Source organism: Archocentrus centrarchus, chromosome 1 (assembly GCF_007364275.1).
Source record: "Archocentrus centrarchus isolate MPI-CPG fArcCen1 chromosome 1, fArcCen1, whole genome shotgun sequence".
Taxonomy (NCBI): domain Eukaryota; kingdom Metazoa; phylum Chordata; class Actinopteri; order Cichliformes; family Cichlidae; genus Archocentrus; species Archocentrus centrarchus.
The window spans coordinates 725,889-796,459 of NC_044346.1; the positions used below are offsets into that span (position 1 = coordinate 725,889).

Consider the following 70,571-nt stretch of genomic DNA (forward strand, 5'->3'; position numbering starts at 1 on the left):
GGAGCCCCCCCAGTCGAGGAGCGAGGGCTCCAGGGAACCCAAGGCGATGAGAAGCCAGCCCCCCCCCCGCGGCCAGCCCCCTGCACTGGCCGGCGGCAGGGCTCCCGGGCCCACGGCACCCAAGGACCGCCCGACCCTCCACAGAGCCCCCCCCCACGCCGAAGAAGCCAACGCAGCCCCGCACCGCACCCCCAAGGGGGGCAGGCCAGTACCCACGCCAGAACACCCAGCCCCACCCAGGAACCCCGAGGCACCCCCATCCCAGGGGGGCAGGGGGGAGGAGGCAACCAGCAAGGAGTGGCCAGGAGGCAAGGCACAAGGCCCAGACCCAGGTCCAGCCATACATACAAACACACCCAGACACCCGTGTACACATTTATACACAGATACTCATACATGCCCATACATACTTACCCACACACAGATATGCCATACATACACATTCACTCACCCACCCATACTCACGGAGACGGTGACAAATACACAAAGACACACATTCATCCATAGCTACCCACCCTCTGAAGGCGGGGCAAGTGGAAACCACCCCAGGGCCAACAGCGACCCCAGGACGCCACCAGCCCGGTCCCCAAGGAACCACCCGACCCCTACCCCGGGCGAGACGCAAGAAATCGGGGTGTAAGATGACCCATCCACCCCTCCTCCTCCCCAACTTGTAGGTCTATGTGTTAATGTTTGTGAGTGAATGAGGTGTATAGGGTGCAGTTAAAATTGAGGGGACAGTTATGCCACAAGCGCCAACTGTTGGTCGTCAGCGCTTGCCCACACTGCCCCCCCAAAACCCTCCATGTCTAAAGTGCAAATAAAATTTGGAGACAGACAGTGACGAGGATCCGAGTGGGGCCACCTCAGCGGCCCATCTCATCAACCTCTGAGTAACATGCCTGCCCCAAAGGTCCTATGTGTATCAGGTTGTAAGTGTGTATGTGTTGTGAGTTATAATGACTAAAGTGCAATTAAAACGGAGAGGCAAGTGGTGGTGCAGCTCTCCACGTGGCCTCTCCATCCTACATCTGTGAGTGATGTGTATTCTGTGTGTGTGTGTGTGTGTGTTTGTGTATGGGGAGGGGGAGGGGGGGGGGGGCATATGACCAGGAAAAATCCTGGAAGAAGAGAGCCAGCTGTCCGCTGGCTCAATAGGCACCCCGACCTCCCACACCCCAGCACAGGGCAGGGGGAGGTGAGCCCGGGGCCGCGGTGACAGCATCAAAGCTGCTTGTCTAAGCGAGGCTGAGACTGTATATAAAAGATGGACGTAGTTACTGTGACCTCACCCACTGGTTTCTGACATACTGAAGCCTCATTTTTAGTGATGAGAAGGGGAAATGTTAAGTTATGCTATTTTAAACTTTTTGGCCTGGTTTCAAACCAGTCCAAAACACAACCAGCAAGATGAATATTTTAGTTGAAATGAATCAGCACCCCCGAGTCACACTAACTGTCAGCCTTCTTGGAGCACAGGCTGAGGAGGAGGAGTAGCAGCAATCTTCCATACCAGCTTATTAATTAACCAAAGACGCAGACAGTTTTAATTAATTTGAAAGTCTGACTCTTAGTCTTGTCCACTCAAATTGGAACGTTCAATAACCTTTTTTATTTAATAATAATAATAATAATAATAATAATAATAATAATAATAATAATAATAATAATAATAATAATAATAATAATAATAATAATAATAATAATAATAATAATAATAATAATAATACGGGCAGCACGGTGACGCAGTGGTTAGCACTGCCGCCTCACAGTTAGAATAACACCTGAAAGGTCTGGGTTCGATTCCACCTTGGCCCAGGCCTCTCCCTCTCTCTGTGTGGAGTTTGCATGTTTTCCCCGTGCTTGCGCGGGTTTCCTCCGGGTACTCCAGTTTCCTCCCACATTCCAAATGGTAAATGGACTAGTTCTTATATAGCGCTTTTCTACTCAATCAGAGCACTCAAAGCGCTTATACAACCTGTTTTGCATTCACCCATGCACTCCCATTCATACAAGCACTTCCATCATTAATTAAGCTAAGTGCTTTTTTAATTAACTAGCATTCACACGCATTCATACTCCGACAGAATGGTCGGAGAGCAACTTAGGGTTAAGTATCTTGCCCAAGGATACATTGGCATGTAGCCTGGAGTTGCCAGGATTCGAACCGCTGACCTTCCGATCAGTAGGTGACCTGCTCTACCTACTGAGCTACAGCCATCCAAAGACATGCACTTACTGGGGTTAGGTTAATTGGTTATTCTAAATTGTGGATGAGAGCATGAATGTGAGTGTGAAATGTTGTCTGTCTCTCTGTGTTGGCCCTGTGACAGGCTGGCGACCTGTTCAGGGTGTACCCTGCCTCTCGCCCTATGACAGCTGGGACAGGCTCCAGCCCCCCCACGACCCTGAACAGGATGAGTAGAAGCGAATGGATGTATGGATGAATAATAATAATACATTAGACTTATATAGCACATTTCAAGATACTGAAAGACACTTTACAATTTCATGGACTATTCATTCACACCTCAATCATACTTGGTGGTGATAAGCTACTAATGTAGCCACAGCTGCACTGGGGCAGTCTGACAGAAGCATGGTTGCCCATTTGCGCCTACAGCCCCTCCGACCACCACAAACCACACAACCACATTTACACTTAGGCAATGTGGGTTAAGTGTCTTGCCCAGGGACACAACAACAGCATGCACTCAGACGGGGATTCGAACTGGGTCCTTACTCAGAGTTTCTGTCTGATTTCTGAGACTTTTTATGTGATTTAGTGCTCAGTTCAGATAAAATAATTAGAGTTGGTGATTGTCCTGATATATGGCACAGAAACCGAAGACTTAACAGTATTCCCTGAAAGCCTCCCCCCCTCCTGTCTGCTCATATCTTAACATTTAAATTTACTTTAATGAATTACACAGCAGTGGGGAATAAGTTTTATTACAGTAGAAGTCTTTCTGAAAGTGCTTTAACTAAGTTTAAGTATATAATTCCTTTATTACCATGTGCCAACAACAGTGCAGTGTTACAGTGCACATTATTATTACCTAAACTCTACTCCCACAGATAGATCATTTCGTCAGAAGTTTTGTAGCCTCACTGCATCCAACTTTGGATACTGTGGCTCCTCTGAAAAGGAAAGCCTCAAATCAGAAGTGCCTGACTCCGGGGTATAATTCAAACAAACATTTTAAAGCAGATAACCCGTAAACTGGAGAGGGAATGGTGTCTCACTAAATTAGAAGATGCTCATTTAGCCTGGAAAAAGAGTTTGTTGCTCTATAAAAAAGCCCTCCGTAAAGCTAGGACATCTTACTATTCATCATTAATTGAAGAAAATAAGAACAACCCCAGGTTTGTTTTCAGCACTGTAGCCAGGCTGACAAAGAGTCAGAGCTCTGTAGAGCCGAGTATTCCTTTCACTTTAACTAATAATGACTTCTTTACAAAAAAATTTTTAACCATTAATGAAAAAACTTATTCATCATCTTCATGTTTGGCTGCCTTCAGCACTGTTGGTATTTGTTTAGACTGTCTCGCTCTCCCTGAGATAACTTCAATAGTTACTTCCTCCAGACCATCAACATGTTTATTAGACCCCATTCCTACTAGACTGTTCAAAGAAGTCTTTCCATTAATTGTTGCTTCAATCTTAAAAATTATCAATCTCTAGTTATTAATTGGCTACATACCAAAGACTTTTAAGGTGGCAGTAACTAAGCCATCACTGACCCAGCTGTCTTAGCTAATTATAGGCCAATCTCGAACCTTCCTTTTCTCTCAAAAATCTTTGAAAGAGTAGTTGTAAAACTACTCTGCAGAGGAACGGTTTTGGGCCAGTTGGATCTATTCATTCAACCTGTGTCAGGTCTCCTTCATTATATCACTGCTGAGATCCTTTGGCTCCGCTGGCATCTGTTGGAACCTCCTCCACCGATGCTGTGTCTACACCTAGACATCGCTTTCCTGCCTCGCTGGAGATATTTTCACTATGGGTCTCGCAGGACTTTCCAGCTTGGCAGGACAAACCTATTCACTTCATCTGGTGCATCACTCATCGGCCTTGCAGAAACACCACCCAATCTCCTGATCTCAACCTGTTGGCCAGCCCAGCCAGGTGGGTGAACCTCAACATCCGTTCACTCACAAACAAGGGACTTCTCACCGAGGATCTCCTCACTGACTGTAAGCTTGATTTTCTGTGTTTTACTGAAACTTGGGAACAACCCATGGACTTTTCACAATTTAACAATAACACTTCACCTGGCTTTGCTTACATTTGCCAACCCTGTGGCTCAGGTTGCAGAGGTTGTCTTGCAAAGGTTGTGTCCAAAGTCCTGCCTGTCTCTATGCCCACTGTCAGCTCATTCAAATGCATTGTGTGTAATCTAGAACCACTCCCACCACCATTGCCATGCTGCTCAGTGAGAAAAACTTCCATTAACTGATCATTTTTGTCTCTCATTCAGTGTTTCACTCTGTCTCTCCCTAACTAAGGAGCCACAGCTCATCACATCAATGACTAGGGCCCCTTCTCTTCATCACTTACATCCCAATCAGCATTTGGCACATTGTCAGATGGGTTTTTGCAGCATGTAGGATAAAAGCCCCTCTGTGTAGGCTCTCTATAAGCAAATACATCTGCAAATGGACACAATGATGGTACTATAACTGAAGCATCAGGTGGGATAGAGCTCAGAACTCTGTCATTGCAAACTTTGCACATTATAAGTGTTGAAGTTTAACAGTTGCCAATCTTTTGGGACCCCTACTAAGTTGGGGGCAGTTGCCTTCCTTGCCTGGTGGAAAGCAGCACCTCTGGATCCATGTTGCCTGTTTGGGCTGAGTCCTGAGCTGTCCTCCCAGTTCTGAGTCCAGGACACAGGCTCATATTTCTGGAGAACAGTTTGCATTCTGTTATGAATCCTTCATTTTCTTTTGTGTTTTTGAATATTACTTAGTAATTTTAATGAGTGGCAGGGTTTTCCTTCCACACTGTGCATCAACTTGTTGCACACTTGGACAAAAGACACTTCCAGGCATGCGTGAGTTTATAACAGTTCCACTTTACTGGTCATCTGTGAATACAGAAATACAAGCGCTTCAGTTCTGTGAGAAGCTGCGCTCCACAGGCCATTTCTGCACTAAACAACAGCAGAGTCCTGCGACTCACAGGCACTGGGTGGGCCCCTGAGCTGGCCCACCCAGTGCCTGTGTGTTTCAGTCTTTGGAATCGTACTTACCCTACTAAAATACTACAGTTAGATTGTCAGCAAGCATAATATATGTCAGTGTGAGCATAAATGAACATAGTAACAAAAAGCAATAACATAAAATGAAAATGAAGGGGGGGGCAGTATCCCTTTAAGTCTATTCATGTGACCAACCATACTGTGGGTCCCACAAACTATTGTTTGTTATTTTAACATCAACCTCACAGTCTGCTTAGTGTCTGCATGTTTGACTGACTGAAACAAAGTATCCACTGATCTAATAGAGCCATTTCCAACAATTATAGACCAGTAAAAAACAGGAAAGCTATTCTATGAGTACAGCGTGACTCCCAAACAGAGAGCTGGGAGCCACAACTCTCTGTTTATATTTTATAGTTTATATATTATGTTTGTATTCGCTGCAGTATTTAGAGCTCTGTCATCTACAGTGCTCTAACTGTACTGTAGACTGCTCTTTTAGCTAATTGTTGTCTGCTAAAGAAAACCATGTTTCCTGTTCTGAATCTAGAGTGCTGTTTAGAGAAGAGCTGTATACTGTCCACACTCTCAGGACAGTGTGGTCTGACCACAGTTAGAGTCGAAGCACACCAGAAACGTCATAAACTCAGGGCAGCTCTTGGAAACGTGCTTTCATTTCTATAGAAACCAACCACAGAGCACATTTCTGTCACAGCACACGTTGTGAGTTTGAACCTTTAAACATACACCTGTGGGAAGCCTCAAACAGCAGATCAGACTTTTACTGATTACTATCAGATTAAAGCTGCTTCAGTGCTAACATGCTGTGCAGCACTAAGAGACAAATTAATGGAAGAAATCTGGAAAACCGAAACCTAAGTAATAATTAAAGCTGCTGCCTTTCAGCGTGCTGAATGTGGAGGGTTTTGTTGTAATATACAAATGCCTGCAGGCATTTATACATCTGACTCTTATCAGATGCTGCACAGTTCCTGTGCTACTGTTGGAGGTTAGAGAATATGCTCTATCATGCTGCTTTATATTTTATTGTGTAGAACATGCAAATGTCTGAAAAATGAAGCACATGCTGAAGTGCCACAAACTGCAGGTCCAATAATGTCCACTTGAGGCTCCAGCAGTGACTCACACTGCATGAAAAGTGGGTTTTCGACAGTTTCTTGTATGTAATATTGCCGCGCGCCTTGAGCTTCAGGGCTCTCAGCAGGAGGCTTTGGCCAGAACAATAAACTGTAGGGAAACTGCCGTGGACTCTCTGTGTCAGTGCTCCCTCAGCCCCCCCCCTCTCCTCAGGTCTAGGGCAGGCTCTCATATGTAAAGGAGGTTTCTGTGAGTCATACAAATGCAAATCAAGTACTCACCAGTGGTCACCAGTACTCACCAGTGGTCTACCCCTCCCAACAGTTGTAACATATTTTTATTTTGAGATATATGTAATCAAATTTACATTATCATCTTTTAAGCCTTTTTCCATTTCAATGTGACTACACATAAATTCTACAGCGAAACATTCAAACAAGACTAAACTCAGAAGAAGTCATTCTAATTTATAAATTTGTATTATCTAGTTGGAAATATACTTTTGGACGTTTTCAGCTTTTGTCCCTTTGTCCAATAAGGCTGTGAGCTTCTGTCTGTGAGCTTCTGTCTGTGAGCTTCTGTCTGTGAGCCTTTGTCATGGTGTTTTTTGTGAACCCTGAACTTTAGTGGACTGAGGGAGATAAACAACTTGATGTTGGTGACACTACAAGCATTATTTTCATTGAAAAGCAAACTCAGTTTTCAGTCTAATTCACTGTAAAGTCTGTCACACCATCATCCTCTCCTGTGCAGTGGCTTCCCAGCTAGCATTGAACATTCAGACAACATCCCATGAACGCTGCTATAAACGTTCAGTGAATGTTCACATGCATTAATGACATTAAAGACTACCAAGGCAGATGGAATAAGAAAACATATAAAACATATAAAACATAAACTTTTATTTTGCTACACATGGATGTACATAAGAGATATCAGCAAAACCTTCATGAGAAAAATGTAAAAAAAAAAAGTAAAAGTAAATGTAAAAAAAAAAAAACAGACAGTGGATGTGTGTCTTCCAGCTCATAGGGGGTCGTTTTGACTGTTGGGTTTTCTCTGTATTATTGTAGGGTCTTTACCCACAATACAAAGCGCCTTGAGGCGACTGTTGGTTGTGATTTGACGCTAAATAAATAAAATTGAATTGAACTGAATTGAAATGAATTCAATTCCGTGTGGCAGCATCCTCGCCTGTGATTGGACAATACAGATCACGTGCGGGATCGCACTGAAGGTCTCGCAAGACCAAAGGAAACCAGTACCGTCGTTCTCTTCCGTTCAAACTGAATGGCGTTCTTTGTCTACGCTGCTTTCCTGGTACAACAATGGAGATCGTCTATATTTCAACACCCCAGAAGCTCCTCGTGAAAGCGGGCCTCTCTATCGACCGGCTTCAACCAGCCCCGCTGCAGACGAGAAGACACTGCTGGCTGCAATGAGTGGGTTATCTCCTGTTTTTTCACAATTTAAAGACAAGATGGAGTCTATTGTGTAGAGACTCGATGCTCTGGACTCTAACAAAGAAAAGACGGCAGCACAATCCGAAAACTGCGGTAAGACTTGGTCGTTTCTAAAACATAAATACTAAGAGTGGAGGAATGGTCACAGTAAGCCGACAGACGTATTGTGATTTGGTTTCTTATTTTTATTTGGTTTCATCTTATAGGAAGCAGTTCCTGCACAACTCTGAATCCAATAAAAGCCGGTATGATCCTCTGCAGAGGTAAGAATCAGAAACAAAGCAGCAGTATTCAATGTGTGGAGGAGAGAAGAACTCAAAATGTTTTTACTCTTATTTATTTTCACCTTTATTTTCCACAGACTGTGTTCGCCTCACAACGCGAGTGTGAGTGTTCCTAATGCGTGGACCGTGATATAATTGTGTGTAAGTATCTATTGGTGTTGTTTGTGTGTTTTTTGCCTGAATATGTTTATGTATACACTGTGTTTATGCTCTTTATTTACAATGTACAAAAATGTTTTCCAGCTTCTTGTTAAACCTACAGACGGTCCGCCGCAGCTTCTGCTACAGTCAGCCTCACGTTCAGGAAAAGGCGACAGCCATTAAAAATCCTGCCCGGTGTCGTGCAAGAAGGAAGCCGGTAAGACGTGTTGGATTGTATTGTTGGTCTGCTGTATTTGTGTAGTTAGCTTGGAAATGCAGTTTTATTTTTGGAAAATATTACTTATTGTTTTTTTTAACTTTATATAAAATCTGGCTTCTTTTGAACAACCCAAAATGTCTATAAAAAGATGATGCAGTGAAGGTGAAAATAATTAACACTGAATGTTTATAGTTTTAGCAGCTGTAACATTTTGGGACCTAAAAGATAAAAAATGTATAATCAGTTTAAAGGTGCCTCAAGGGTTAATGACCAAAATCACTGAAGTACTTTTATCAGTGTTAAATTTTTTCAAAGTACTTGTTCATTTGTCTTTTATTCACAGGATGCAGGAGTTGGTACTTTGTCACATAACCATTGTTTCTGATGACAAAGATGGGCTGATTAATTTTTTTTGCATTCAGGGTCTTATCTGCTATGTGTGCATTCAAAGTCAAGAGACTCAAACTTTCAGTGTAGTTTCCTGATTTTTCACAATATTTCATATAGTTTCATAATGACTTAATGTGTGCTCTGTGTCAACAGCTGCTGGAGGCGAGTGTCCTGGCAGTGAAGGAGGTTGCCTTCTGGGACGGTGTCACCACTGACCTCATGTTGGATGAGGAGGATGGCGTCTCAGAGGGCGTATCGGGCTGGATTAAGACCCCCAAGCTTCCCCAGCCAGGAGCTCAGTGACCTCTGAGCCAAACTGCAAGACAGACTAGAAGCTCACCCTAAATACAACACTGTGCACCATAAGTGTTTGTATGCTGGACCATGCTCTGAGAGAAAGCCACCACCACATGGCCCAGAAGTAGCAAAGCATTATATGTCATAATGTTGTTTTCTTATATATGATGTGTGTGTGTGCATATTACTTTGTAAATTAAAAAAAAAAAAGTAATTCAAACTTGTGCCTCACAATTTTTCTCTTAATTGAATTCCTTTTAGTTGAGGTTATTAGCATGGCATGAATACAACATAACATACAAGGTATATCACAGAAATAATAATTAAAAATTATTTTTATTACTGGGTTATTATTTATTAGGGAGGGGCTTACCCAGGCCTGTCTTTATAAAGGCCAATGGGGGACAGATCTACCAGCCAATCACATGTGAGTGCTGAAATGTGATGGCATTTTTTTCATCCAATGACAGAGAAGCCACGTGGGTCTGTTGCCGCTGCTTCGGCTTGCAGCGCTGCTATTCATATGTAAAGTGGAGTCGTTAACACCTCCCGCGGGCCGGCTCCCCCGTACCTCTACCCCCCCGCTGTTTCTGGTGGTACGTAAACGACCATATCCATCTCAGGCGAACGAAAATGCGCTGCCCCGTATGCTGACGAAAGCTGACGATAACTAGCCGCGCCCGCGTCAGTATACGGAGACGAATATGCTTCTTTTCGTGCAGTGTCAGTTCTCATAGGCTATTTTTAAAATCATCAACTTTACAGCAGAAATAAATAAATGATATGGCTGCTGTGACCGTCCAGAAATCAGAATTTTAGCTTGAGTGGATTTTCTTTAATTTGACTGAATCCAAGTTGATAACTTAGCATCTACTAATTAAACTAAAAACATACAAATGCTGTGGCCTAAAATCCTGACATGCAGAAACCAGTAGGTGACATCATGATAGCTATGTCCATCATTTGTATACAGTCTAAGAGTGTCACAGACAAAAGAGCAGCTTTATTGACACAGTATGAGGCCATCTGGGAGCTTAAGGGACTGAATAGGTGTTGAACCTCCTCCTCTTTGTACCTGAACTGACACAGCAGCCATCAGACTTTGAGACAGAGCAGGATGAAGGTTTAAATGTCAACATGGATACAAGAAAACAGTCACTACTTTTTTGTTATTTTATTTACAGTATATCACACCAAATCACAGCAAACTGTCACCTCGAGGTGCTTTATATTGTAAGGTAAAGATAATGCAGAGAAAACCCAACAATCAGAACGACCCCCTGTGAGCAAACACTTGGTGAGAGTGGAAAAGAAAAACTCCCGTCTCAAGATCAACAGAGCTCTGACTCTTTGTCAGCCTGGCTGCTGAAAACAAACCTGGGTTGTTCTTATTTTCTTCAATTAATGCTGAATAGTAAGATGTCTGAGCTTTACCAAGTGCTGAGCAACAAACTCTTTGTCCAGACTAAATGAAGATCTTCTAAATTAGTGAGATGCCATTCTCTCTCCATCTTGTGGGTCAGGCACTTCTGACTTGAGGCTTTCCTTTTCAGAGGAGCCACAGTATCCAGAGTCGTACTCAGTGAGGATGTGAAACTATTGATGAGATAATCTACTGCACTGGAAGCAGAGTTTAGGTAGCTGCTACTTCACCTGAGTGTCCAGAACATCCAGCAGAAGATCTGATGATAGATTACAAAACCAATCACTGACCTGCAGCCTAGGATGTCCTGGTGCCACATGCATGTATGGACATCCTTATGTTCAAACATGGTGCTCTTTATGGACAAACTGTGGTTTGCACAGAAGTCCAATAACAAAACACTGTTTGGGTTCAGATCAGGCTGTTCCTCCCAATCACACCACCTCTCACTGAGGGCAACTCCAGACTGGTTCCAGAGTCCAGGCTGTACGATGAGGTGAGCCTGACTATATCTAGTTGGTATCTGTCAACTTCAAATGATCTCCCTCCAGCTCCCTCCTCAGGCCTGGCTCCAGGGTGGGGCCCCGGTAATCATATCCTGGGCAGGATAAACTGTTCCCTTGTTGTATCGTTAGCCTCATAGCATAATTGCCTAAGTCATATTTTGGCATATTTTGAGATACCTACCTAATTCTACTCTGCTAACAGTGCAGATTCATTTAGATAGATATCTCAATTTTGGCCCAACTATAACTTAGGGAATTATGCTATTAGGCTAACGGGTCACTCTTTAACAAAGAGCAAAGATCTGAGTGGTCGAGCTGGTTCATAGTTGATTAGCAGCAGAGACATCCTGAGGTCCACAAACTACACAGGACCTTAAAAACCATCACTGAGATTTAAAAATCAGCTACAAGACTCACTGGAACCCATTGTGATTATCACTGCAGCTCTTACATTGACATATTTCCATTTTTAAAGTCAAACTCAGGCAGCTGGACTCCATTAAGCTGCTTTTTTTTATTCCTGTGAACAATGAGTTACAATCATCCAGAAGTGGAAACATGCACAGGTTTTAATACAGGTTATAACTGTGCTGTTGACGGGAAACTGAGGCCAACATCTACCATCAGCCCACAGTTTCAAACCTGTGTAACACTTTCTGCAGACATTTAATTAATTTTTTTTTTTTTTTTTTTTTTTTTTTTTTTTTTTTTTAATTCAGATGTCTTTGCTTCAGCTCCAGTGATCAGGATATTGGTCATAATTTAACTACAAAAAGTTATTATCCATCCAGTTCTAGTCTGTCTGTCAGTCTGACAACTGTGGTTAACTGTGTTCACTGTGGGTAATCACAGTAGTTATGCTAACGCACACTGTTCTTATTGATACATTGAACTAAGATTTATACTGTAAAATGTTGCATGAAATAAAGTGAACGTGTTCAAATTCCTTAGAAAAACATTAAAATCATGAGCTTAGCTGTACAATAAAAACCACATCAATGCTGATCCTGATCCTCTTCTCAGAGGAGGGTTTGATCCAAAATGACTACAGAGGGCAAAGCTGATGGTGAAACCATCTCAGCCTCCAGTTCATCCAAACAACAACAGCACTCCAACTCAGAGGTATGAGACGTCCTCTCTGCTGGTTTCCCAGCACACAGCTGTAATGGGTGAAGCTTTTCCCTTTCTGCTGCATCCTGATCAGTCAGTATCTGTAGTTAAATCTGCTGATTGCTGTCAAACATCATCAGCAGGGTCTGTGATCATGTGATGATCCACCAGTTTATAAGACACTGTTGTCAGACTGGAGCGATCACTGGTTCCTGATACAGCTGGTAAAATCCCTCCCTGGAGAAGGAAAAACAGAGAATAAGCTCTGGAGTGAAACATGTACGTGGGAGAGAACTTCTTCTTCTGACTGCAGAGCAGCCGGAAGGAGGATCTGACCTGTGTGGTGTTACGTGTGTCAGTATAAAGGATTATTGCATCCACAGAACCTGTAAAGACACAAAATAAAGTTAAATTTGAACTGAAATTTGAGTAAAGTTTAAAGTATCCAGTTATAGATTTTACTCCTACTCTTTGAAGATTTTTTTTAATTTAGTTTCACATTATTTCACATTGTGTAAGGAGGAATTAGATTAAGAAATAACTCAAATTAGATAACATCACAGCTGTTATCAAGAAGGCTCAGCAGCGACTTCACTTCCTGAGGGTCCTCAGGAAGAACAACTTGGACTCAAACCTGCTGCTGACCTTCTACCGCTCATCCATTGAGAACCTGCTGACGTACTGTATCACAGTATGGTACGGCAGCTGCACTGAGGCAGACAGGAGGAGGCTTTAGAGGGTAGTCAAGACAGCACAGAGACTCGTTGGCTGCCCTCTCCCCTCCCTGATGGACATCTATACCTCCCGCTGCCTCAGCAGAGCCACAAACATCACCAAGGACAGCTCACACCCTGGCTTTGACCTGTTTGACCTGCTGCCCTCTGGCAGGAGCTACAGGAGCATCAAAGCCAGAACAAACAGACTCAAGAACAGTTTCTTCACCAGAGCAATCACCACCCTGAACTCTCACACTCACCCACTGTAACTGTGCAACATGCACATCTCTTTGCAATATTAGATTATTCATACTGAACAATATCTGTCACTCTTACATTGTGTACTATCCAATATTCATTCAGCAAGTACAGTACTCACCAACTACATTATTATATGTATACACTTATTTTAAATTTTACAGTGTTAAGATTTTTATACATTCTGTTTTATCGTTTGTATATTTTTAGAAGTTCGATTTTATGTTGTACAAAATGTGACTTTCTACTGCATGGTACTGAACAAGAGTGGCCCTCCAATCTTATTGTACATTTTGTATAATGACAATAAAGACCTTTTATTCTATTCTTTTCTATTCTATTCAATTCTATTGTATTCTATTCTATTTAAATCTCAATCTATTCTGTTCAGTTAAAAAGCTTATAAGTAGAAAATCCCTTTCTTTGTCACAGACAGCTCAGATCATCAAAGCTGGGCAAATTTGATAGTAAATGAATCCCAAAGTCGACAATAATTTCTCTTTGAAATCAGATGAGGACTCTTACTGCTCAGAGGTGAATAAATGCTGCAGAAAATACTAGATCTGTAGAAACTAGTAATCTGTAATGAATTCCTTTTCAAAGTCATTTCCACACGACTGTTTCTACTCTGTCGAACTAAATTATCACCAACATGGTGAAATGTAAGAGGAGCATCTGTAAGAGGAGCTGAAGTCCTGCTGCTGCACAGTGAGAGGCAGAGAGAGCGCAGAGCTGCTCTGGTTCAGGATCTCCTCGTCTTTAAACCACAGCAGTGTCGTCTCTTTGTCCACTGAACACAGTAAGGAGCAGATCTCAGAGCTCAGATTCTTCACTGTAGGAGGCGCTACAGAGTCTGCAGTGGAGTCATCAGAGGGAGACTTTAACACACAACACACTGCAGTTTACACAGAGCGCTCAGTCAGAGGGTCGCATCACCCAACTTTATTTAAAAAGAAGATTCTGTCAATACAGAGGATTCAGGTTAAGTGGTGTTAGAAGCAGTTAAATGAATTATGTATAAACTGATCAAATCTCTGTAGGTTTGATAAAGAAAAGTGAGGCAGGATTTAACTCTTACTCTGATAAGCTAACCCTGTAGCATGAAGTAATCCTGATTATGTTATTGATCCCATTATTACTTTATATGCATTAATCAAACAGAGTGTAAAACACACAGAGGGACGAGTTTCTCAGGTAAATATGTCTCACCGTAAACTGTGAGTTTATAAGATGTAGATAAAGATTTTCCTGTTTTTGAGTCGATGGTATAAATCCCTGAGTCGCTCCTCTGCAGGTCTGTGACAGTAAAGAGTCCAGTGTTTCTGTCCCAGTGAACTTTGTTCATGTAAATTTCCTCTAATAATTTGAGTTTCCCTTCATTCACCATAGCAATATTCCTTCCTCCATATAACAGGAATCCAAACTCCAGCACAGGATCAGGCAGAGTGATGTTTCCTCCCACAGAGCCCGGCAGCTTCTTCTTCACCTCCTCCTCAGAAGATAATTTCATCACTGTAAAATATAAAAAGATTCAACAGGTCGAAAACAAAAAGTGCTTTTTTCCTTTCTCTGGTTTGTTTCTGATGATGTTTCCCTGACTGATGTGACAGACTCACTGCTGAGCGTTTGAAATTAAAAACCAACTCAGAGCTGAAGACGAAGATGAAAACTTCAGGATTATGAAGGTGCCTCAGACACAGCTGTTATCTGTGTGCCGTCACAGTCCTTTAAATATAGACGAAAAGATCCAAAGTGATCTTTAAAAGATTTTCATCATTTACATGTTTTTGGAACCCAATTAATGAAAATAAAACACTGAAATTATTTCATGTATTTAACAGAATTGATTCACATTGTAAGGAAACATTTCAAAAGATGCAAAAACTGCGTAAAGTCTCAACAAATATGAAAAGATCACTAAACTGCAGAGGCAACTAAGACAGAAGACAATCACAGCAGAAACACACTGTGAGCTCCATAAATCCACTGTGTCATAAACACAGGAGTTAACTCACAGCTGAGGGCCGAACAGTTAATGTGGGAACCAATCACAGGAGCACAACTGCACCGACTCTCAGCCCGATCACATCCGTGTGTGTGTGTCCGTCCTCGATGAACCACCGAGACCATTTACTCAGTGAGGCTCTGAAAGCCACACTGAAGCTCACTGTGAGCAGATAACATCAGACATGTTCAGAAACTAGTTACCCATGAAGAAGATGAAGATCCTCAGGTGGAGCTCCATGGTTCTGTGTGACTGACAGACCTTCAGGAAACACGTCTCCTCTGAGTGCAGCTCAAAGCCTAAAATAATCTGCAGTGTCGACAACACAGCTTCCTGTGTGACCTCAATATGGTTAAAACGACTTCTGCTCTCACTCCATTAATGAGCTCTTATCTCCACTCTGAGAGGCCTCAGCAGGAACCAACAGACCTCTGGAACCTTTGAGTCCACAAAGTATGCTTTATAAACTTCTAATATAACGATTTAATAATAATGAATGTGAAAAATGTCATAATTTTATGTTGATAAACCCTATAATTATCTTTTGTATGTTTTGTTATTTTGTGGACATATTTATTGTGTGTGTGTGTGTGTGTGTGTGTGTGTGTGTGTGTGTGTGTGTGTGTGTGTGTGTGTGTGTGTGTGTGTGTGTGTGTGTGTGTGTGTGTGTGTGTGTGTGTATTTTATGTCCAGCACTTTGGTCAAGCTTGTTGTTTTAAAGGTGTTTTATAAATAAATAAATACAGCTGGATTCCTCAGAGGTTGCTGACATGTTTGCAGACTGTTTCACTAAATCTTAACCAGCTTCTTGATGTCATCACTTGAAATGGTTTCCAGACACATTTCAACATGCAGATGATGGTGAAATGTGTCTGAGGAAGCTGTGTGGTTCTCAGTTTAACATTTACAGGCAGCATTCAAACATTTAATAAAGCTCTGACACAGCTGCTCATCTCTGCAGTACATGTGGAGACACATATTCATGATATCTGACTTTCAGCTCACTGAGCGCAACTTTCTGGGTTCCCTTTCAGGTGAACACCCAGCCGACCACAAAGAGTAATTAAAGAGCTGACTGCTAGTTAAAGAAAGAAAAAGAAAAAACTCTATCTATATATCTATATATATATATCTATATATATATATATATATATATATGCATAAAACACCAGGGGGAGCCAGTTCAATTCAATTCAATTCAATTCAATTTTATTTATGTAGCGCCAAATCACAACAAACTGTCGCCTCAAGGCGCTTTGTATTGTGGGTAAAGACCCTACAATAATACAGAGAAAACCCAACAATCAGAACGACCCCCTATGAGCAGCACTTGGCGACAGTGGAAAGGAAAAACTCCCTTTTAACAGGAAGAAACCTCCAGCAGAACCAGGCTCAGGGAGGGGCAGTCATCTGCCGCGACCGGTTGGGCTGAGGGAAGAGAACTGTGGAAGAGAGCCAGAGATTAATATCAATTAATGATTAAATGCAGAGTGGAGTATAAACAAAGTAAATAAGGTGAATGAGAAACAGTGCATTATGTGAACCCCCCAGCAGACTAGGCCTATAGCAGCATAACTAAGGGATGGTTCAGGGTCACCTGAACCATCCCTTTAAAGTTCAGGGAGACAGTGATGTGCTGCTTGTGTGTCTTTAGTTTCACATTTTGCTGTAACTTAAAACCACTGAGAATAAATCACAGCTCAGTGATGCTTTCAGTCTCTGCAGCTGCAGTAAGTGTTGTCTTGAATACCTCCTACCCTTTAAACATTATAGTGATGAAGGAATTTAAAATAATAATAAGAAGAGTGTGCTGTTGCTGTTTAAGCCTTTATGTTTCTGCGTGTTCGTTTCTCGAGCAGGAATGACAAACAAAACAAAGAGGAATAAGGAGTCCAAATATTAAATTTAATAAAGCCATTTTCAAACAGTTTTACAGATTAATCCGGGTCAGAACTGCATACCATACTCGTGTGAGATGGCATGAAGTACTGGCACTTTCTAATCCAAGTTACAGTTGTCACATAGTCAGAGCATATCAGTCTGGATTACATCATTTACAAAACAGAATGTGGAAAACAGAGAATTTCAACAACAGGGTGACCTCGAAGTCTCCATTTCTATCATTGTGTAGTCTCTATCAGTGTGGCTCATTGTACAGTCAGAACACAAAGTTCATGATGACACAGAACATTATAAGCTTCTATATTTTTAATCAGTTATGTTATTTTCCAGACAAATTTCTCAGGGAAGTAAACGTACGTAAGTAATGTGGCATATTATACTATGAATATTCCTACAGTGATCAGAAAAATGTGATTCAGCCTTGTTTTACTTTAATCTTTCTGTCTCTGTCTCTCTAGATTTCCTGCCCAGACTTTATTATGTTCCCACTCACAGACTGATTCAGCCTTCACAGTTTTGTTTCCATATTTTCCTGGTCTGAGAGCTTCCTGTCTGCCTCACCTGATTATATTTGATCCTGCTCTGATCTCAGAGTCTGATGGCTGCTGTGTCTGTTCAGGTAGAGAGAGGAAGAGGTGAGGTTTCCATTCAGTTCAATGAGATTTCATACTGTGTGAATAAAGCTGCTCATTGTGAGAGCCTGAGACTGTATATAAAAGATGGGCATATTAACTGTGACCTCACCCACTGGTTTGTGGATACTGAAGCCTCGTTTTTAGTGAGGAGAAGGGGAAATGTTATCAGATAGTGCTAGCTAGCTTGGTGAGCAAACTCTAAACACAGATACCTGCATAAAGGCTGCACTGAAATCATTGAAATTCATATTATTTGTCAGATAATTGTACTAAAAAAAGCATCAAAATCCATCTGTCAGTCAAACACCCCTACCTTTAAGAGCCATCTAGACAGGTGAGCCATCCCCTGTACAGCTTATACAAAGGGCTAACATTAGCCATAGAGACCAAAATGATTTTTTGCATCAGGCAGTAAACATGTTCATTTCTGCTGTAAAGTTTTAACATGGAGTTACTCGCAGCCTGTTTGCCTGGAGGCTGCAGTTTGTTTCACTAAGCACACTTCAACCTTTGAGGCAAAGCAGGCTGAGAAACATTTTGTTTATGCAAATCTTTGTGCAAAGCACAGACCTGAGAACCAGACAAACCTGCTGTAAACCCCCCAGCTCTGATCTGAACACGCTTTGTACTGCATGTGCACCTGGACCCCGTGTCTCCTGAAAGCATGATTAATGTTGTCATAATAATAAAGAATCAGCCTCATGCTGGTCAGCAGCTTTAGCTCCAACCTTTGTGTGTCCTTGATCTTTATCATGGTTTAACTCCACCACCTGTCGCCACTGTGGCTGATGCAGCCACAGTCTAAAGGTACTTATTCAGACCTTCTTTGTAACACTGCATGAAAACAGCAATTAGCCCTGAGTCATGTAGCAGCAGGACGTGCAAACAAAGGCACCGAGATAACTGAGCAAAGGAACAATGTGCTGGATTGTATTAGAACATGCTAACAGTTGTTTTACTCTTGGCTGGAGTTAACACAAATATAATCTGCATGAAGGTGTGTCAGGATAAAGCCATCATTTCTCCTCTCCTGTTTGTCTTTCTCTGTGCTGTCTGCCTTTGTCTCTGTTTGGCTTCACCTTGGCGGACGTCTGGCACACCTGAGTTTCATCATTTACCCGCTGCACTAAATCATCCCTGACAGGCAAACACTCCTTGCTGCATTAGCTCATGAGGGGAACAATGCTCTTAAGTCAGCTTTAGTTTATTTTTCTTGAGTTATTTTTAGTGCTAAATTATTTTAACCCCCCCCCCCCCAAGCTCAGCTCCTGTTGCTTTGTTATAATCAGAAATGTTTTCTTGTGTGAAAATGTGGGGTTTTATTTTGTACTCAAAGAATAAAATGACAAATGGACAAATGTTTAAAAGTAAACTCCAGGAAATTAATTAATAACTTACTTTTTTAATTACAGTGTTTCAGGTTGGACACGTTAACAAAAACCAACAATAATTTCTGTGTGTATTTATTTGACTGCGGGTTCATTATAATCACTGTGATCCTGTAACACGAATGATGGTTTAAACACACGGATCATTGTTCACACTGGAATGTGATGAGATCAGCTGAAACCATGAAGTCACTGTCTAAAAACTCTCAGGTGTGACTGTAAAAGCAGGTGTGACCTGAGGCTGAATGAGGACAGGTTTGCAACTACATAATAAGATTTGTTCATGTGTAAAAGAAAAGCCATCAATGGCTAGTGTGGTGGTTAGCACTGCCTCACAGCAAGACGGTCGTAGGTTTAATTCCACCTTGGCCTGGGCCTTTCTGTCTGCAGTTTGCATGTTCTCCCCGTGTCTGTGTGGGAAACTCCTGGAGATGTTTTCTCAGACTGTCATAGAGAGTGTCCTGTTCTACAGTGTGGTGTGCTGGGGGGGGGCATCGAGGCTGAACAAACTGATCAGGCACACACACAAGGTAGCATAAAGCAATACTGGACAGTGGGCAATGTTAAGGTGCAATACCACATCATCTGTCAGACATTTTATATCTCCCTTTGTCTTTGTTGCATTTTTGTTTAAAATCTATTTGCGTGTATATTTCTGCTTGTGTGTCTGTAATGTAAACATGATACTGGAACTTTAATTTCCCTGACAGAACCCTCCCCAAGGGATTAATAAAGTTTCATCTAATCTAAAAATATATACAGTACCAGTGTCCAAACTTGTGACTGCTACTGTATAATAAACTCTATTTGATGAAGTCTGTTCTGCATTTATCTGTTTTGGTTTTGCAGTTTAGGATCTCACCACTTATCAGCCATCTCATTGGTCCAGCCTGCATCCTGTAAGCTCACCAAGTTTAAATATTAGTCTTTGGCCGTTTAACTGAAACGGTGATAAGAGGAGCTCAGCAGGGAAGAGGAAGTCAGGACTTCCTCTTTTCATCAGGTCTGCTGCCAGTACTCCAAACACCTGCTCTCCTCATCAGATTCTTCTTTGGTAAACACTTTATTGAGACTGTTTTAAAGCTGTTGTGTTATCAAGAGCAGGTGGTACTTTCCCAAATCATTTATATTATTTATAGTTTAACTGCCAGCAAAGAAAAAGAGCCTGCAATTAAAAACCAGGGCAAAGAAATGCATTTGCTGCTCTCGGTGACCCACCTTCTCTGAGGTTATTGCTGAAGGGCACAAACATCAGAAGCATCATCTCTTGTGCCGACAGTCTGTGCAGCACTGCAGGGGAAACTTGACAAAACCCACAAATTGAGAGCCATGCCTCCACACGCACCTCACTGAGGGTTTTTCCTCCGTCTCCTTTCACATGGCTTCATGTGGTCGGAAGAAGGAAGTTTCCATTATACACTCTGAAGTAGATTTAAAGCTACTTAAGGCTTTAAATCTTAAGGACAGAGCAAAGGAAGTGAGAGCTTTTCTTTATGTTTAGCTCTGATCTGCATCCTGTTTCTGCAGATTATTAATACACTTTAGAACAAACTCTGAAGCCTTCAAACTATCCATAAATGATGCTTCTGTTAGCCTCTCACACTGTGCAGCACATTAGAAAACTGGGGAACCTCTGATCAGTTAGAAAGCTTTTGTTAGGCCTGAGCTGCAGTTTGGACCTAAACACTGTATGGCTCTCTATTAAATATTCATAATAACTGGGCTGGTTCATCAAACTGGCCAGTGTAAGAGGAGGACATTTTCTTTGATTCGGCAAACAGGAGGTGAATTTTTCCAATGTTTTCATTCATGAACATGAACATGAACATGTGAGGGGTCTGCACTCATGGAAACAGTAAAAGTTCCACATACTGTGAAAATGTTCTTACAGGTGGAACAAAGAGCCACCAAAGGTTAAAAGACACTGACTGCATGCTGCGTGACAGACGCCGTGTCCTGTGGTTGGTCTCTGCAGAAATGAGAGCTGTGGTAAACCAGACCGGACTGAGTAGCCAGACAGCAGCGCTGTGCTCGATTTTGACAGAACAGGAAACATAATGTGGTTTACCTTTGCAGGCAGCAGCCGACCAGAGGAGCACTCATGCAGCAGCAGCAGCAGCAGTTTCTGCTGCTTGTAGAAGACATTCAAACTCTATTATGTGATCCTGCTGCCCTGTCAGTGCCAGAGTTGGTTCAGATAAAGAACTGTTTTTATGGGATGTTGTGGTCATGCTTCCAGTGAGGTCACATCCTGCCTTTCCTGTTTTTCTCTTCCCTCTGACCTTTTCTCATTTCTCTATTTTATGCCTCCTTGTCTCCTCTGTCCTGCCTGTGACCCAGAAACTGATCTTATTACACTATAATGAAGCAGGCCTCAGTTCCTGGCCTGTGACCAAATTGTGTTCAGGAATACTGAAGTGATCTGGCTGAAGTTTCTCTTTAGCAGTCATAATGCATGTATCCTCCAAAGAACTAACAAAGGGACTAAGGAAACGTGCTTCAGTGCTTCCTTTGTTACCTCCTTTAGGAGAGGATCCTGGAGCATCCTTTATGAAAAGGAGATAGAAAGGCACAATCAAAGCATTAAAATCAAAATGAACTGTCATAGCTGATAGAAATGATGCAGATCATGTCACATTTATCTGTGTTTGCTGTTTCCTGTCATAACCTGCTGTGTTTGAAGCTTCAAAAACTCTGAGCTTTATGCTGCTGAAATCAAATCTGATTTATACAAAGTTGTTGCATTTTGTGAAGACGAGAGATTCATAAAAATGAAAGCTTTACAAATAAAGAATATGAGCCATGTTCAAATCATCAAAGTGACTTTTAGGTTTCTGCTTGTTTCGGGTGGAACTTGTGGCCGAGGTCCACACCTGCGGCAGGGCGTGGGGTATTTAGGAGCGGCTGGGACGATGATTCGCTGCCAGAATGTTTTCGACCTCCATGTTGACAACACGGGTTGCTCACTCTACCCTGTGTGTCTGTCTGTAACCTTTTCCACTGTCTGGCTGCGACCTGACAACACGCACCTGTCACCAGAGCCCCGGACTGTCTCTGCCTCACCTCGGAGTCAGCACCCTTTGCCGCCTTCTCTCCAGCCCTCACCATCCTGCCCTCCCGGATAACGACCTCCTGCCCACGTTTCGCCACTCAGCCCTGGACACACTTCGCCGGTCCTCACCCCCTCCTAGGTCTCTCCCTCGCAGAGTAAGACCAGTCAGGCACTCCCTCGCACCTCCGCCAATATATATCCATCTCCCCCCCCCCCTCCCCGCAGATTCCCCGTGATTAGCCAGGCGCACTCCCACGGACTCTCGTTTGTTTTTCCTCCGCTTTCTCCCTGTAGAACTTGTTATCAGTAACTGCTGTGTCTGCTCTTTGGGTCCAACCCGCCCTGCCACCATGATATATAGATTTCTTACAGCAGGAATACGTCTTTAACATCCACAGTGGTTCTCTTATCCTAAGTTCTCACAAATTCTCCCTCACATGTTCCCTGCAGCTCACGGTGTTTTCCATCTGAGGTCATTAAAGTTATTATGAAGCAGCAAACACATCAATGTGCCTTTTTTTGTAGGAGGAGTCAGAGGTGGTCATTTGGAAAGCAGCTTCTCTAAACGAGACTTTCTCTGGGTCGGAGCTACAACTCTGCGATTTTAAATGTATTTAGATCCATTTTGCCAAAACAGCTTTTGCCTGATGGACAGCCTGTGAGGACACACGGAAAGCAGAAATATTTCGCCATGTCCGCGTCTGTTTAGTCTGTGATGGAGTCGACCGTGAGAATAATTTTCCTTCTCGTTGGTAAGTTTTTACGCAGGAGCCACATTTCACTGTGAAATAACAGAAGAGCAGAAAGACAGAGTGTACTGGTAGCTGCTGAGATACAAATAAGAAACTGCATCTATACAGTTTAGCACACACACAGTATCTGCCTGCAGACTTGCTATAAACAAAAAGTAGAGCGCAGGATAAAACGGGAAATATGTGCGGCAGCAATTTGTTTTAGGCAAATTAATTCCTCTTTTTTCCCCTCGTCATCGTTATTTGTTTTACTCCAGTCTTCCTGTAGTTTTTACACTTTCACAGTAAGCTGATACTCTGATACTTGGACTGATGTCTTTATTTATTTTTAATTTATATCCCGTTCATTATTCACTCTCATCACACTCATGTGAGACTGTATTCACTTGTTCATATTTCCAGTATCTGTCAGCTGCATGATTATTGTAGGATATTTGATAGTCTTTCTTAATCGTACACGGAAGTTTAACTGGTGGTTTTAAGTTGGTTGTTGCAAATATGGATAAAGTCCTTGAAATGAAAAGAATAAATCGCTGTAAAAACATGACTTGCAGCATTTTGAGCGGTCAAGTAAGACTAGAAAACAATTAAATTAATAAGATATTGATTATAAATCAATAAGGTGATTAATTGTTATCGTTGTGCACTTGTAACATAGTGTTTACTCTCTTTACTTGAGCTGTTTCTAAATGTTTCAGAGGGATGTTCCTGTTTAAAATCTAATTTATAGATGTAGCTGTTGCAGCATCAACAGTTACATCTATATTAACACATTTAACAGCTTAACATTAAAAGTGTTAATTATTTGATTTAATTATATATAGATGATTATATCACTTGATCACGGTGGCAGTGGTGACATGCGTTTAAAAATGTTCAGGACAAGGTTATTATCGTTAACGAAAACAAACGAAATAACTAAAACTGAAATAAATAATAACGATAATTGAAGGGGAATAACGATCCATCCATCCCACCTCGTTCCCTTATCCTGTTCAGGGGGCTATCCAGCTCCACGCAGACACGGGGAGAACATGCAAACTCCACGAGAACCCACCGCGCCACCATGCTGCCCAGGGAGAGACAAACTAACTGAAATTCTAGATAAAATGACCTCGTTTTTGTTATTTTACTTAAAACCTTCGTGGACGGAGATGAAATCATTTGTTTCTGCTCTAGCAGTTTAGGCTGGGAGCGTTGCAACTGTGTGTGCGTGTACCGTGATGGCAGACTCCCATATGGGGTTTCTTTAAGATAGAAGCGAGTGTCTGGCTGTGGATGTTGAAAAATGTGCGGAACACACAACACTCAAGCGGAGAAAACACAAAGCGGACACAAGGCAACTACAGAAACCCAAAGAGGGGAAAGAGTCGCAGCCGGTACATAATCCAGCTACACAAGCATAAATGTGAACATGAGGTCGGACACTTGCGTAGGTTGTGTAGAGAGGCCGTAAAGAGCCTGCAAGCCTGAGTGGAAAGCAGCTAATCAAGCAGCTCCAAAACGGAAGCAGCTTCCTGAGAACATCAGGATGCAGCTGGATTTGAGCTTTGACTCCTTCAATGAGTTCAGTTTGTTTTTGTCAAACACCACATGTAGCTGTTGTTAATCTACGGCACTGACCCTGAACTTTATTGTAGAGTTTATTGGCTTTTGTTTTTCTTTGTTTCTCCTTGTTGATGTTCCTGTGTGTTACACACATTTAGCAGGTAATGCTGCTGTTTGTGAACAGCTGGTTGTTGAACACAAATTTTTAAAGGTATTTTGTCACACTGTTGTCACTCTGGCACCTTGAATCCTGAACCTGACAAAGTATGAAAAATTAAATCTAACAAAAACTAAACTAAGCATTAAACCAAAAATAAAAACTAATAAAAAGGAGCAAAAGCGCTCTGAAAACTAACTAAAACTAAACTATGATGTAAAATACAAAACTATTATAACCCTGGTTCAGGAGCAAGACAGCGAAGGGTCTGTTATGAGTTGTTTCTTAGAGGGAAATAGAATTTTTAAAATGTAGAGAGAGGAAATAATCATGCTGATTTATTCAGGAGGAACTTTATGTTTATGAGTGTGTGAATATAATTCTCTGCTTTTTTTATGTAAGTTTGGGAAACAGCTGTAGTATTTATTGTGGAGTATTTTCAGCTGAAGGTCTTTGCATTCACTGACAGACACTGCAGAGAGGGCTGGAAGAGAAAGGTCAGATACAGTATTGTGATGTTGTCAGTGATAATATTTTGTGGTAAACGTGTGTTGGAACATTTGTGGGACAGAAAACGTTGAGTCAGTGAAGATCATTAGCAGCAGCAAACATGCAGGAACCAGTTTTCTGAAAGGGCCGATTCAAAAACATCTGCACTGTTTTTTTAATGTGAAGTTTCAGATTAAACCATTAGATTAGTTTCCTGTGTGGACTTCAGCCACACTGTTTATCATACTAAAGAATAAAGTCTCAGACTCAAAGAAATAAAGGATGTTGTATAGAAAAATTAAGAGTAACTTTTAATGAAACAAAACTGAAAATTTGATAAAACTGCTGGAACTGAAATAATGTAAGAAAAACTAGACTATAAAAAGTACCAAACTCTACGACTCCAGTGAAGAGTCGTTTTGTTTAAACAGGAAATTACCAGCAGTTTTTCTTCTGATATCTGTTTGCAGAATAACAAGAAGAAAAGTCCCTCAGTTATCACCAAATACCAGCCAGGAAAGTCCTCTCTGATAAAACAGCTGAGTACAGCGGGCAGTTTCCTGTCCATCCAATAATGCTGAACATTCAGGATGTTGCAGGCATGAGTATTGAATTAGAAGCCATTAAGCAGCGACCGAGAGCTGCAGTCAGCATCAGTTTAGTGATTGTTCTCTGCCACAGTAAACAAGTGTATCTGTGTAAGTGCAAGAAACACAACAGTAAAGGACAGTACAGTTTTTTTTTAGTGTAAAAACCTCCTAAAGCTGGTTGTGTTAACAAATTTGACCTATATGTTTTTATTTAATGTTAGCTACTTTTGCAAGTACACAATATCTTTTTTTATAAAGTTTTTTTTTTTGTCATTTTAGTTCATTAATGTGTATTCACATTTATTGTGTTAGTTTGCTAAAATATCCTTTTATTATAGCCCTTTCACCCCGATAAATAATTGCATACCAACATATACAGTGTACAGTTATGCTCAAACGTTTACATATCACAGCAGAATTTTTGCTTTCTTGGTGCTTTTTCAGAGAATATGAATGATAACACAAAAACATCTTTTCCACTCATATTTAGTGGTTGGGCAAAAGCATTTATTGATAAACAACTGTGTTTTCTATTTTTAAATCATAATGACAACAAAAAACATCCAAATGACCCTGATCAAAAGTTTACATACCCCAGTTCTTAATACCGTGTATTGCCCCCTCTAACATCAATGACAGCCTGAAGTCTTTTGTGGTAGTTCTGGACGAGGCTCTTTATTTTCTCAGATGTAAAGCTGCCCATTCTTCTTGGCAAAAAGCCTCCAGTTCCTGTAAATTTCTGGGCTGTCTTGCATGAACTGCATGCTTGAGATCTCCCCAGGGTGGCTCAATGATATTGAGGTCAGGAGACTGAAACGGCCACTCCAGAACATCAGTACTGGTGGTTTTAATGACTCTTAGTGTATTTTAAAAATTAACCTAACCCCTCAGGGCAGTAGGTCTCAAGATAGTAGGTCGAGTAGGTCTTAAAAATTAAAAACATGCATATGTTTAACAAAAATATTTTTTTCAGTTATAATCAAAGATCCATGTGGAAATTCCAGATTTTTGTTCTATTTTGACAGGACAAGCGACTGATATTTTAGTGCGTGAATGTGAATGCGTGAATGTGAGTGTGAAAGGTTGTCTGTCACTCCGTGTTAGCCCTGCAACAGGCTGGCGACCTGTTCAGGGTGTACCCTGCCTCTCACCCTATGACAGCTGGGATAGGCTCCAGCCCCCCCGCGACCCTTAACAGGATGTGCGGAAGCGAATGGATGGATGGTTACAATTTGTCATGTTTGTTTAATCCAGCATGAAAGTTGAATGAAAATAAAAGAATTATTTTTTATTTTGCATTCTTGTGAAGTATATATATAATTATATATAATTTTGAAATTGTTAGTAGTCATCTTTTGCAATGTGAAATTTTTATTAGTGTGTGTGTGCTTAAATATAGGACATAATTTTAGAGATCCTGGTTTATTTTGATGGTAAGAAAGGCCTGTGAAATTTTCAGGTTTTTATCTTTTAAAGGTTTTCAGATATTCATGTTAAAACATGGTCTCAAATTTCAAAATGTGAAAAAACATGGTGGAAGTGGGTCAGCAAACCACCTTTCAAAAAAAATGAGCACCGATCAAGCATATTACACCACCGATAGGTGAAGGGGATCATTCTGATTCTCTTCATCTTGTTAGGCTGAGATATACTAGTGAGCAAGTGAAGGGGGTGGCCTTGTCTGATGAATCTGATGATGATGATGATGATGATGATTTATTGTGAATGAAATATGGGTTTATAAGATTATAAGATTTGAATTTTTTGGAATTGAGTTTTTAATTGGTTGTGACAAACCAATTAAAAAAGTAAGAATTTCTTCTGAAAATCCGAGTTACTTCTGTCACCAGTGCAAAGTGCAACTCGCATTTATCAACTATTCCCTCATTATCATTAATGAGGGCTTCAAGTTGCAGATGACTCTGAGACAATAACAGACAATAAAGACAATTTAATACTCACTCATATGAAGAATTTTGTAAAGTTGAAACTCTTTGTGAATTTCTGTTCACTTTCATTGAAGTTATCACTGACTGATGTCTCACTTCATATTTTACAGTGATGAGATTATCTGCAACTGAGGAGGTGAAGAAGAAGCTGCCGGGCTCTGTGGGAGGAAACATCACTCTGCCTGATCCTGTGCTGGAGTTTGGATTCCTGTTCTATGGAGGAAGGAATATTGCTATGGTGAATGAAGGGAAACTCAAAATATTAGAGGAAATTTACACGAACAGACTTCACTGGGACAGAAACACTGGACTCTTTACTCTCGCAGACCTGCAGAGGAACGACTCAGGGATTTATACCATCGACTCTAAAACAGGAAAATCTTTATCTACATCTTATAAACTCACAGTTTACGGTGAGTCTTATTTTTTTGCTATTACATATATGTTTGTTTAACATTCTATCACAATATGTGACCTCATCATGTATAACACATCATTACTTAAACTTTAGGGTGAAAAAAAAAAGGTTTCTCTTCTTATCTCACAATTGTGTACTCTGAAAGGAATAATCAACTTTTAATTCAGAATGTTCACCATTACTGCAAATGTGTAGAAGGTGAACTGAAGAATGGGCAATGGAAAAAATAGACATTGTTCCTCCTGTCGAACAGAGGTTTTATTAGCAACATAAGTTTAAAAGCTTTTTCCTATCAGTCAATACTGAAAAGCAAAACATGTTTCCCATTTCATCCTCACATCTGAAGGGACCTGCACTCATGGAGAACTGACTGGATCTCCTCTTTGTGCATATATATATATATATATATATATATATATATGCACAAAATATTGTGCATATATATATGGATAAAATATTTGCAGTGCAATCTGTCAATATTTTATGTGTAATGTAAAACGTCTACATAATAATCACTTCTATTTTGATGGGAGGATTAAGAGTTTGTTGCTGTTCTGTGCCTCTTGCTTTGGTTACACAACTCAACCACTGGTTTCCACTGGTGAAACAACACATTCTGCTATAATGTTTGTGGCTGACAACAAACCTGCAATCTGCCTGCACTCCCTCCCTGTTGACTACACATTTCATTGTTTTTTTAGTGTGATCAAGTATTTTAATAATAAATTACAAGAATAAATGTGGTAAGTCAAACATAAAGCTGGAAGACTTAAAGGCAAAAAAGAGAATAACTGATAGAAGGAGCTCTGGACACAAAGGGCCCGTATCTGGAAAGATCTGGAATGCTCTATGGCAGATCCAACTTTATGGATCTGGCACATATCCATAATGTTTCTGGAGAGAATACGGGAAGATCTGATCTGTCACAGATGTTTAAATGGATATTATCCAGATATGTAATGGATGTTCATTCAGAGTTTCGATTTTTCAGGGTCCAATTTTGTCAGTTTATGGAGAACTCTCCAAAACGGGTCCGTCAAAGATCCAGTGCGCATTCGTTGGGATATTGTCCATATCTGTGATGGATACAGAGGTATCATACCTTGGATAGTACCGTATTTTAGGGCTTTTATTCCAGTGGAATCAAAGCCAGTAATATGATGCTGTCTAGGTGGGAAGCACGTGTGAGTGGGTGTGTCTTTTGTGTGGGGAAGGCCAGACAGCTGGGATTGGAGGGGAATCCCAAGAGCATTAAGTGTCTGGCTAGGGATAGAGGGCGCTTTCTGGAAAGTTCCTCCTGTTTCCTTTTGCTAACCTCTTTTCCTTGGTCTCGATTAAAATCATATCGAGGTTGGCTGGATGTATTGAAACTACATTGTTTAGAAGATGGATTACAAAGTGTACATCTTAATTTACCACCTGTTGTTACCATCCTGTTGTTTTATGAAGGTAATTTAAATAAGAACAACCTGTGAAAAACGTCCCTACATTACAAAAGTTGGAATTTTAAAGAAAAAAGTACATTAAAGGTCAGATTGACTAATGTCTGCAGCAGCTCAAAGCTTTCTTCAGATGTTAACAAGCTGCTGGATTTACTGAAGATGCTCAGTGTCAGTTTGTGACTGAAAGTAGTAGACAGGAGTATTTTTGCAAAAACTCTCAGGAGGAGAGTATTTAAATGAGGCAAAGTCTGTGGCACACAATTTGCTGCAAATGGCACCAAATGGAAGACTGCAACAATCTTACTTATTCCTGTTGTGGCTGCTCCTACTTATTTTTAGGAGGACGAGATCTTATTAGTATGAGCACATCATCAGGCACTTTGCGTGGATGGCTCAATGCTGAGCGCAGTGCCAAAACTCCTGCCAAAATTCCTCCTGCGTAGTGGTGACAAAAAAGTTAAATTGAAAGATACTTTATACCCCTCATGAACATGGTGGTGCTTTCATGATCTTCAATCTCAAAGAGCCAATCTCAAGATTCTCAATGACATCGAATGTCTGTTTGTGAATTCAGCCCCAGTAAGTCGTCACTTATCTAACGCACAATGCTGTTAACCTGCGTCTCCTGTCAGTCAGCCCAAATCAACCATTAGTTTGCATCAGCCTGTGGCGATGGGCCCAAGTCAACAGTGTTGATGCCAGATCAACTGTGTTTACAGGACTTTTCTCTGAATGGCAGACCCTCTTACCAAACAGAACAATTCAAAATTAAATTATTTGTCCTTAAATTTATAGTACAATCTGGAAAATCAAGTTGTCTCACCTGCTCTCCACTCTGAGTTCTTCATCAATTAAGGTTTCAGCGCTGAACCTGAGAATGGCTGCTGCTGCTTAAAACCCTCTTTGAGGTGAAGGAAAGGACACGCTGTCATTAGTTGTATCCTGGTTAATCCTGGCTGGGCGCCTGGGTGGCTTAGTGGTGAAGTTGGCGACCACATACATATGCTGTGTTGCGGTATGGGTTCGAGTCCTGGCCCATTGCCAATTTGCCCGGGTGTCTTCCCCTGTATCTTTCCCCCATTTCCTGTCTCTCTTCACTGCTGATAAAAGCTGCTGTGGTCAAAAATGCAAAAAAAAAAATCCTGGTTAATCCTTTCCTCATTGTCAGTGCCCATTTACCTACTGTATATAGAACATGCTGTAATTTAATTGAAAATGTACATTTCAGAAAACCATGATGGGCCCCCTCGGGTTAAAATACTGTGGCACCTTTATGGGCTAACACACAGGGGCTATAAGATTTTCTGTGGGTAAGCTTACGATGGGCAGCCCATAGAAAACCCTCACGGGGACCCAAAAGGGCAAAATTCCTTTGGGCCACATATGGGTTTTCTATGGTCAAACCAACTTTGGCATTGCACACCCATATGGGGCTCCAAAGGGCCAAACTGCCATGGGCATACCCAGTGTGGCCAGACAGAGTTGGCGCTCGCATGTAATAAGTGTGGGTTTGCCCTGCCCAGACAGCCCCACCGTTCACCCACAGCTACCCATTGCGGGCCTGCATGGGTGTATTTGCTAGATAGCAGTTGGGAAACCCTTTATTAATGCTGCTTTCATATTTCTTCAGTTCAAAGAACTCTGAGACTAAAAACCAACAGTCTAGAGGTGATCTAAATTAATCATGTGCACATCATGGGCAGCTCTGTGATGTTTTCCAGAGACTCTCTGAAATCATATATCATATAAACTCGTATATTGTTGTCCTCCTTTGTAGATGATCTCCCTTCACTCTGATAGCAGGCTTTTCACTATGTGTTTCATTTCTGTGATCTGGTATTCTTGTAGTTTAACTCCGTCATAATTCCCGCTTCATTCAAGCTTCTTTTTTATTGGTTCTTCAGCTTCCTGTTTTTTCCTCTCAGTACTCAAACTGCTGTGTCAGAACTCTCTCACTGGGCTGCTAGCTCAGTGTTTCCACCACCTCATCCTCTCACTGCCAACATGTCAGCATTTTTTTCTCTTTTGCATCTCAGCAGCATCTTTGTTTCAGAGCCTGATCTCAGCCTGCAGGTGAATTCACCTCCCTCCTCATTTTCTGCTTCGTCTGATCTAACAGATAAGATAGAGATAAGATAGTGTTTATTTGTCACATGCACAGTTATACACAGTACAATGCACAGTGAAATGTATTTTGTACCTGCAACCTTATATACACACACATATAAATAAGAAGAATAAAAATAAAAAAAAAGTAATTCACACTATACACTATACTCTATATACTATACCTATACACACTTTTTAAATTATGATATTTACACTGTGCAATAATGGTCCAGTTAGGGCTCAGAGTTGAGCAGACGGATGGCTTGTGGGTAAAAACTCTTCTTCAACCTTTCAGTCTTAGCCCTCAGGCAGCGGTAACGCCGGCCTGATGGGAGCAGGGAGAAGAGAGAGTGTCCGGGGTGGCTGGGCTGTTTTAGGATCTTCATGGCCCTCAGCCTGCACTGCTTGGTGTAAATGTCCTGCAGGTTGGGGAGGGTGGTTCTGATGGTCCGTTCAGCTGAACGAACCACCCTTTTTAGGGCCATGAAGTCCTGCTTGGTGCAGTTTCCCATCCAGGTGGTGATGCTCCCACGCATGATGCTCTCGATGGTGCAGGTGTAAAAGTTCCTGAGCACCTTGAGTGGGAGCTTGAAGTCTCTCAGCCGCCTGAGGAGGTAGAGACGCTGTCTGGCCTTCTTCACAGTGATGTTTATGTGATGAGTCCAGGACAGGTCCTGTGAGATGGTCACTCCCAGGTATTTGAAGGTGTCCACTCTTTCCACCTCAGCACCACTGATGACAAGTGGATGGTAGTCCCTCTGCTGCTTCCTGCTGAAGTCCACGATCAGTTCCTTTGTTTTGCTGACGTTGAGCAGGAGGTGGTTCTCCTGGCACCAGTTCTCCAGGCGGGAGACCTCTCTCCTGTAGGCTGTCTCCTCATTGTGAGAGATTAGTCCCACAACAGCAGTGTCGTCAGCAAACTTGATGATGACGTTGGACTCTGACGTGGCCTCGCAGTCATGGGTGTACAGTGAGTACAGCAGAGGGCTGAGCACACAGCCTTGGGGGGATCCAGTGTTGAGGGTGAGGGAGGATGAGGTGAGGTGACCCACTCGTACCACCTGTGGTCTGCTGGTCAGGAAGCTGTGAACCCACCTGCACAGGGATGGGCCCAGGCCCAGGTCCAGCAGCTTAGAGACCAGCCTGGAGGGAACTATGGTGTTGAATGCTGAGCTGTAATCTACAAACAGCACTCTCACATAGTTCCCCTTACCAGTGTCTATGTGTGAAAGGGTCTTGTGGAGGAGGAAGGATATGGCGTCATCTGTGGATCTGTCTGGCCGGTATGCAAACTGTAGTGGGTCGAGGGTGGTGGGCAGTGAGGAGGTGATGAATGTCTTGATGAGTCTCTCAAAACACTTCATCACCACAGAGGTGAGTGCTATGGGCCTGAAGTCATTGGGGCTGCTGGGGTGTGGTTTCTTTGGGACAGGGACTATGATGGACTTTTTAAAGCAGGTGGGAATCACACACAGTTTCAGTGAGAGGTAACAGAAGAGCTGATTATACTTGCTCTTACATTATTTCTGTTTATATATAAAATGTTCCAGAGGTGAATGTTCAAATGGTCAGTGTATCAAATAATGAGGTCAGTGTATGTACCTGTAATCCCCTCAGGATTCAGGCTGGTTAAACATTCAGTTTCACGCTGTTTGTTTGTCCTTGGATCTGTTGTAGATAAACAATATCCTTAATTCAGTCATTATAGACACAATTCTGGCTTTGACCAGAGAAGCTCTGCACAATTTCTGTTCAAGGCAGGTTTTTATGAGGGGCAGCCAATCAGAAGAAAGTTGGCTTAAAGGGGGCAGGACTAAACTCATGCAGAGCTCCCCAAGTACAGTCTAAGATTAAGATTAAAAAGATGTAGCTTTAAATGAGCAGAATAGGTTCATTTTAATATCCACTGATCACATTTAGAGCAACAATAACCAGCACTCTACATATTCAACTGTTGACTCTTAGATACACATCAAACTTTATATAAATATAAACCTGGATAAACATGAAATAAAGGTCACTAACAAATAGAAGACAGTAAAAGAATATATTCTAATGTTACTTGTTTTGCCTGATCTTTAACCTCCATCTATTTTCTTCTGCAGACTCTGTAGCGCCTCCTACAGTGAAGAATCTGAGCTCTGAGATCTGCTCCTTACTGTGTTCGGTGGACAAAGAGACGACACTGCTGTGGTTTAAAGACGAGGAGATCCTGAACCAGAGCAGCTCTGCGCTCTCTCTGCCTCTCACTGTGCAGCAGCAGGACTTCAGCTCCTCTTACAGATGTGTGGCTGCAAACCCTGCAGAAACTAAAACTGTGACTGTCAACGTGAAAGCAATCTGTGGAGGAAACGACACAAACAGCTCCGATTACCCTGCACAAAGAAACTGTGAGATTATTTCTGACACTGATTTTTAAACATGTAAAGAATTTTTCATTGGATTGTGTTTTGCTGATTGTGTTTCTGTTTGACAGATATCATCCTGTTTGCTGTCTTCTCCATCGTGTCAGCTTTGGTCGTTATTGTTGTCGCCCTCATCATCAAGCAGAAGTATCTTACTGAAAACAAGAGGACAAATGGACAAGCACAAGGCAGGTATTTATTTATTTATTTTTATTGATTGTTTGTTTTGTTGTTGTGTTTTATTAGGGGGTGGGGGGTCCAAACTAAGGCTCAGGCTTCAAACTAGTGAGCTACACAGGTCAGCCTTAGTTTATTGTTCAGGTAACTGAAACCTTGTGTGTTTAGTATGAACCTGCTTCAGGATGTTCATAAGAGTTCTTTGTTCCTAGTTGTGGAAATTTGATCTGCACTGCTGTCATCACTGAGTCCACTGACGCAGAAGTCAGTTTTCAGTTCTGTTTTTATTTTAATTGATACCCCTGAGATCCACGGCCACGCTGTGTCAGAGAGGATCTGCTGGTGTTACAGGACTGGCTTCAGTGAGCAGGTGGTATTTTCCACATGCTGTTGTCATTGTGAGCACTCTGATCACAGCCTGACTGAACTGTACAGAGCCTGGAGCAAAAACCTGTTCACTAAACATTTACAGGAAGATGTAAAAGTTTAAGACTTGAACGTCCATTTGGACACTTACCCTGTATCCTCTTCATCATTCATTCTTCAAACCGCATTCACTCAGTGAGAGATTTTTCTGTAAAAATAAATAAATAAAGCCATTTACAGCGTTGTTAATATTTAACAAGTACAAAGTTGGCCAAAGTGAGAGTGACAAGTGGTGAAGGTAAACCTCCACACACTTCAGATGTCTGTGCTGATTACCTTCTTTAGGTCTGCAGGCATTTATGGCCTTCTCTTTACTAACTTCAAGTACTACAAAACATGACTTGGGTTTCTCTTTGTTTGGGGGGATTTGCATTGTTTGGCTTTCATTGTTAACCCAGACAAAGTTTTCATTCTTTTGAAAGCCTGACTCTTAGTCTTGTCCATCCTAATTGGGAAAATCAAAAACCTGTTTTATTTGTTATTATCTATCGTCCACCTGGTCCTTACTCAGAGTTTCTGTCTGATTTCTCAGACTTTTTATCTGATTTAGTGCTCAGTTCAGATAAAATAATTATAGTGGGTGATTTTAACATCCATGTAGATGCTGAGAATGACAGCCTCAACACTGCATTTAATCTATTGTTAGATTCAATTGGCTTCTCTCAAAATGTAAAGGAGCCCACCCACCACTTTAATCATACTCTGGATCTTGTCCCCTCCTGTCTGATCATTTCTTAGTAACATTTACATTTACATTTACTGTAATGCAGGGGTCCTCAAATCCAGGCCTCGAGGGCCGGTGTCCTGCAGGTTTTAGATGTGTCTCTGCTTCAAAAAACCTGAGTCAAATATAGAAGTCATTAGCAGGACTCTGGAGAGCTGGACTGCAGACTGAGGAGGTAATTCAGCCATTTGATTCAGGTGTGTTGGATCAGGGACACATCTAAAACCTGCAGGACACTGGACCTCGAGGCCTGGATTTGAATACCCCCGCTTTAATGGATTACACAGCAGTGGGGAATAAGTTTTATTACAGTAGTGTTAAGGTGGACACAGTGACAGGCAGAACTGGACCCAAAAGCAGGACTCTGCAGAGGGACATGAACTAAAAGGACTTTATTGTAAAGTCAAAAACAAAAGTACAAAAATCCTTTCGGGAGCAAGACAGGGAACCCCCCCCCCCCACACACACACACACACACACACACACACACAGGTAACAAGACAATAGGGAACACCTGGGAGGGAAACACAGGAAGCAAAGCTAGACACACAACCAAAAATAAACCAAGAGCCAAACATAAGGAAACAACATAATACATTTAACAGAATATCACGGAACACAAAACACAAAGTGCTGGACCATAACAAGAAGTCTTTCTGAAAGTGCTGTAACTAAGTTTAAGGATCTAATTCCTTCATTATTATGCGCCTCAGTGCCAACACAGTGCAGAGCAGCTACCTAAACTCTGCTCCCAGTGAGGTCGATTATCTCGTCAATAGTTTTACATCCTCACTGCGTATAACTTTGGATACTGTGGCTCCTCTGAAAAGGAAAGCTTCAAATCAGAAGTGCCTGACTCCGTGGTATAATTCACAAATGCACAGCTTAAAGCAGATAACCCGAAAGCTGGAGAGGGAATGGCGTCTCACTAAATTAGAAGATGCTCATTTAGCCTGGAAAAAGAGTTTGTTGCTCTATAAAAAAGCCCTCCGTAAAGCTAGGACATCTTACTATTCATCATTAATTGAAGAAAATAAGACTACCTACTACACTGATACAATATAGATATAGCTACTGTTATTAAAACATGGGAGAATTTAATGGATTCTTATCAAGTGTTTGGTTAAATGAATGTTTTAAAGTCAGTTTTATTCTCTCGGCTGCAGCCTCAGAGGAGTTTCACAGCCTGACAATAAGACAAGAATAAATCTAAAGACAAATTCAAACACAGGTTTGGTCTTTGAGCAATTTTGAAATAAGGTCAACAAGTACAACCAAGTTTCCATTTCAGGATCAGATATTAGTGCTTACAGAACAATAACATTGTTGGGAAACACATAGACAAAACTAGACCTTTATACTGTCCGCACACAAAGCTCCAAGGGATCTTCCAGGAATGGTGACGCTGTTTTATGGAGAATTGATTGTCAGTAAATGGTTGCTGTGTTTTTGATGGTGTGTTCTTGAAGAAAAGACCCTCGCTGACAAAGTCTTGATGCATATACAAAGTTTATTGCAAAAACACACAGTGTCAAAACAGACGCTTTTTTCCTTAGCTGCCTCTCATACCATTTTACTGATGGAAACTATATGCTCATTCTGAGCTATCCATTTTTGGACAAGGTCAAAGCAGGCCTGAACTCAAGGCCTTCATCCTAAAGGAGAAAACCCATACATAGATGCAGTTTAACATAGCAGTTTAAGTCATAGTAGATCAGACACCACACGGTGATTTCATACCCGCTGATCTCTAAACAGGAATCTAACATGCTCCCGAGCAGGTTATTTTCTCAGCAAGATTCCTCTTCTGTAAGCTGGTTTGCAACCCTGTAAAGTCGTGCTAGTTCCACTTTTTCCTGATGCATAAGAGTCATAGATCATACCTGAGGTCTGTGTCACAGCAAGAATTTAACCCTCATTATTTCATTGTGTGGCTACTGATTCAGTGACCTCACATCACTCAGCTTTTAACTATCCAGTTTACAGTGGACGCACACATGAAGGTATTTACCTGCTGGAAACAGACATATTATCCCTGAGACCTAATGAACTTAATATTTTACTGAAAAGTCATGATGATGTTTCATGATGCTCCCTGCTGTGCGAAAGCAGAACATGAATCACTGATTAACACCAGCATCGATTCAGTGCTGGTGCTGTGTGTGAGATATACACATAAATCTAAGGTGAAGCTAATGTGAATAAAAAGCTTTTATGAGCCTGACAGCCTAACGTATGTGATGTGATGGTGAATGTTTTCCTGTCCTGTGGCTCTTTGATGTCTGTGGGAGTTACAGAGTTTGCTAAAGGCTGTCTCATCTCTCAGTGTGCATATGTCAAACACTTCACTGGAATCAGCCAATCACACAGGCCCACATGTGTACTCTACTTAAGTCTTAAGGTCGTGTAAGGTTTGTGTATCTTACCTCACTGCGTCCAAGCAACTAATGTGTTTATATGAGCGCTCGCTTCGCTTTCCTGGCGCCAAGCAGAGGATATGATGCAGATAGAGTTACTGTGGAGACACTTTGCATGAACATGACTCTCTGGCCTCAGTGAGGAGAGGATGGAAAGGACTCAGCCTGGAAGATGTATGTGTATATGGTAAATGGACTAGTTCTTATATAGCGCTTTTCTACTCAGTATGAGCACTCAAAGCACTTATACAACCTGTTTGCATTCACCCATGCACTCCCATTCATACAAGCACTTCAATTTTTACGAAGCTAAGTGCTTTTTAATTAACTAACATTCACACGCATTCATACTCCGACAGAACGGTCGGAGAGCAACTTGGGGTTAAGTATCTTGCCCAAGGATACGTTGGCATGTAGCCTGGAGTAGCCAGGATTTGAACCGCTGACCTTCTGATCAGTAGGTGGCCTGCTCTACCTACTGAGCTACAGCCACCATACGTGAATAACTGAATGCAGTCCTTGGAGCCATCTTTCTCTCCCTTACAGGCATGTTTATCATTAGTTTGGCTGCACTTTATAAAGAAAATGATATTCAGCATTTTGTATTTGTTAACCATAAAGAGTTGTCTTTGAATATTAATATTTTCTGTGAAATTCAGTTCAAATGTATTTTTACAGCTCCAGCAGCCTTCTTACAGACATTTCTATTATAAACCAAGCTCAGAGATACCAAAGCAAACAGGATGAAGCTCAAACTGCAGGACAGAGAAGACAAAAGTTACTGATAAGTTTAGGGCCACTTTAACCTTTGGAGCAGCAGGGGTTTCTCCAGAGGTTCCTAAATCAAAAAGATGGTTTGATGTCTTTCCTTTGCAGATGCACTGCACTCTTGTTAACAGTGACTCCACAGCGTTCCTGAATCCCTCCTGTGCCGGCTTTCTTGCTCTGTCTTCATGCGAGAATGAGGATATAAATGAAAATGATGCTTCTGTGTCCTGATTTTTATTTTTTCATGGTTTTTTTGTCACTTCTTCTGTCAGTGAAGCAGTTTGTGGCTCTGGTTTTGAAGTGTTTGAATTAAGTTTGACTTCAGTTCAACTGTAACTTCAGCTTTGTATCTTTTGCAGGTCCCGTCGGCACAGAGGAAGAAGTGGAATATAGTGACATCCGTGTCTGTGGCAACAGACAGGTTGGTAATCCCCCCTAACGGATGTTTGAGATTAATGATGAGTCTGTTACTGAGAAACATCACTGACAGCTACGCTGGCCAATCACAAATCAGTACATCCTGCCTGCAGGGCAGATGGCATCATGCATCTCTTAGCAAACATAGTGTGTTTGCTCTCACCCAGTTCCTGGAAACTGAATACACAGAAATAGCAGCTGTCAGCACACAAAGGGCCACGTATATAGAGTTTCAAATGCACTGAGAAAGCAGCAGCATGGTCATATTCAGAGCTGCATTAGAAAGTCTGTTTCCTTTAATGGTTTGAAATGTTAGTGGCTTTTTTTTCATGTATATTCCAGTAAAAATCACAGAATATTGATATTCTGTAGGTGGTTGAGAATCAGCGGACCTTTTGTGCTCAGTTTCAGATCCATATTTTTATTTTTGGACTCTCCTTGGGTGTGTTTAACTGATTCCCATCTCACATGATCACTGTTTACTGCATAATGCACCTCTGAGCAGCCCCTCAGTTCATCCTCTGTCTGAAACGAGCTGCTTTAGCTCTGACATCTTTCAGACAACTTCGAGCTAATTTGTTACCTGACTGTGGCTCAGGTGGTGGAGCAGGTCACAGTTCCCCCACTCCTCCAGTCCACATGCTGAAGCATCCCCGGGCAAGATACTGGACCCAGTGTGTGCATGTTAGGAAGCACTTAGGCATAGATAAAAGCTGTGTGTGTGTGTGTGTGTGTGTGTGTGTGTGTGTGTGGTGGAAAGTGCTTTGGTGTATAATCAGCAGTCCATTTACCGTACGCTCAGGTGTGGCTCTGTGCTCATATCCAGCGCTGTTTTCCTGACAGGAAAAAAAACTGAAAGCATTTCCCCTTATTTATTTATTCATGCTAAGTAACTCTGCTTGATATAAACAGGATGTACTGTAATAACAGGAAGACCCTGATGCTCTTACAGGAATTTCCAGATTAGGAAAGGTTGATGTTTTTTCCATTGAACATTTCCAGACTGATCACTTGCTTCCTGCCTGGGTCAGAAGGAAGATCTGCTCCATTTTACTGCATTACTTACCGCCTGTGTCTTCCCTTCTCCAGGAGGAGGATTTACCAGATTCATCAACAACGATCGGCCACTCCGGCCTGACCACAGTGTATGATAAGCTGGAGGTTCATCGCATGATCTCAGAGTCTGTTGAGAATACTTGATAGCAAACATCAGACTTCACAAATTTCAGCTGTCTCCACAAACAGAAGCTCTCAGGTTTTGGTGTCATTTTTAGACTGGATTGTTTTTGTTTATATTTATTATTTTATTAAGTTCACTTTTCTCTGCTTCGGCCCGTGACATTTCTGTGTTACTGAATATGAGCTGTACATTTCTTCTTGGGTCACACATTTCAATTTAATTCACAGCAAAGCTTGTTGTGAGCGCCTGCAGCTAATAAATCTCTTTGCATGAGTGAATTTGAGAAATGAGTCGGTGATTTCCAAAATAACTGAAGACTTTCTTATTTGGAGGCACCATCTGCACACCACAGCTTTGAGAAGATAGCAACACACTGTTTTAAAATAGTACACGCATAGTGTTAATATTAGAAGGAAGCCACACACGCACAAAGGTTTCTCTGTGTAGATGTTACAGACTGTGCTATGAACCAGTTTTTGCCTTCTTTGTTGTAGTTACACACTCAGACTCATGTTCATGCAGAAATGGACACCCTTATTCATCATTCTCTGGACACACTCACAACAGCAAATCTATTTACTGCAGGTCTAATCAGTTCACATCAGAGCAACACGAGGGCCCTCTTCTCCATGGTTAACAACATAAAATAGTTGCTTCTCAGGTTCATGCTCTGCAATAACCTTTATGAAAATTTCCAGTCTGGTTTCCACCTTCTTCACCGTGTAGAAACAACTCTCTCCGGCCACACTCGGTTCATTCAGCTCAGAAATTGCAAATCCCACCCATTTCCAGTTACCACCCACCTTATTCTGTGTTTACTTCCAGGAAATCAAATCCTGGTACTCCAGCATCAAATTGAACATAGATGAAACCAAAGTGCTCCTCACTGGAACCAAATCCACTTTGCCTAACTTTCCTCACACTGGAATAAAAGCCCTAAAATACGGTACTATCTGAGGTATGATAGATATGAATGAACATCCTTTACATATCCGGATAATATCCATCTAAACATCTGTGATGGCTCAGCTCTTCCTGTATTATCTCCGGAAACATTATAGATCTGCCACGTATCCATAAAGTTGGATCTGCCATTCCAGAGTGTTCAGGATCTTTCCGGATACAGGCCCTTTGTGTCCAGTGTCAGTTTCTCCCTCCCTTCAGGTTAAGAGTCTGGGTGTTATCCTTGACAGCACGCTTTGTTTCCGGCCTCAAATCAGCAATGTCACTCGGTCCTCATACTTCCAGCTTCATAAAATTAATCATCTCCATCCATCTCTCACACCCAATAGTACTACCATCCTCATACACACCTCGGTTACGTCCCACATCAATTACTTTAACTCTTTTCTCTGGTATTTCTTTCAAGTCCATAAATAAACTTCAGCTGGTCCAGAACTTTGATGCTGCATCATCACCAGAACTCCCTCCATAAGTCACATCACAGCTGACCTTCATCAGCTTCACGGTCTCCCAGTTAATAATCGTATTGATCTCAAGATTCTGCTTCTCAACTTTAAGGCAATGCATAACCTCGCTCTGCAGTACCTCCCATTATTATTATTGTTAGTATTATTATTATTATTATAGTTGTGGTCATTGTGATGTCAGCCACTGGTTTGTGAGACTATGATGGTGTTCAAAAATATTTTGTTTATTTATGGTTTCCTAGTCAATGTCCATGCGTAATGCTAATCAGTAGCATATACAGCTAAATGTATTTTCATGGTTACAGCACACTTCTACACACATATCCTGTGATAAAGTACAAACACTGTGGTTATCATATAACAGTCCTAATGGCATATTTGATGTGAACGTCTCTGTTTTAAACATTGATGGATTAAACACTTTTCTGGGAGCTCTTTGGTGTGCGGACCTCCTCCTTTTTTTTATTGAGTTTTGCTTGGATGCAGCACCCTGGTTAATTTTTGGATGTGCGTGTTTCTCTTTTATTAAGTATATTAATTGATGTGGTAACTTTTTTAAATTAATTTGTTCAAATTAATAAAAAAGACTGAATTTAATGACTGAGTAAAGACTGAAACCAAAAGAGAGGTTGCAAAACAGAATCCTTCCAAGCCTGTGGGCTGTAATCAAGGTAAATGGGCTACTTCTTATATATCACTTTTCTACTCTAGCTGAGCACTTTATACAACACATGATCTGAATGCACTGAATGTTAAAAAGTCTGTTTGCAGAAATCTCAAAATGTGCAAAGAAGGAGGAGAATGTGAGGCACAGGATTCAGGTACTGTACTGCCTGAATTAAAAACACAGTTCAAACACAACAAACGATACGAGGAATGGGAGGAAGGGCGGTGCAGTCAGGCAGGAGAGGAGTGAATTGCTGGAATACACTGAAACCAGAGCCAGAGGAAAATCCCCTGCGACACACATTAGTTAACAACCACACACACACACACACACACACAGAGCCAGTCAACAGGCTGTAGGCTTACATTACCCTCTGTAGGCTTACATTACCCTGACAGATGATGTTTCTTACTGGAAAAACTGAGAAGGAAGAGAGAAAAAAATATGATTTACAGGTACAAAACAAATGAAACAATAGCACCACATTAAAGACCAAAAACAAAAGACCAGAAACAGAAGGACAGGAAACCTGAGACTGAAAAAGGCCTCCAGGCCTCGAGGGCCCCTGTCCTGCAGGTTTTAGATGTGTCTCTGCTTCAACACACCTGAGTCAAATATAGAAGTCATTAGCAGGACTCTGGAGAACTTGACTGCATACCGAGGAGGTAATTCATCCATTTGATTCAGGTGTGTTGGATCAGGGACACATCTAAAACCTGCAGGACACCGGACCACAAGCCCTGGATTTGAGAATCACTGTTCTATCCAAACCCTTCCTGTCCTCGCTGCTGCCATCGGCCAAAAAACTGAACAAAAGGCAGGATGTGACTTACTGGTTCATGGGAAATATTTAAAACAATGGAACACTAGAGACTGGCAGTAAACTTATCTGCCAGCATTTTACCCATGAAACACATCTGGTGATGTTTTTTAGAACCAATTTGCATTTTATTTCCTACATCCTCATTTATGGAAGGAAAAACAACTTTCAGGGATGAGAAAGCTCAACATAAACTGGAATATAATGCAGTGAGGATCTCTGACAGTCTGCATTACCATCAAATGTTTCTCATCCCATATGATCCGTGAATCAGCACACAGGAATGATTTCTTGCTGCAGATGTGAGAGTCAGCATACAGAGTTGGTGTAAAATCAGTCTGCTTTTTGTCTTTAGTTTGGAGAAATAACCTGATCAATGTGCACGTGAAGCCATTCATTTATTTTTCTCCCCTTAACTGATATTAATAATTTATTATCAAACTAAATTAATGAAAACAAGACAGAAAACAGGACTGCAGGTGACTCGACACAGAGTCCCAGAGACAAGAGACAAGATAAAATACTTTCCTTTATTAATTCAAAAAGTTGGCAAATTCCTGTGTTACAGCAGCCAAAAATTAAACAACTTATAACAAATTATTTTTTATTATTAATGCATTGAACAAAGACATATAGAGGATGGACCTTAAGCCTCCACCTCCTGTCATGACTGGCACAATGAGGATCGTAATGCAGACTCTCAGGCAGACTGAGGTAAACCAAAAACTGAACCTTCATTAAGGTCAATGAGAATCCAAAGTTACAAAACTCCATGAAATAAAACAGCAACATCAAGCCACAAAATTCCAGAAACCACAGCGAGGACACGGGAATGACAGCAGGAAGGATTACAGGTGCCAAGACAAAGGAGTGAGAGGAAGACAGGACTATAAATACACTGAAGGGCAATCAGGGAAAACAAGACGCAGGTGCAGAAAATCAAGGCAGTGAGACAAGGGGGAAGTAAAGCTAAACCCAAGACACTGAAGTAACTACCAAAATAAAACAGGAAGTGAGACTCATAACTGACTGGGGAAACACAGACACATGAAGGAAGGATAGGATAGGACAGGAAACACTGAGGGAATAAAATTAACTTCCACAAACAGTAACTGAAGCTAAACATTCAAGACTGAAAGCATTAAAGAATAACAAGAAGGCAAAAAATGAACAAACTAATAATCGAAGAGAAAATATTTAGTAATAAAACTTAAAGTGAACCAGTGAACCTCTGTAGCCAATCAGGATGAGTGATGAACGAGAGACAGGTTAATGAGGATGATTAAAAACACAATTAAGGCTAAACATACAAACACACAGGCACAGCAGAAAAAAACAAAAACACCCAAACAGCAGACCTCCTCCCACATTTGTTGCAGGGTCATTTATTCTGAAGCATTTTTCTACCACACCCTCCTCATCATCTCTGCAGCTCCACCCTTTCTACCCTCTTTATGGTGTGGCAGTGGTTCCCAAAGTCAGGAATGCTGCGGCTTTCCTCTTTCTCTTGTCTGTGTTCCTTCCCTACAGTCATGTTTTACCTGTGGCACACCTGCTCCCAGTCAACACTATTAATCACTCGCTTCCCCACATCCATCTGACGGCTTTGTTGAAGCCTTTTAGTGAATTCCTCTTTTGACTCTCAGTAGTATTTGAGGCGTGTTTTCCCTCCAGCCCTGTCAGAAACCTTCCTAAAACTGAACAGAACCACACCAACAATGGTACCAGCCAATATCAGATATCAGTATTTATCTGTTCTGTGCTGGGTGGGGTTATTGTGATGAAGGGGTGAAAGGACTGAATGAAGATTTGCGTTACCCTGGAACAAAGTGTGGACTAAAAACAGACAAAAACTGAACAAACAGAAAAATATCAGCCTCAGTATCATCAGCTCAGGATTTCACAAACACTAAAAATAAAAATCACAAATTTCAGCCAGAGGGGACCGTTTCCTTCTCACAGACCCACTGCAGGTACTGAGTACAGGTCTCTCCGCTCCATGAGTCCCGCTGGCCAGCGTGAAAGCTGTTAAAAGCTGCACACTCCTGAGTCTCTCTGGAGGGATAATATGACAATGTATATTTCCAGTACCTAGAATGAAAGCACATTCAAACTCCAGTGAGAAAGATATGAGTAATAACTGTCATGTAATTTCAAAGAGATGAAAATGTTCTAATCAGATGTTTTATCCTTTAACACCCACGTGGTTCCTGTATGTCTTCCATCAGTCCACGTCCATGAACCTCCAGATGATTTACTTAAACCAATCCAAAACTTCAAATGAGCTCCGAGTTGATTTAGAAACACCTTAGGGAGAGAAAAACGACTTTACCACTTCACATTAAACACACACACGTGAACAGTAAGTTACTGTAACGCACACAGAAGTTCACCATTTCCTTCCAGCTGGTAATGATCACCAGGTTTGCTCCTTGGTTTAAGCACTGCTGCAGCTGCAGCCAAACAGCTGCAGCCAAACTTCTTCCATCCATAAGGACAAACTCCTGAGGAAAACAGAGAATCATCACAGCATGTGAGGAAATAAGGACCTGGGGAACACCTAACTACGTGTCTCATAATTCCCATAATAAGAAAACCGTGTTTAAAGGGAGTGTTAATAATGTCGTCTTGTTTCTTTAGCGTTTACAGAACTGGATTAAAAATGCGTGTTTTATTTTTTTAACTTAAGTCCCACGAGTCTCACCTTTGACGGGTCCCTGGATATAAATTTAAAATGGTAAGCTGTTCAGTTTCATAATTGCTCTTAAAATGTGTTAATGTGTTGTCTGAATAGGGATGACCTCAGTGAGAACATTTTCACATGAGGTAACATAAATGTGGGCAATAAAAACTGATTTCATAACCAGCTGTCACTGAATGAATGCAGCTCATAGTGGGTGTTTCATCAGTGAAAACGTTGCATTTATTGTGGATCTGTTTGGCTGCCTGGTCCTTAAATTATTGGCTTTTTCTGGTTTATTTCAACTCTGTGAGTCTCAAAACAGTCTCAAAACTGGTCTGTTAAAAACATTTCAATTAACTATCTCAAAATAAAAAGAAATACAATTTTAGACAATCCTTCATTTGGTGAAGGTTTCTCATACTCATCATGTGCAGGATACTTTTGTCGTATTGGTGGCCTCCTAAAATAAAATACTGTGGGCAGACTGCAGGTTTCCAGGTTACTCAAACTGTAAGATCTTAACATGAAGTGTTTTCTGGTTTCTTTCACATTATCTGACATGAGGTCATCAGTGTGAGACGGGTCCTCACCGATGTTATTCACAGTTCTGCTCAGCTCCACGGCTGCCTCCTTTAAACTGGTTTGTAACTGCTCTCTCTCATCAGTCAGGTTCTGGTTTCTGGTCAGCAGCTGGTGTTTCTCAGCCGTGTGATTGGCCAGTTCTCTGGAAAGCTCACTGAAGACTGTGTCATCTGAGGAGCAGAAAACAGAGTGAATAACACATGCAGTGCTGGACTGGACTTTAATGTAATCTGTTCTTCCTCTTTCTGCTTCACTTTTTTCTCTCTGTAGATACTCACATTTCACAGCGACTGCAATGACTGCGGTCAGCAGCAGGAAGCACAGCAGCCCCAGACAGACTGATACCCCCTTCAGAGGTGACCGAGTTTCAGTTTCCTCTTCAGCCTCAGAGCGTGTTCCCACTGCTTTGGTTTCTGCAGGTGCACAGTTTAGAGGTTACAGAGCCTCGATGCTCAATGAATTTCTCTTTCCCAGGCTTAAGTGCTCATTAATTAATTCCTCATTAATTTAACCTAAAGCCATTCAGACTCAGTTTAATGTGCTGTACCCATCACTATGATGGAGATATTAAACTAAATTCAAACAACTACCTGCCGTGCATACACACTGATATTTTCTGTATTGTTACAGCGGTTCACTGAGAATTTTTGATTTTGGTTCTCATTTCTGTTCCTCCTGTCATACTGTGTACATTTGTTCTTTCCTCCATTACTTTGTGTTTTATTCCTGAGGTTGGTTTGATGTGTAGCTGTCAGCACTTTTATTTCCCTCCTGTGTTCCTTCCCTCACCTTTATTATTGTCTTTACTGGGTTCACCTGTGCCTTATTGTAGTTGGTTATTGGTTCTTAGATTTTCTCCCTCCTGTGGATTCCCAAACAGTGTCTCCCTTGTTCTCATCTCAGTTTGGGGTTTTTATGCATTGGCATAATTACCCTAATAAATGCAGTGTCATTATATTAATACATTAGTGGCTGCAAACACTGACAGATTACAGATATCTTGCAATGTCACTCCAACACGAGTCCTCTTCCTCTTCGTGTGTGTAGCTCACTTCCTGTTTTGGTCTAATTTTTCTTTTAGTTATATAATGTCTTAAGAACCGCAGATGTGTAAGCATATCAACGTATATCAGTTAAAATGATTCTGGATAAGGTTGAATTTAATATATTACTTCCTTAATTAAACACACAAACACACATTGAGGTCTTACAGTTGTTTCTGTTCTGTCCACTAAACCTGAGCTGCATTCAGTTCACTTCATCAAAGGCAGAAAAAATCCTTTTCACTGTGTTTGGTATGTTTGCTTCAAACTGACTTTAAATGAGTCCTTCTGTACTTGAATAGCTTAATAATTTTATCTTATTAAAAACTTAAATCAGCACTGTCAGCCGGAGGAATCGTTAAACTTCATCATCAGTCTCTACAGCAAACTATTCCTTCTTTTGTTTATTGTTGTAGATTTCTAATCCTTTCATATGTCATGCTGCACATACTATATGCACAATATTTTGAAGACCTACTGGTTTCCTCTGGTCCTTGGTGTTCAGTTTTTCCCCGAATCTCACGCAGCTCCTGCAGGTTGACATAAACGGATTCTTCTGACTCCATCAGAGCAGCTCCTCAGTCAGCCTGCTCACACAGACGTGTGGCCCAATCTGCCTGCCTGAATGTGCAACCGATCTGTCTCCTGAGGTCAGACGTGGGTATGGAAGTTATAAAGAGAATCACACGGAGGTTTCTGTTCCATATGATGTGGTCATTGTTAATATTTTTAAGGAAATAACCCAGAATTTAACATTTTTCCAATTATTCTATTTTTTTCCCCACTGATGTCAAAGAAATACAAATAATACACAAACATGAGCCTTTAGATTTCAAGCTGTCCTAAAAGCTCCCTGAAAAGCCTTCAGCTGATCCAAAATGCTGCAGCTAGAGTACTGACAGGGACTAGAAAGAGAGAGCAGATTTCTCCCATATTGGCTTCTCTTCATTGGCTCCCTGTTAAATCTAGAATAGAATTTAAAATCCTTCTCCTCACATACAATAATAATCAGGCCCCATCTTATCTCAAACACCTCATAGTACCGTATCACCCCAATACAGCACTTCGCTCTCAGACTGGTTAGCACTGCTGCCTCACGGCTAGAAGGTCTGGGTTCAAATCCACCTTGGCCCGGGCCTTTCTGTGTGGCGTTCTCAGCGTGGGTTTCTTCGGGTACTCCGGTTTCCTCCCACAGTCCAAAGACATGCAGTTACTGGGGTTAGGTTAATTGGTGACTCTAAATTGCCCATAGGTGTTTATGGTTGTCTGTCTCTCTGTGTTGGCCCTGTGAGTGGCTGACGACCTGTTCAGGGTGTACCCTGCCTCTCGCCCTGTGCCAGCTGGGATAGGCTCCAGCCCCCCCGTGACCCTGAACAGGATAAGAGGATGAACTGAATTTATACACAACAGCTTACAGGTGAATGTGTGCACCGCCTAAAGGTGTCATGTTTTAGTGTGGACCCAAAAGCACCAAATCACAGAAACAGTTGCCTAAAGGTGCTTTACATTGAAAAGTAAAGATACAATAATACAGAGAAAACCCAACAGTCAAAAACGACCCCCTATGAGCAGCACTTGGTGACAGTGGGAAAAAAATCTCCCTTTAAACCGGAAGAAACCTCCAGCAGAACCAGGATCAGGGAGGGGCAGTCATCTGCTGGAGATGCTTGACTGATTGTTTCGATGCTGTGTGGAGATTATGAAGCGCAGATATTTACACTGCTCTAAAGTGCGGTTCAAAACACCAACATCACTAACCATGGCTGATTGAGGTTTTTGTGTGTTTCACAAAAATTGTGCATCATATTTTGTTTTCTACAGGGTTTAAGGCACACACTCTGCACAATTTCAAGACTTTACAATTGAATCAGGGAATTCATTTTTTCTCAAAAATTCCAATTATGAAACCAGGAACTAAAAGTAAAGAACTGTGCATCATATTTTGGGACTAGTTATTAGTTAAAGTATGACTCTTACATCATGGCTCCAGTTTGAGCAGGACAATAAAAATCTTCTCTGGTACAAAAACGATTCGTGGAGTCGCTGCCTTTATGAATTCACTGATTCCCATACTGACACCTGTAGGAGCTGTAGGACGGCCTTAGAGAAGGATTTAAAGATCAAATAAGTGAACAAAGCAGATTTTATAACAACATCATTTTAATTATACAGTGAATCAAAATGGGAAATTGATGAATGACATCTAACAGCAACATACGCAACAGCAACTAATATACACACATTCACAGAGCATTTTATTAAAATCAGTTGTGCAGTCTGATGGAGGCTGGTCTGAGGCAAGCTCCCTGTTACGAAGCTTCACAAATGCAGTAATATTTTAGTCACGTTTTGTCCTCCTCGTGTACAGAATAGAGAGGAAGGAGTATTAGCTGTCGCTCCTAATAAAGTGTACAACATTTAATTCATGGAGTTCTATATAATACAAACTGTAAGATATTCAATAGCATCAATATTCCATCAGATATAAACAGCATTAAGCATTGATGCTGCAGCTTTGTCTAAAGAAAGGCACACGTGAACCTGATAAAGTCTCTAATGAATAATCAAACTTTTTAAATGCATTTAACAGCAATAAAGAAACACTGAAGGGGGCGCCTGGGTGGTGAAGCCGGCGACCACATACACATGCCGCGTCCCGGCCCGTCGCCGACCCACCCACGTGTCCTCCCCTGTATCCTTCCCTCATCTCCTCTCTCTCCACTGTCGATGAAAGCTGCTGTGGCCGAAAATGCAAAAAAAAAAAAAAGAACATTGAAGGCTGCTTATAACTTATCTATAAAGGGAAAGTTAAAAATTGATTTTAGCTGCAACTCATGAGCCCTTTATAAACTGTATTTATAAAATAACGGCCTTAAATGTGATTCTTAGGGGGAATAAGTGTAATTTGTAGTGAAATATTCTCACAGACTTTTATTAATAAAATAGCGCCCTCTTCTGTTCTGTCCTATAGAAGCAAACTTTCACCAGCATCAGCAAATCTTTACATTAATGTGCCTCATTGTTTAGATCAGGACCTCCAGTCTTTGGTGACCTCAGGTAGTATTTCACCTCTTTTCACTCTGCTTTTAATCATTAGTTATTAATCTCTGGCTCTCCTCCACAGTGTGTCAGTGTTTGTCCCTCTCAGCTCAAGGATTCGATTTAAAAACAAAATGTAAATTTAGGGCAGTCATCGAGCTGGGTAAATGATGACCACAAATGTGATCAAAAATGATCAATTTTATATAAAAATACACACGGTCTAAGAGCAAGAAAGAAACAAGGGGAGAAAAATAGGAGAAAAGATAAGAATAAGAGGAAGAGCACAAACAGAAAAACACAAAGATTCACCAACTGCTGCACCTGCAAAAATAAATATTAACATGTAAAAGTTATATTTATTGGTCCTTGGATTCAAATGGAGGCTCTGCTCTTTATTTACCTGTTGCCATGGTGAATCATGGTAACATGATGTCTTTCTTCGTCCACTCACTGAAAACTGAAAACTTTGAGTTTCCATTTCAGAATGAATAAACTCTGTTTAAACTGCAGTTTGCTGAAGCTGCTTCCTGAAACAGGAAGTGAGCGTACCTGCTCACAGAAACGTTTCACTGAAATATCAAAATTTAAATCAAGATTTCAAACATCACCCCTTCAGTCTTTACAGAGTCATCTGAATGATTTTATGTCTAAAAGGACTGTATATACTTCTTGATCCTGAGGTTTTAATTCAGTCTGTTAAAAAAATGACACAGAAATGCAGGAAAATCAAGGTTAGGATCTTTACACAATCATTAAAATTTAAATTAAAAAAATAAATTTTCCTCCAGTGTGGAAAATAGTAAACAGACAGCACACAGTCTGGAGTTCATTATTCCAAAAGTTCATCTCCAGCCATTTCAGATCCTCAGAAATGTGACATGTGATGCTGTGCGTGAGTTTTAGAAGACGTAATCCAGCATGATGTGTGTATGCCGGTGACTCGGAGTCCAGCGCCGGAACGTCGGAGTCCACCGTAGTCTCACCTGCACCATGTCTTCATTCATGTCTTGGTTCCACCAGCTCCTCAGAAACCACATCAGACATTTGGCTGCTAAGTAGAGCGCTCCAGCACCGAGAAGACACCTGAGGAGGCTGAAGCCATCGCCTCCATCCCACTTCTTTGGTTTCTCACTAAAAGCTGAAGACAGAAATTCACAAAAGAGTCAAACACCTATAAAATATCACTCTTACAGTCATGCTGCTATAGGCCTAGGCTGCCTATGATACACCGAGTGTTTCTTCTTATTCACCTCTTTTCACTCTGTATTTAATCATTAGTTATTATTAATCTCTGGCTCTCTTCCACAGTGTGTCTTTTGTCCTGTCCCTCTCCCTTCAGCCCCAACATGTCGCAGCAGATGACTGCCCCTCCCTGAGTCTGGTTCTGCTGGAGGTTTCTTCCTGCTAAAAGGGAGTTTTTCCTTCTCACTGTCACCAAATACTTGCTCATAGGGGGTCGTTTTGACTGTTGTTTTCTCTGTATTATTGTGGGGTCTTTAGCTACAATAAAAAGCACCTTGAGGTGACTGTTTGTTGTGATTTGTCACTATATAAATGAAATTGAACTGAAATTAAATTGAATTGCAAAATTCAGAGGTTTGATCAGAGAATCTGATACCAAAGTGAAACGATGCCTTCTGGTGGCTATTCCTGTCACCTGCCTGGGAAGCCAAAGTCTGAAAGGAGTTGATGGCAGAGCACCACCAGGCGTGCAGCCTGCCAGACCCTCCCACAAAGGACTCACAGAGCAGCAACTCTGCACTCTGAGCACAAATGGGGATAAGATGTCTGTTGATGTCTCAAAAACTGGACGACTCACCAAAACAGGCGATAACAGTGATTCACAATGTGTGTGCCGGGGGCCCCTGGTGGGCCACAAAGTTACTGCAGGGGGGGGTGCAGTAATAACAGAAATTCAGTTTGAAATTACTCACAATTATGCATTGTTACATATTTATATAAATGTATTTATGTCTATAAAAAGTGAATAAAAATGGTAATAGCAGGAGCTTAGTTTGTGATGTTACTCTGAATTTGCTGCTGTTGTATTGAAGTTTGTGTCTCAGTGGCGAATGGGTCACATATTGGCATTAGCACTCTACAAATGACTGGGTAGTATGATTGTAGCAATTTATAGTCAGCAGCCTGTGTTGTTTATTTTTATTTGATTCATGTGAAGATTTAAGACTTGGGGGGGGGCACTCTTGACTCTGGGAATGGGGTCGGCAACCCGCGGCTCATTCAGGCTTAATCTGCGGCTTTGTGCAGCTCGTGGAAGTAAATTATAAGTATCCAGTTGTAGTGCATTTTATTTTTCTCAGTTCGGTTTTTGTTGTAGTTTTAAATTGGAACATTATTGTGATCTTGAAATATTAAAATAAAATCATTTTATTTATCTATTTATTTTTGTTTCTCAATATATGCGTCACTCGCGGTAGCCGCCCGGCTTCTGCTAGTATTTGCGGCTCTCACTGCTCCATGGAAACTGGGTTCAAATGCCTCTTTCCGGATTACAGGTTGCCGACCCTTGGTCTAGAAGGACAGAAAGCACTGCAGGCCAGAGGGAAATTCATTTGATTTTAGGGTGAACTGTTCCTTTGGTTTGTGGCGCTAACAGCACTGATCAATAACCTTTAAAACAATCCATCACTGGGCTACCGTCCACAGCTTTTAAAGGGACCATCAGCAGAAGGTTGCTGCTGTTTGTTGTGGATTTTCTAAAAACAGGTCATGATGATCTTTAACTCTGAAGTGACTGGACGTCTTTTTTAGGTTCTTGAAGACGTTTATCTGAAAGATATCTGCACCTCTGGAAAAAGAAGTCCAGTTTTCTTTAACTCAAACACTTAACCTACAAGAAATTTGACATTTTCGTCCAAGAAACCCAAAATGAAAAACCAACAAATGAAACGCCGACTAAATAAAACCTCAAACTACGCAGGAAAATATACAAGGAAAAAATTAATTTTGGTGAACTGACCCAAAGAAGCCAGTCAGACATATTACAGATTTACATTAAAATATTTCATGAACTCAACCCTGACTGCATGTTTACCTTCATAAGGCTGCTCCCAGCTGGACTGCCAGTATCTGTAGTAGTCAGTAGTCAGTCTGCTCTGTGAGGTTACATCACTGTAGTACCCGTGCTGGTTGTAGCTGCAGGGATATGAGTAGACCTGCTGAGCTGCTGCCGTGGGTCTGCTGTAGTTCTGCACCGCATTGTACATTTGCTGAGCTGGAGGGTCTGAGTAGGGGATCTCTTCTATACCCTGGACCACGCTTACATAGTAGCCCATCTGGATGAGGAAGGTGGTGAGGTCCAGCTGCGGGTTCTGCAGAGCCTGGATCAGTTCAGAGCTGATTTCATAAGTCCTGTCGGACCTGAACCTCCCAAACATGGCAGCGTCGTGCTCGGTGACGTACACCGTCTCCACCACCCGGGTCTTCACCCGGTAACCGATGATGATGCGGTCAATATTGTAATTGGTGCCTTTGCTACCCGACCTATAATTTTCCCTCACATATGCCGGGAGGTTTGCAGAAGCAGGGTAAGTTTCTGTGTTCAGGTTGCCAACCTCGAAGTACGTAACCTGTAAAGAGAGTGAGTACGGAGGATGAAGGGTGACGAGTGTGCTCTCAACATTAAAGAATGAATTAAACTGACAGCTGTGTCACCATCAGATCTGCTGCTCGCTCACGACACCTGGCTTCAAAAAGTGACAGTGAAAACACGAGACTTCGTATATCAATCAAACCAGTGGGTGATGGCATAGTGGCTATGTCCATCTTTTATATACAGTCTATGGATGTAAGTGCCTGGTGCCACATTTGCAGTTCTTTCTTCAGTTCTTTTACTTTATTATAATCAGTGACTTTCATGTCTCTTATTCTATTGTGTCCTCCTCATGTTTGTCATAGTCTAGGAGCTGAGTCATAACATTGTGTTTGCATGTTACTGGATTCCTGGTTCCAGTTCTAATTCTAACATCAGAACTTGACGAGTTTCTGCCTCACTGGGAAATCTCAGCTGCAAACTCCACTTCCTGTTGGACTAACAGACACCAAGACATCTTCTTCTTTCAGCTGCTCCCTTTAGGGGGCGCTACAGCCAATCATCTTCCTCCATCTCATCCTATCCCAGCATCCTCCTCTATCACACCAACTCTCTGCATGCCCTCCTTCACTACATCCATGAACCTCCTCTGAGGTCTTCCTCCTGCCTGGCAGCTTCATCTCCACCCTCCCTCCTCTGCACATGTCCAAAGCATCTCAGCCTCTCTGACTCAGAGCTGTCCCTCTGATGGACTCATTTCTCATCCCGTCCAGATCTGAGCACCTTCAGCTCGGCCTCCTGTCTTTGTGTCAGAGCCACCGTCATCACAGCAGCTCTCACTACCATCCTGTAAACCTTCCCTTTCACTCTTGCTGCTCTCCTTCTGTCACAGATCACCACTGGCACTCGTCTCCACCCGCTCCACCCTGCCTGCGCTTTCTTCTTCACCTCCACTATTAACATGCTCTTCCTTCAGAATTACCCCACTTCATTTCCCTTCCTTTCTACACCATGGTAGAACAGCATGACTCCAGCTCTGATGCTCCTGGCTTTGCTTCCCTCCCACCTGGTCTCCTCCACACACAATATATCTACCTACCTTCTCTCCATCATCTCAGCCAGCTCTCCACTCTCACCTCCACACGCCTGCCTTTCCTTCTCTTCTCATTTCACTTCTCATCTCTACTTGTGAAATTCCCAAACGGCTCCTTCAATGAAAGCAGAGAAAATGAATCCAAACTTCACACCTTACTCCTGCCCTTCCTGGACCTGCTCAGAACAGGCAGAAGCTCCTCGATGTTTCCAAACAGGTGGAAGCCGCAGAAGCCGTTCTCCGGCTGACAGTCTGAGACCAGCTGTGGAAACACATCCGGTCACTTCATGTGTTAGTCTGAGTCACAAAGGTGTAACACTTACACACAACATTTAACTGGAAATATCAATACCACTGCAGTGAAACTGTCCACAGTTTGTGACCTCATTCGAGGCACAGCAGGTTTAGCAGCATCTAATAGGTCACTGATGACCCCCCTGAAAGCAAAAATCTGTACTGCCAAAATCAACGGGCACAACTTCATTTGAATGGTAACATGTTGTAATAGGTCTCTGCAAGTCAGAAATGATGCTGAATAACTATTATGGCCTCCAATAATTAAGGTAATTAATTAGAGTCCTGCTTTCCTTTTCACATCAGGACTCTCGTTTCGTCCTTTTAGTGCTGTTTTGTCTCATTATTATGACCCCTCCCCTTTCCAATATCATTCAGCCAGGACGTTTTTGTGGGTCGTCGAGAGAACGGGAGATTTTTGGCAGGAAGGTGAACCCAGTTCAGCTGCTGGGTAACACTGAAGAACAACAAAACACTTTAAACTGTTCAAAAGATTTATCATGTCAAATAATCACTGAGTATAAATGAAGTTTTGAAATCATAAAGAAGACCTACACTTTTAGTTTCAGAAAATTTGCTTATTTACTCCATAATTAAAACGAAACCCATCGTACTCCGAACCCTCAGGGAGCTGGAGACCTGCTGGTGGTAAAAAGTTCTGCCTACGTGTCTAAATTCTGTTGAAAGAAGCCGTATTTTCAGGTTCTTATAAAAACTTGAAATCAACTCATGAAGTCATGTTTATCCAGCAGGAGATTTTCAGAGCTCTGAATCACTGGAACTGAACTTGTTCCTGTTTAACTGTGTGCTGCATGCTCAGCTGATTTGTGTATGGATATTCACTGAGATGGCACGGTGGTACAGCGGTTAGCACAGCTGCCTCACAGTAAGAAGGTTCTGGGTCCAAGTGTGCTTTTCAGGGCCGTTGAAGTGGAAGAGCTGCACTTTGTTTTTTCAATCAAATTCTGACCTAAACACATTTTCACCTTTTACTTTTCAACCACATCTTAAACTTCTGTAAACATCTGACCATCATCTTTGCTGGGTGGGTTTACAATAACAGAATAAAAGGAAAAATCTCATTCTTTAATCTAATCTTACCTTCATCGTAACCACCAACTTGACCTCCCAGGTCACACACTGGTTGGAAAACCAAAAGAGCAGCTGGAGGCCGTGTCGTGGAAAAGGACGCCCGAACCCTGAATCCATCAGGTTCTCCAGAGTGCAGAGCTGCCAGTGAACCATGGTGGCGCTGAAGACACTGACACACACTGACACACACTCACAGCCTTATTCCACATGCAAAAAATACCCTCAGGACGCTTTGTTCTCACTGTAAGGAGGCACCGTGATGCTTTGGCCAAATTTTAAAAACTATAGCTTTACTGTAATAGATTACATGTGTGATACTATTGTAGATAATCAGTCCAGAGCAGTTATTATTTAGAGGCTCTCTCCACTGTTGGACACGCCCGCTCTGAGAGTAATTCATGCCAAAAAAAAGTTAAATAACACAAAGTTAAAGATGGAGCTGAATTTTTTTGTAGATCTTGCAAAAAAATATTATCATAAATGTGTTGTGACAGCTCTAATGTGTGATAATTACAATGAGAACCACAAATACAGGAAAATAAACACACACACGCACACACACAGAGAGAGAGAGAGAAAAGGAAGTGAAGTTCAGCATTTTACATTTGAACATGTTCACAGTTTTACATTTTTTTCTGTATGCAGAAATATCCAGATGTATGTAAAATTATACATATACAGCATTGTGCAAAGTTCTTGAGTCACCTGTAATTTCTTTATAGCTTGAAATTGAATATTTGTTGTTGAACATTTGGTGTGACCGCCTTTATTCTTCAGCAGTCTGAACTCTGTGAGGCAGCTTCCTGTCTTTTCTTTAAGCAGTCTTCAGGAACAGTTCTCCAGGCTTCTTGAAGGACATTCAGAGCTCTTCTCTGTTCTGTTCTCTGTCAGGATGATCACACACTGCTTCAGTAATGCTGAGATCTGGGCTCTGGGGAGGCCCATCCATGACTGATGGTGTTCCACTGTGTGTTTTTCTATCCAGGGATGCTTTTACTGCACTGACAGTGTGTTTGGGATGATTGTCATGCTAAAAAATGAAGCTGTTGCCAACCAGAAGCTTTCCAGATAGTGGATCAAAATCTGCCTTCATAGTTCCATCAATTTTGCCAAGATCTCCAACACCACTGCCTGAAATGCAGGCCAAACCATTACAGAGCCTCCACCATGTTTCACAGATGGCTGCAGACACTCACTGCCCTCCTCCGTACATACTGATTTGAACCAAAACTATCAAATGTGGATTCATCAGACCTGTTCCACTGATGTTCAGTGCAGTTCTTGTGTAACGTGGCAGACCTCAGCCTTTCCCCCGTTTCCCCTCCTTATGAATGGCTTCCTGACACCTTCCCTTCCACTGAGAGCATTTCTGATGAGGCTTGAGTGAACAGTAGATCAGCTGAAGGTCCACATCCATCTCTCAGGTCCTGTGTCCGTTCTTTGCTGGATTTGTTCCTGTTTCTTAAGGATGTGACTTATTTTTTTAGGTCTGCCACTTCTTCTTTTGTCCTCCACTTCTCCAGTTCCCTCAAAAATATTTAAGGCACACTGCACAGCATGCTGAGACATGCCAGGTTTTCAGCTAATAGCTCTTTGTTGGTGCAAAGGCACCATACTACTGCAGTACTACTGTAAAACTACAGAAATGAAAACAAATGAAGTGTTTTTGTGAGAGGCGGCTGGTAACAAAATGCCTAAAGATGGCATTTAAAATGTATTGTTTGTTAAGTTGTTATGACACAACACTGCTTCGTGCCTTGAGTTAAGTATCTTTTGAATGAGTCAGTGCTTGGTGGGTTAAAAATCCAAAAAAAAAAAAAAAACAATCCTATGAAAATGGCACTGGACTAAAAATGACTGAAAAAGCCGCCAATGTCCAAAGAGAAAAAACTACAGAAAAAACTGTAAGAAAGTCTGGCTCCTTGGAAACAAATATACAGAAGTAAGGGGTGGCTCAAGACTTTTGCACAGCGCTGTATAGTTGTAATACTATTTATTTATAACTTATTTACAATATTCGCTTATGGTGGTTTGTTTTCAGCCAGTGAGATCGATGAAATCATTAAAACATTTATTTTGACAACACTGTTCCTCATCTTTAAGCAAACTTTCCTATCACGGACCTACAGTCACGCTCTGGATAAATGCAGCTGTTAAATGATTATTTAACAGAAAATTAGCTGTAAAGCCTGCTGCGCAGTTTTCAGTTTTCATTTACCTTCGTGCTGGTTTCGCCGATTTCCTCTTTCCGCATCCGCGCTCCCGCCCCGCGAACGTCAAAATGCGTGCTCGTTCACGTCGTTCCGTAACGTGCGTCCAAGAGGACGTCTCCTGCTGGCGTCATTTGCGCGCCGCCCAGCTTCCCATGCACTTCTTGTCCTGTCCCGTACTGCAGATAGATGTTTCGATTCCAGGTGAGCATTTTTCTGTAACTCACTTAGGTGCGTTTGTCCTGGAGAGCAGCTCCGGTGCGCTCTGGGCTGCTTGCGGTGCCTCAGGCTGCGCGCTGCGGCTTGTTCTCTGTTGTTTATGGGTTGCTTTAGTGAGTGCGCCCCCGCGGCCTGTGAAGCAGCCCGCTCTCCTGCTGCCTAGCCGGGGACAGCGATCGCCGTCTGTCCCCGTGTAGATCCGCCTGATGTATAATAAACCAGTGTGTGCTGTTACCGTCCGGGGCGTCGTAGCTGTCCTGGCTGTGACGTTTTTGGCCTTTGAGGTCAGCAGTTTTTATCGACGCGTGTCTTACGCGATATAACGTCAGCGTTAGCATTGCGGCTAACAGGCGGGTTGCTAGCTGCGGGGTGCCTGAGGGCTGTGTGTAGAAATATATTATTCCCAGCAGGTAGTTTAGAAAGGAGAGGCTGCTGATGGCTGTTCCTTATCGGTCCCGTAGTGTTGATGTGTCGCGTTAATGTCCTCTGCGCTTCATGTATTCAAGTGAAAGGGTCATTGTCTTAGCCAGCTGCTGCTAGCATTTGGCCGGCGGTCGGTGCTGCCGCAGGATTTATTTACACTGCTGTGAATGCCAGCTGAACCTCAGGGGCTTCTTTGGCCCAGTTTAGCACATTTTGACCACTCCAAGACCCAGTGAGACTGTTTGGCACCTTTTTATGTATGAATTTAGGAAATGTAGTGTTCCTAAACAAAAGTATGGTTGTCACTGGTTCCTCTTGTCCATGTGGCCTTATTATCAGCCTGCTGAACAAACAGTTTATATAAGATAATAACTGTGCTGATGAGCTGTAAGCTGGCCAGCATTTTATCCACGCACAGATCCTCTACATAACTTTCACCTGTCGGCCAGAGTGCATTTGCTGCCGCATGGACAGTGTTTGGTTGGGAGGCATCGATCCAGCTCTGATCTGATACTGCAGCTTATGCCATTACTGAGTACCGATCTGATACCAGTGTTAAATAAAGAAGCTGTGAGGAAGAGACTGGGCATCAGCTTTTGTTTAAGACGACATCAGGTTTATCTTAAATGTTACAGTACTAAGTTCATCACCCATTGGTTTTGAATCCTCAATTTAAACATTTTGACCTTGTCAGTCACAAGTCCTTAGCCAGTGAGTGTGCCTTGCATAATTCTCCTGTCTGACATCTTAAATGATCAAACTTTGCAAAACTGACTTAAAAATTGAGAGACAAACCCACCCTCGGGGCATCACAAGCTAGTATACTCCTAGTGCTGGTCCTGAGCCTGGATAAATGGGAGGGTTGCAGCAGGAAGAACACAATTTAAACACAATGAAAGATAAAATTGCCATCAGATGATTTCATTTTAATTCAGATCAAGGAGTTCGAGGTTGCTGCACCCATATCATTTGGTGTTTTTGCAGATGAGCAGTTGTCAGTTTCTGTGGATCAGTTTTGGCACTTGTGGTCAGTCTTGGGTACATTTTCTATATTCAGAGATGACGGAGTCTCTGCAGAGAAGTTTCAGTTCACTGTTGTCTTCTTACAGTAAGAATTAAGGATGCACTTGGATTGATAAGATTTTTTCTTATTCCCTCATTTATTAGGTACTTTTGGATGTTCCCTTGTTTCCCAAAGAAGTAGCCAGAGAACAGGTTTTATTTGGCACAGATTTTATGCTTGACGTCCATCCTGACACAACCCTCCCGTTTGTCCAGGCATTAGGAGAACACTGACTGTTGACCTGGGAGAGGTTTTGTGTCCTCCCTTCTGGCGATCTTCAAGAAAGTTAGGCAGATGTGTTAACCACTACAACACAGAGCCACTGATTTGATCCCCCATTTGTGCCAGATTAATACATCTTCATTACATGTAAAAACTGAGATGATTTAAAGAACAGATAAATATCGGTTATTGACATCAGCGTTGGACTCTGCCAGGACTGCCCTTTGTCAGTGACACTCTCAGAACGCTTCATGGACAGAATTTCAGTTGGGTTCTGTTGGGTTTTTGTGGATGTTGTGGTTCCTTTGGGTTCATCGAGTAGACTGCAGCTGAGGTGAGGGTTAAGTCTAAGGTCATGGTTTTCAGCAGGGACATGGTGGCGCGGGTACTTGTGTTGGGAAGGAGTTGCTGCCCCAGTTGGAGTTCAGGTGTCTCATTACAGATGAGTGGAGCGAAGGTTGAGCTGACAGACTGGCGCAGTGTCTGCAGTTTGTGGTGAACACAGAGCTGAGTGTGAAGGCAAATCTGTCAATTTACTGGTTAATGTAACCCCTGACCTGCAGCTATAGCCACAAGCTGTGACCATAAGTGATTAAAGATTGCTTTCTAGATTTGTGGACAGACGTGATTAGATGTCTTTTGGCTGCCTTCAATCAGCAAACAAGATGACGTCTAACAGTGTCAGCCGGTGTTTTTGTCACATCAATTTTATACCGGCTAGATCAGAGTCCCCCCCACCCCATTTTTACAGCAGCAACAGTATTTATGCGTCACTAGTAAAAACAGCATCACACGGCAGCTTTTATGAGTATATTGTTAACTAATCACTGACTAGACTCACTCAACTGGTTGTGTGCGTGATTTTAACACACCCAGACGATGTTTTTTATTGCAGAGCTCTGCGAGTGAATGAGATCATGGATCTGATTTATTATAAACCTCTGATGGTGAAGTGTATCGAGCAGGATCAACTGCATGATTTGTAAGCTGAGAGGACCTTTCACACTGCAGACATTTAAATGTGTATTGAGCAAAAAGCTGGACAAATGTAATTATAATATCCATCCATCCTCTTCCGGGCTGGAGCCTATCCCAGCTGACATAGGGCGAGAGGAAGGGTACACCCCGTACAGATCACCAGCCTGTTGCAGGGCCAACACAGAGAGACAGGCAACCATTCACATTCACACCTTAGAATCACCAGTTAACCTAACAAATATCTAATGTTTTTGTAGGAGCTATGATTGAAAAATAGTTTATATGACTTTATTTGATAAGATTACTGACGTTTATGAGGTCACTGAGTCCCAGCAGTTCACTGCTGCGGGGAATTTAAACTTTCGCCTTCGTCTTTAGCTCCTGTCGCTTTTTTCATCCCTCTTTGTGCCACCTTTTTTTCCACCATCCTCACTCTGCTCTGTCCTTTCAGTCCCTGGATGAAGACTGTATGCTGGAGGAGGAAGATGAGGGATTGGTAGACGAGGAAGATGAAATTGATCAGTTCAACGATGACACCTTTGGAGCAGGGGCCATCGGTAGGTCTCATGTGGAACATCTTTATTTTTTCTGTCTGTTGTCTGTAATATAGTTCCAATAGTGGATGTTCATGTCAAACACGCCCAGACTTGATGAAGTCGTTTACTCTGTGAGGCTGGAGCTCAGGCTGCGGTCTGCTCCTAACGCTGTTTCACAGGCTTTATTTTCCTGCTCTGAGCTGTGAGGCAGAGGATGAATCGGGGGCTGCACCAAAACTTCTCACTTCACATAAACTCACTTTCTGTATCACAACGCTTCCTCGCGTTCAGACCCCCTGATATACTGGAATTTCTCTTATTTTTCTCCACATATTTTAATTAGTCAAGTTTCTGAGAGGTCACTTACATGAATGAGAGGATTGTATCACATCTAACACCAACTCTCAGCTTCTCTCGCCTGTGTCCATTTTATTTATTTATTTGAAGCCCTTTGACCTTTCACATGTGGTTTTGATGCTCCTCTTTTGTTCCAGATGACGACTGGCAGGAGGAGCACAAGCGCCTCGCCGAGCTCGATGAGCGGGATGGGTTAGGAGCGGGGCTGGGGTTTGGAGGAGGGGGGATGGGAGGAGAGTCAGATTTAAGTGGAAGTGACCACTCGTCCTCCACCCGACGCCCCTCTTCTGCAGTCCATCGCCCTCCCCCATCGTCCCTCGCTTCGCTCAGCTTCTCCACCTCATCCTCTGAACCACCACCATCAGGTAGGTGATTTCATTAGATGAGACTTGGGTCAGTCTTCTGGTCCTTTGCAGCTTTTAGGATAGTTTATATTGCTTTATAATTCCCTATTACATTACATGGAGGCTGGCATGTTTTAAAGTCTAAACCTGTCACCTCAGATGTGGAGGATCGAGTGGGCGAAGGGGAATTGGCTCAGTCTCTGGCCAGACTCATCCTGGACGCCGACCCGGCCATCGCTGGGGTCGGAGCGGCAGAGAGACCCGGTCCATCGCCCGGGGCTTCAGGGACCAGCCTGTCTGCCCTGCGTGGGCTGGACCAGTCCAGAGTCCTCCCGCAGCCCTCCTCCATCCCGCACCCCACTCAACCGCACCAGCACCCCCATCACCCCCAGCACCAGCTGCCCCCTGGACTCCCTGCTTCAGGTGAGAATAAACGGATCGTTCACTTTGCATCATTAGAAGGTTTTGAATTGACAGTTTCTCTGAAGTGTGCTCTGTGCCGCCTGAGTGTGGAAAGACTCTGAATTGTCACTTTTTAAAGATTCAGGGATCATCGAAAAGTCGAAAATCTGATGTTTATTCCTGTTTTAACAGCTTCGGGCTAGAAAGAGTCTTTGAACTATTTTTATGTTTTTTTGAAGCAAACATGACTTTTCAACCCACGGGCACATTCAGAGAGTTGATTATGATTTTGTGTCAGTGATGCTCAGAGCAGATGTGACACTTCCCACACTAGGATTCCACTGATGATGATGATCCCACATTCCTGGTGTCTGTTCAGTCTGTAGCTTTCAGTCACATTGTATCTTACATGCATGTGAAAGTAAAACACGGCAGACTGTGTGTTTCACTCTGCTTGTGGTTCGGTGTGTTTGCCCCCTCTAACTGAAAGCTGCTGTTCTGCTGCAGGCCTTCCTCCCTCGTCCATGCTCAGCTACCAGCAGCAGCAGCAGCACTTGCTGCGGAGAAGCGCCGCTCCGATGGGCCAGGTCAGCGTTTTTAACTCTCTCTGTGTATCGTATGTCAGATTTGCAGCGTGATGAGACAGACAAAATGCTTTCCTGTTGTTTCAACAGAAAATTTGTATTTTCATGCATTATATTGAGTTACACTCGTAAAATTTAGTTCAAGGAAAAATGACCAGGTGGATTTAAGATTTCCTGGATGTGATGTCATGCCATCCTGTCTATATTTAACCGGATCACTGCAGCAGAACCTTTTAATTGTGTGTGAAGTCTTCATGCTTCCTTAAATTTAATGTCTCTCTCTCATAGATGAACTCTCACAGTATTTGGGAGAACAGCATGGGTTTTGGCCCTGTAAGCGTCGCCCCAGGATTGGTCACACACATGGAGGTGAGGGACACTTTCTTCCGTTTGATCAGGCCTGAGAAGCTCATCATCAGAAATACTTAAAGCTGTCACGGCTCTGTAAATTCAGCTTTAACACAGTCATCGCCTAATTGCAAGGAAATGTTTTTTATATAATTCTGCTGCTTCTCTTGTATATCTGAAGTGTACTCTCCTGAAGAATAGATGTATCTACGTTTTCTGCAGTGGTTTTATTCTGGAAAGGGTTAAATCTGTGGAGGAATAATCATAAATATATAAATGGTTAAATACATTTACATGCCAATAAATGCACCAAAAATAAAAAAAAATTATTCGACACTCTGTTGGTAATATATATTTTTTTCCTCCCGTCTCTCTTCTCTTCAGGATAGTCCCCTCATGTCCATAATCAAAGAGGTGGGCCATCCTAAACGGCCTCCTCAGGGCAGGAATGATGACGGACAGGATCTGTCAGAGAGAGTTCCTCCTCCACGCTCTTCTTCCCCCGTGATTGGCTCCCCTCCAGTCAGGGCGGTGCCAATTGGGACTCCACCCAAACAGCCAATGAGCCACGCCCTGAATCACCAGGTGAGTAACAGGAAGTCTTCTTTCAAAGGTTCAGTGTTTGCTTGCTGAAGGTTTTTAGGTCTTCTGTTTTCAGTGACTCGGTGAACATAAAGATCTCTCCCTGTTATCTGTGTCCATGTGTTTCTTTTGGTGCCATAACAGGACTTAAAATGTATCAAATTTCCCATAATGTGCTTTTAAAGTTATGGAGTAGTACTGCAGTAGGTACCCTGCTGTATGTAGTAGGGTTTGTTAACCCTGTCCTCTGTATGTGTGTGTTTGTGTAGATCCACCATCCCACAGCAGTTCATGTGAGAGCTCCGGTCCAGCACAGATACCCCGCTCCTTTCCCCGAGCGTCTGTCACCCAACACCCTCCTCAACATAGCTGTGAGTTTTTCCTCTCCGCCTGGCTCTCAGCTTCGCGTGCACGTCTGAATTAGTCAGCAGACGGGGTCTGCACACTGATTTTCTTGTGTTGTGCGTGTTGCCTGCCTGGCTGCCTATTGTGTAGGTGTCCCCGTAACAGATTTAACCTTTAGAGTTGTGGACCTTACAAGACCCCTGAAGGTTTTCTGGCTGGCTGCAGTGTCCTCCAAACATAGACCATACTCATGTTTGACAGCTCCTTTCTCTCCTTTCCTGTGAGGTAATAAGTTAGCCCTGATCCTTCCTGTTTATGTTTCCCACCAGCTGATCGGCCGGTGACTCACTGGAAGGTCACCTCAACCAGAGCCTGTATCAGGTGCTTCATGTTGTTGTTGCACCGAGCTGACGGAGGCTGCAGAGTAGGGCGGGGTGATTAACTGGGTTTTAATTGCAGTTGTGATTTTGGCTTCCAATGATGATGAAAATGAAATTATCACAATAAAATTATTAGCTAACAAACTTGCTGTTTGTTCAGGTAGAGACAGGATGGCTGACAGAGCCTTTGGTCGATCAGAAACTTTAACGTTGTGACCTCGGATGTTCAAATTCACACCACAGACTCTTCAAGATATACCCATCAAACTTCACACACTTTTTCACTGTACTATAACAGCACTTTGGCCCCCGCCCCTCCCTGTTGCCCCAGATATGAATCCAAAACAGCCGAGCGTTGGCAGGTGCTCAGCGGTGCTCTTATTTCTGCATATGAAATATCTTGTTTTGGTTCCCACCAATGAGGTTTTGGCTTTGCACTGGAACAACATCTCCAGGACTGTGATAAAAATACTTTCAACACTAATTTTAAGTGGTTTCATTTACTCACCCTCACATACATTTTTGTCTAAAATAAGAGTAAAAGGCAGAGACTGCTGTGTGGCTCAGGCGTGCTTGTGTGCGCAGTATAAGTCGTAGAATGAGTCGGATTCAGAGGTTCAGAGTCAGAGCAGCCGTTACCTCCAGTTTAATATTTTCCTCAGAAACATGAGTCATGTTGACCTCATCATTTGACCTTGTTTCACTTTCATTGGTGGCTTGGAGCTGACCTCACCTTGTTTGTGTTGTCAGAACTCTCCTCTGTGTCGCGGCCCGTTCCCTCCCAGAGTCGGTCCTGTTCTGTCTCAGATTCAACGGGCCCAGCTGCTCAACTCTCAGGTTGGTAAAACACACACACACACACACACACACACACACACACAGTCTGTTCAGGGTAGTCAGGTGTTGTTTCTCAGGACGGCTTCAGGAAGAGATGTGAAAGATCCCGGTGGTGGTTAGATGTTTTAATTCAGTTGGTCAGTGTGTGTTGTTGTGTGTGTTGTAGGGAGTTTTTCCCAATAACTTTGTGCTTATAAATACATGTCATTATTCTGTTGTGTAGGTTAACCTTCTAAGCATGATTGATGACATACCTGCTACCTCTCCGTTTCACTGGTCTGATTCTCTGGTTTGTCTCCGTCTCTGCAGGTGGCCGGGTTTCCCCGCGGCGGTCCAGCTCCTCCTTTGCTGCCCGGCGGTGGAGGTTTCAGACCATTCTTCGGGGGCCCTCCTCCTCCACACGGTCACCGAATGGGCCCGCTGCCTCCCCACGGGCCTCCTAACCACGCACCACCCATCCGGCACAACACAACTCACCTCCACCCACAGCACCGCCGCATGCTCACCCAGCGCATGCAGAGCCGAGGAGGGTAAGGACGCACGCATAAACGCAGCTGTTTCATTGGCTGAGCAGACACGTCATCGTCTCGTTATGCCTCTGCAGGGACCGCGGCAGGACTGGAATGGACCGACGCAGCAGAGACCCCTACAGCAACCTGATGACTCAAAAAGAGAAGGAATGGGTGACAAAGATCCAGATGATGCAGCTGCAGAGCACTGACCCTTATCTGGATGACTACTACTATCAGGTTGAGTTTTAACAAAGTTCCCTTATAGCTTCCTTCATGTCTGCTCCAGATATCTGTCCTTTTTTATTTTATTTCATTGGTTCCCCCAACAACCCCCCCATCAGTGTCATGATTGTTGAAATGAGCGCGTGTTATAGTCAGGCCTGATTGGAGTGGGTGTGAGAAAAGGAGAGCTGTGGGAAATATCCCGACTGGATTCTTTCAAGATTGTCTGAAGTTTGTGGTTGTGGTATCATGTAGAGTTAAATCTGAACTCGATAAACACATTTTAGAGTTTTGCACTTGTGTAGTTTCAGCATTTGTTGAAAGTCAGCGACTGTGTGTGTTTGTAGAACTACTATGAAAAAATGGAGAAGCGCCAGGAGAGAGAACGAGACAGCAGCAAGAAGGAGCACACCACCAAGCTCATCACTCCACAGGTGGCCAAGGTCGAACACACCTACAGGCCAGGTAAATGACGCTGACAGTATGTCGTCGCGCGTGGCGCTGCTCGAGCAGCTGCTCGACACTGACGCGTGTTTGTCTGCAGTTCAGTTCGCAGGCTCTCTGGGTAAACTGACGGTCTCCAGCGTCAACAACCCCCGCAAGATGATTGATGCCGTGGTGACGACTCGCTCAGATGACGAGGTTTTTGTTGCTTCTTTGTGTTTTTATGAAAATGTTGCTTCAGCTGCTCTTTCTTCTGACAGTTGTTTCCTTTGAACACAAAGATGGAGGCTTTAATGACAGAGGTTTGTTGTAACGGTGCCGTGATTTGGATCATGCTTGGTTTTTTTTTCTTTAGCTGCTGGATCATACAAGAAAAACTTAACTCCATTCTTATTTCCATGCCTGCATTTGTTACCTGAACCTGAGATTATTATTATTAGCCAGGCATTAACAAATCCACACGGGTTTTATTGTACAATAGCGTGGAGGCACCTCAGGTTCAGTCTCTTTACAGCCCAAGTCTGCAGCAGAAGCTCTGCAGCTGCTCACTGTCAGACCATCACCATGAAGCTCCTGCAGGATCTCTCTGATGTGGTCTTTGGTCACATGATCAAAAAAGCTCATTAGCTTCCTCATGATAGATCAGCTCACAAACACACAATGCTGTTTTGGCAACAGTAGGCTCAGTTATAGCTGTAAATGAATGAGGTTATGTTAGGTTCGGACCACCGTTAAATAAAGAAAGACATAGAAACCCGTAGTTGATCTTTTTACCTGCAGGGAGAGTCTCAGTCAGCCAACACGCGTGTGTGTGTGTCTGAGGGAGAGTCTGAACCTTCTTCCTGCTTGGCTCTTTTATTTTAGCATCACGTGAGTTTACACAAAGCTCAGGTAACAACATCACTCACTTCACATGATGAAATCACATATGTTTACACAAAGCTCAGGTAACAACATCACTCATGTCACATGATGTAATCATGTATGTGTGTATCCTCAGGAAACAGGTGTTACCTGCTTTCCATGTGCATGCTTATGATAAACACATTGTGATACATAGAAAAACAGTTAAACGTTTATCTATTCTAACAGGTTACATATTATTATTATTATTATTATTATTATTATTATAAACACCAGTGTTTCCCACACACAGACGATGCCCCACCCAGGTCTGTTTTCCTATTTTTTTCATCATCTGAGAGATCAAATGAAGCTAAGGGGTAAATGAAGCATTTCCTCCTTAGCAGAAGCTGCTAACCAGCTAGCTCCAGTCCTTCCCTGCAGGCGGAGTAGTCAGGCTGCTGCTGCGGCGCTCCTTGATGTGAATCGCCCGCCTCGAGCCTCTCAGCTTGTGGGCGGCCCGGCTCCACCTCCACAGTCTTAGACTGCAGCTGGTGACTATAGTCCTGGGTCCCTCCAACCAGAACCTGCAGCAGGTGGAGATCTGGTGCTGCTATGGTGGCGTTGAAGTCCGTCCATCAGATGAGGAATTTAGTGAAGTGGCAACTGATTATATTTATAAATGATAAATATTGTCACAAAGAATCAACAGTATTATCAATTTTTTTAAAAGTCTGGGAAGCTCTGATTGTACACACACTCGTTTCTCTCCGTGCTGGTTTGCCTCTCTTCCCTCCCTCCTTCCTCATGAGCTGCTCAGATCAGTGTGACTGAATCGAGTGCAGCTTCAGATTGTTCTGAATCCACTCCAACACGCCGCCCTGACAGCAGCCTCCAGGTCTAACGAAGCCTGACAGTCTGATCTCAGTAATAATACAACAAAAGTGCTGTTCTACACGCAACAAAAATATAATTGCATAAATCCTATTTCATCTCATAACTGATCAACTTTGTATAAGCACAACAGTTTGTGTACACACTCAGTATCATTTCAGGCTTCAATAGCAACCAGTGTTTGAGATCTTTATGCAACAGTCCATGTTATCACAAAGCAAACACAGTGTGGTCAGCGATCAGAGTTCACAGCACTCGCACATCTGCAGCACAGAGACATCACAGATTGTCAGTAGTGGAATCTTGTCCCATTCCTCCTGGAGTGCATGGGCATGTTAAGGGAGAGGTCATTTTAACTTGACCTTTGGCGTTTGTGCGTTTTTATATTTTGTGTCTTGCTCCTATTTCTGCTAAACCTGAAGTCTTGTTTTCTAAGACTTCTTTTCTCTTGTCTTGTAGGAGAAACGAGAGAAGCAGGTTTGGAATAAGAGGCGACAGATCCTCTACACTGTGGAGAAGGTAGGACAGGCGGCGCCGTGCACGTCATGTTGTTCACACAGACTGCAGGAAACACTCCTCGGATGTGTAAATGCGGCTCTTTGCTCTTCCTTCCCGTCCTGCAGATGTACAGTTTGCTGTTGGAGGTTCAGGACTTTGAGAAGCGTTTCGTCCAGGCGCCGGAGGAGGACCGGGAGACTCTGCTGGAGCAGCACAAAAGCAACACGGAGCAGCTGTGCAACTCTCTGCGGGAGAAAGAGTGGGACGACAGGTGAGAGGGGCGGTCCTTATTCCCGTCCAGTCAGTGCCGCCGCAGGTGGGTCAGCAGTGTAACGTGTTCTCTTCTTCTTCTCTTCCTCTCTGTGAAGAGTGAGCGATGAGCAGTGTGTGATGATCATGTCGGTGAGGAAGGGCAAGCGGCTCATCTCCCGGCTCCTCCCCTTCCTGCCCTCGATGCAGGCTGCTGCTGTTGTCATGGCAATTGCCCGCAACCTTCCTGCTTTAGCCAAGAAGGACAAACAGGACCAGGTAACCACTGCAGGATGTGACATCACTTTTGCACAAAGGGCCAGAATAACAGAGATGGTGGATTAACAGCGAGCGTCCAGCACGCTGTCTGCTGGGGGAATAGGCGGCGCTGTCAGTGCAGCATCAATGTTTCTGCTGGCGGGGCCGCCTTCCTTTTAGTTGAGCTAGAGTAGAACGTGGTGCACAGACGTGTCAGTGTTCTCTGTTCTCCCGCTCAGGTGCTCTGCTGGTTAGTGGAGCCGGTTTCTGCGGTGATCCAGTCATTATCGAGCTCCTCCCTCACAGATCTGCTCCAGGAGCTTCAAGGCAGCGAGGGCCAGCTGTCCGTCATACTGCACAACAAGGTACGCGCCACACAGCCAAATCAGGACCGACCAGAGCACACCCACGCCACTCTAAGGTCAACTTATGGCACAGAGTACAGCAGGGGTCCTCAGATTA

The 70,571-nt window shown here is 42.5% G+C and overlaps 4 protein-coding genes across 7 annotated transcripts in view; 2 read left to right on the forward strand and 2 right to left on the reverse strand.

The window, feature by feature from the left end:
* Window positions 1–22,220: 22,220 nt before the first annotated feature.
* LOC115794248 (uncharacterized) lies at window positions 22,221–40,338 on the forward strand. The gene is made up of 7 exons (XM_030749674.1): window positions 22,221–22,247; window positions 22,618–22,844; window positions 27,688–27,990; window positions 33,652–33,936; window positions 34,023–34,139; window positions 38,823–38,884; window positions 39,970–40,338. Exons 2-7 carry the CDS (start codon window positions 22,808–22,810, stop codon window positions 40,078–40,080), a joined length of 915 nt encoding a protein of 304 aa, XP_030605534.1. The 5' UTR covers window positions 22,221–22,247; window positions 22,618–22,807; the 3' UTR covers window positions 40,081–40,338.
* A 4,570-nt stretch (window positions 40,339–44,908) lies between these two features.
* LOC115789118 (C-type lectin domain family 10 member A-like) lies at window positions 44,909–47,887 on the reverse strand. Its single transcript, XM_030742342.1, has 7 exons — window positions 47,764–47,887; window positions 46,521–46,655; window positions 46,220–46,412; window positions 45,682–45,694; window positions 45,371–45,481; window positions 45,181–45,284; window positions 44,909–45,068 (listed from the first exon to the last, which is right to left on the reverse strand). The coding sequence occupies exons 1-7, from the start codon at window positions 47,849–47,851 to the stop codon at window positions 44,909–44,911; spliced, it is 804 nt and encodes a 267-aa protein (XP_030598202.1). The 5' UTR covers window positions 47,852–47,887.
* Window positions 47,888–49,441: 1,554 nt separating this feature from the next.
* On the reverse strand, window positions 49,442–58,685 carry LOC115783239 (uncharacterized). 4 transcript variants are annotated; one of them, XR_004020199.1, is made up of 6 exons: window positions 58,578–58,685; window positions 56,369–56,855; window positions 55,128–55,235; window positions 53,383–53,917; window positions 50,728–51,465; window positions 49,442–50,022 (listed from the first exon to the last, which is right to left on the reverse strand). XR_004020199.1 is itself a non-coding variant. In XM_030733976.1 (5 exons), exons 2-5 carry the CDS (start codon window positions 56,510–56,512, stop codon window positions 51,227–51,229), a joined length of 1,026 nt encoding a protein of 341 aa, XP_030589836.1. In that variant the 5' UTR covers window positions 56,513–56,855; window positions 58,578–58,685; the 3' UTR covers window positions 49,442–51,226. The 4 variants fall into 4 exon arrangements, 2 of the variants coding, with proteins under 2 accessions (XP_030589836.1, XP_030589850.1); XR_004020197.1 differs by having other exon boundaries at window positions 49,442–50,648; XM_030733976.1 differs by having other exon boundaries at window positions 49,442–51,465.
* Window positions 58,651–70,571, forward strand: part of patl1 (PAT1 homolog 1, processing body mRNA decay factor) — a 14,106-nt gene continuing 2,185 nt past the window's right edge. The window contains exons 1-17 of the mRNA XM_030733964.1: window positions 58,651–58,773; window positions 61,926–62,031; window positions 62,505–62,732; window positions 62,871–63,134; window positions 63,621–63,700; window positions 63,986–64,066; window positions 64,430–64,630; window positions 64,897–64,998; window positions 66,103–66,189; window positions 66,499–66,719; window positions 66,794–66,938; window positions 67,271–67,388; window positions 67,468–67,565; window positions 69,564–69,623; window positions 69,728–69,873; window positions 69,971–70,130; window positions 70,349–70,474. Coding sequence (XP_030589824.1) covers window positions 58,759–58,773; window positions 61,926–62,031; window positions 62,505–62,732; window positions 62,871–63,134; window positions 63,621–63,700; window positions 63,986–64,066; window positions 64,430–64,630; window positions 64,897–64,998; window positions 66,103–66,189; window positions 66,499–66,719; window positions 66,794–66,938; window positions 67,271–67,388; window positions 67,468–67,565; window positions 69,564–69,623; window positions 69,728–69,873; window positions 69,971–70,130; window positions 70,349–70,474 — 2,238 coding nt within the window. The 5' untranslated portion in view covers window positions 58,651–58,758. The remainder of the gene's footprint in view (window positions 58,774–61,925; window positions 62,032–62,504; window positions 62,733–62,870; window positions 63,135–63,620; window positions 63,701–63,985; window positions 64,067–64,429; window positions 64,631–64,896; window positions 64,999–66,102; window positions 66,190–66,498; window positions 66,720–66,793; window positions 66,939–67,270; window positions 67,389–67,467; window positions 67,566–69,563; window positions 69,624–69,727; window positions 69,874–69,970; window positions 70,131–70,348; window positions 70,475–70,571) is intronic.

Bases quoted from the DNA above. Each gene is read 5' to 3' on its own strand.
- LOC115789118 (XM_030742342.1), bottom strand. From the start codon at position 47,851: ATGGAGTCAGAAGAATCCGTTTATGTCAACCTGCAGGAGCTGCGTGAG. The intron at 46,656-47,763 runs GTAGGTCTTCAA...GTGCACCTGCAG, and splicing joins CCAAGGACCAGAGGAAACCA to AAACCAAAGCAGTGGGAACA. The intron at 46,413-46,520 runs GTGAGTATCTAC...TCTGCTCCTCAG, and splicing joins CATTGCAGTCGCTGTGAAAT to ATGACACAGTCTTCAGTGAG.
- LOC115783239 (XM_030733976.1), bottom strand. From the start codon at position 56,512: ATGGTTCACTGGCAGCTCTGCACTCTGGAGAACCTGATGGATTCAGGG. The intron at 53,918-55,127 runs GTGTGAAGTTTG...CTCTCTTTACAG, and splicing joins CCAGGAAGGGCAGGAGTAAG to GTTACGTACTTCGAGGTTGG. The intron at 51,466-53,382 runs GTAAACATGCAG...TTCTGTCTTCAG, and splicing joins CTGGGAGCAGCCTTATGAAG to CTTTTAGTGAGAAACCAAAG.
- LOC115794248 (XM_030749674.1), top strand. From the start codon at position 22,808: ATGGAGTCGACCGTGAGAATAATTTTCCTTCTCGTTG. The intron at 33,937-34,022 runs GTGAGATTATTT...TCTGTTTGACAG, and splicing joins TTACCCTGCACAAAGAAACT to ATATCATCCTGTTTGCTGTC. The intron at 38,885-39,969 runs GTTGGTAATCCC...TCCCTTCTCCAG, and splicing joins GTGTCTGTGGCAACAGACAG to GAGGAGGATTTACCAGATTC.